General features: G+C 41.2%; 1 protein-coding gene across 1 annotated transcript; it reads left to right on the top strand.

Moving 5' to 3' along the window:
- The first annotated feature begins 16395 nt into the window (after window positions 1-16395).
- On the top strand, window positions 16396-46426 carry CPZ (carboxypeptidase Z). Its single transcript, XM_089500221.1, has 9 exons — window positions 16396-16495; window positions 20090-20299; window positions 22740-22936; window positions 23623-23784; window positions 24396-24554; window positions 33323-33458; window positions 35669-35808; window positions 40321-40420; window positions 46001-46426. The coding sequence occupies exons 1-9, from the start codon at window positions 16411-16413 to the stop codon at window positions 46354-46356; spliced, it is 1545 nt and encodes a 514-aa protein (XP_089356347.1). The 5' UTR covers window positions 16396-16410; the 3' UTR covers window positions 46357-46426.
- Window positions 46427-72089: the final 25663 nt, after the last annotated feature.

Below are 72089 nucleotides of genomic sequence, written 5' to 3'. Positions count from 1 at the left end.
TAGGAGAGTAAACTGAATCATGATGCAGTGCCTGGATGGAAGATTAATAGCAGAGTTTCAGGCAACCCAAAGCAGTTGATTCTGTGATTCTATGACTCTATGATTCTATTTAATCTATTATTTTTTTCTGTCAGCCAATCCTCTGGAAATTGCTCTAGGCACAAAAAGGTAACTTGTGACTGGCTTTATACAAATTTCCACATGGCACACCTTTTTAGTAATATCAGTGATGTTCTTTTTAAACGTTTTCAGACAGTCAGGGAAGTATTTTCATTTATACCAACAAAACTGCGCTGTATCAATAAACAAGTGTTTCTGGTAAGTCTTTAAAATGATGCACCCATTTTGCATATTTACTAGTTTTAAAAATATGTTCCAACATCTAATACCCACCACCAGCTAGTGCTCTGTCCATTACAATGGAACTATAGAAAGTTCCTCCACACTCAGATCATCATCATCCTGCCTGTACAGAACCTTAGGTCCAGTGTGTGTCCTACAGTGTTGGTGGTACCAGATACTATGTGGGACAGATCCATAGTTGTCATGGGGGATTATCAGATGGGGCAAAATCAACGAAGAAAAAGGCATACTCTTGGCAAAGTCACACAACTGAGCTGAAGATTTTCAGACAACCTCGCGTTTATCCAGGACTTAACCCACGAAGATCCAGGAATGATCCAGCAACAAACCATTCCCAGGGCTTCAACTCCTTCTTGGCCATGAAAACCAGCTAGGTGGCCTTGGACATGTCACACTCTCTCAGCCTCAGAAGAAGGCAATGGCAAACCTCTAAACAAATATTTCCAAGAAAACCCTATGATAGAGTTGCCTTAGGATTGCCATTAAATCTGAAATGACTCCAAGGCACACAACAACAACAACAACACGTTTCCACCTTGGGTGAAACAGATCTGTAGCTTTGGCATGCTCCTAAATTCCAAAGTGGCAGCAGTTGTCAATGTCAGCACATCACATTCAACACCAAAAACTCCTCCTGGACAATAAAGATTTAGCAGTGTTTTACTTATGTTAACTAATCCTAAATCTGAGTACTGCAATGTGCTTTGAGAGAGTTTGTCCCTCAGATGCACTTGGAAACTAAACATAGTGTAAAGGAGACAAGTATAAGACCAGGGAAATTATCACTTGAAGCGTCCTTCCCAATGCTGTTGCAGCTTTTTAAATACCTGAAACAGCAACGATTCTTTTCACATTACTACGCAACTGCGAATTGATAACAAGTTGGCTGTGGATCTTATTGCACTACCATTCAGTTTACTTGTTAGCTATCCAAGATTAAGGTAGTCATGCCTTCACTGGGAAGCAGGGAAGCAGTGCATGGAAGGCTCTTTAAATCCTGTTTCTCCTGCCAAGCCAAATGGTTACCTCCTCGTGATTAAGGGAGTGTGAGTTGGGGGTGCAGAGAAGCTTCTTTAAATCCCCTTCTCTGTGAATGACCTCAAATGACCTATCACACATACTTCAATAATGGATTAACTGTGTGATTAACAGCTATTCACGGGATTCTCCCATTTATGAAAAGTTGTGGCAGAAGCATGGGTTGACTACAGGATAGCTACTGCCCAGCTACAAGGGATCCCGCCATCAGAGTGAACATTGCACTTCTATCCCACTGTTAAAGAGCAGTGCGATAATCTCCCATATCACCTCACTCTTGTATAATTTTTAAAGCTGTCCATTACCCTCTAGTTTAGATTTAGTTCAAGATGTTTTTAATGTAAATGTTCCAAAATACTCCCCTCTTTATACAGTATGATTCTGGCCTCCATGAAGGACCTTGCTTTTTATCCTTCCCATCCCCCTTAAGTCTGCTAGAAGCAGACTTCTCTTTTCCTCTCAAGGAAGCTGCCTGTTTGGCAATGGCAGAAACACTCTCTCCTGCCCACTGCTTTTCCAATAAAAGTTGCCCCATAAAGTTATTGCTTTGCAGCTCCTTGGTAGAGATCCAGTTCCTAGATCCAGTCTGACACCATATGTCTAGTTCTGTCTTTAGTCCTCCTACCTCTTATATTTAGAAAGCTGTCTCAGTTTTAATGCAGAGAGTTTCTGAAGTTTAAAATTTAGATGTCTGAAGTTTAAAATGTCCCCACTTCCTTTTCTAGAGAGTGAAAACAGAAGAGAGGGAGATAAGCATTGAGAGTAGGAGATGATTGTAGAGAAATGAATACCTCAATTTAGGTAATGTTCAATATTCAAAAAGCACAGAGAAAGCAAGCAGTGCCTCCCTTATGTGATATCTGTGTAACTTATCACTCCCCACTGTGCTGTGAGACTGAAAGGGACTTTCTCAAAACTGAGGGAAAGTTGTGGAAATTATCATTTGCTGGTAAACCATTTGCTGGTAAAAGCCAGGTTGCCATTACCATTTGCTGGTTACCATTTGCTGGTAAAAGCCAGAAAGACTGGGAAGAATTACATTTACCAGTAGCTCTAAACATTACAGGAGGTTTCTTAACAATCTTAACAGCTACCGTCCTGCTTGATCAGTGAGTAAATTTATCTCCATTTTCACCATCTACTGGTAAATTAGCGCTTCAGAATGCCACTTTTGCCTGCTGACAAATTTGTAAAAGAAACTTAGCAACACATTTTTCAGACATTGGTACATCTCAAAACTAGCCATGGGTCTAGAGCTAATGGCCAGACTCATGTGTAAACCAATTCCTTGCTCTAACAGGAATGCAAATAGGAAACTCTGTTAATGCTTTAATGCTTTGTGTATAATGACTCCCTACAGTTGAGAAACAGCATGGTATAGTGGTTTGAGGGCTGGACTAGGACTCTGGAGCTCGGGGTTTGAATCCTGGCTCAGCCATGTAAACCCACTGGGTGACTTTGGGCAAGTCACACACTCCCAGCCTCAGAGAAAAGAACTTGCCAGAAAACTCCATGATAGGTTCGCCTTAGGGTTGCCATAAATTGGAAATGACTTGAAGGCACATAACAGCAACTGACAACAACCCACTATCTGGAGATAGATTCCTGGTGGCTTACATTTCTGTCTGAAATCTTAGAATCATAGAATCATAGAATCGTAAAGTTGGAAGAGACCACTAGAGCCATCCAGTCCAACCCCCTGCCATGCAGGAAATCCAAATCAAAGCATCCCCGACAGATGGCCATCTAGCCTCTATTTAAAGACCTCCAAGGAAGGAGAATCTATCACCCTCTGAGGGAGTGCGTTCCACTGTCGAACAGCCCTTACTGTCAGGAAGTTCCTCCTAATGTTGAGGTGGAATCTCTTTTCCTGTAGCTTGCATCCATTGTTCAGGTCCTAGTCTCTGGAGCAGCAGAAAATAAATCTTGTGTGTGCATTTTTTTAAAAAAAACTATTAGCATAATTTTCAGTAAGAAATCATATGACTTCTTATAAAGCAGATGTTTCTCCTTGGTCCTGGACCAATTTAGGCTGACCCCTAACCTCCATCAGCATGCTTAAATTAAAGCAACATCAACATAAGTAAGATTTTTCAAAAGCTGGTAAATCGAGTCAGTCCTGCTGTATTGCACATGTTCTTGAAATCTTCAAGTGTTGTGCCTGTGGTATATGTCATGGTTCATAAATAATATATCTAAAATTAATATGCATATTTATAGTAAAATTATCTCCCTGGCTTCTGGGTGATTAACAGCAATTAAAACCACTCTTGACAAAAAGCTGTTTTTAATCTGAAGGCTGGCATAAATTCATTAAAATATCTGGCATGGAATTTTTGGCTTCCAGCTCCCTGATGTCCAACAATGTTGGATTCTTTTGCTTCACCCTGGATGAAGGCTGTGGTTTGTGGAAAAAAACCTCTGGGGGATTATCCTCTCCTACTTGTTATCCATGGATCTAGATAGTGCCATATCAATAATGAAGAAAAAAAAAGCTAATAGACTCAGACCATCAAAAGATCCAAGGAGCAGCGTGGGGACCTGGTCCATCCCCTCTCCACCATTCATGATGTCTCTCACACCTTTGCGACAGTGGAATACCTCTGTATTTCTAAATACAGGAAGGCTTTCTCTTGTGCACAGCTGAATGTTCTCCCCTCTAATTTACTGTATGGAAGATATAACTCCACTGAACAAAAGCGGAGTTACACTGTCTTTGTAATAAATTCAGAGGACAGCATATTTACATGTAGTCCTTCACTGTTGTCATTATTAAGGGGCTAGGAAAGACTTAATACAGTGGTCCCCCGGGTTACGAAATTAATTCGTTCCGCTGCCGCTTTCGTAACCCGGAAGGCTTTCGCAAGCCGAATTGCCATAGGCGCTAATGGGGAAAAGCCGCGATTTGGTGCGAAATAGCGCCGAAAAGCACCAAAAGTTTTTTCGTAACCCGAAAAAACTTTCGTAACGCGGAACAGTTTTTTTAGTAGGATTTTTTTCGTAACCCGGAAATTTCGTATCCTGGCGCATTCGTATCCCGGGGTACCACTGTACATCCAATTACACTGTTTTCCCTATGCTGTTATCCTGAATCTCTTTTGAGCATTTTGCTCCACGGACATCACCAGGGAGGTGCAGGAGTGTGGTCCACATTGGATGACATTGTAAAGCAGGGGTAGGCAACCTGCGGCCCGCGGGCCGGATGCGGCCCGGTGAGGCCTTGGGACCGGCCCCAGCCCGGTCCTGCCACCGATTGCCGCCGGGGCCTTTGGCGTCTCGCGCAAGGGGCATGGTGGGGCAATTGTCTATAGAAGCCTCAGAAACATGCATTTATCTTAACCTTTTTTTAAAAATCAGCAAATTTTTTCGCGTGTCCTCCATTTTTTATTTAAAAAGTGCCCTCCATTTGAAAATTTTGTTCTACATTTGTCCCGGTTTATTTATTTATTTAATTAAAAAAATTATTTAATTATTTATTTTTTGGCTTCGGCCCCCCAGTTGTCTGAGGGACAGCAACCCGGCCCCCGGCTCAAAAGGGTTGCCTACCCCTGTTGTAAAGGATGGTGAACACCCAGGTGGGTGGTCATGCCAGAGCACCTCTGCCATCCATCAGCTGAAGCTCCCTTCAGGTCTTGTGGCTGCTGGCCAGCCACCACCACCAGCTGCTGGTAAGAGGCTGCCTTTTAGATCCAGCAGGTCTGCTGGCTGGGCAGGAAAGTGAGGCCTCTTCTCCTGCTCACCCTGCAGCCACACCAGACCTGGAAAAAGGTGCTGGGCTACAGCAACAGCCCACTCCCACCAGTTGCCACAGGTGGCAAAGGGCTGCCTAACAGGTCTGGCAGTTCTGTGCTGGACAGGAAAACAAGTCACTTCTCTCTTCCACTCTCCCAGCAGCTTCACCAGACCTGGCAAAGGGTGCTGGGCAGCAGGGGCAGCCCAACACCACCGTGGGAGAGGTGGCTAGGCTGGAAAAAGGGAGAAGCTATGGGTAACAGTATGAATTAGTGCACTGGGGTGACATGAACCCTAGCAACACCTCTGTTTGCTCCAAGACTCTAACAAGTTAGTCACTGAGTGAGTGGCTAAGTTTTTTAAAATTTGGCTACTTATACCAAATCACTCGTAACACCATAACCATAATTATATTTAATATATTTTGTATGCATGCTGAATCTTCTTTTGATGCATTACCAGTGATATCCTTTTTTTTTTGCGAAAATAGGAATGTCAACAGGATGTTTTAATGGTCTGTTGACTTTAAGTAAAAAGTGATGATGAACTGAAAGCAGTAATACAATACAATTACAATAAAATACAAAGTACATCCCCCTCTCCCACACATGCTGTGCATCAAAAACTAATGCTTAGAACATGAGAGTCTGTTTTTGGAATGGTTTAAAACACTTTCCTGCTGTCTGTACTGCCACCTAGTGAATAACGGCAAGTGTAACTTTCACTGTTATGGAAGTACAGAATATTGCATGTAAGGTTACATATGCCACATTTACTTGGAAATAAAGGGGCTCTCCAGACCGCCCTGAAAGGGTGGGCTGGAGGTACCCAATTTTCCTCCGGAAGGATGCTGCAGCAGCCAAACCACGTGGCGTCCCTCTGCCCCGGAAAAAATGGGTTCTTCTTGAGACACTGCACGGACATCACAAGTGTGCCATTGGCACACTCATGACATAAGTGACACACAGTGACTTCTATATGCTGCATGTTGCTTACATCATGATGGCGGCTCCTGTGTGGACAGGAGGCTGCCATTATGCCGCCACCATGACGGGCTAGGTTTAGGGATCGGTGTGCGCTCCCTAACCCTAGAAATACTGCCAGGACGCTGCTTTGTGCCAGTATGTACCAGGTCATAAACTGAAGAGGTTCTTTGCAATCTTATTTATGATGATGACCCCTCCTGACATAGCTGTACCTTATGTTTTGCATGAAGCTTAGGTTATGTATGAAGTTTTAGGAACGTGAATGAATAAATCAGGCCTACCTAGGCTTTAGCATCTGATACCTGAACTGACTCAAAAAGGAGATTTAGATTTTTTTTAAAAAAAATTGGACAGGAAACCTAGTATATTGGGTCACTGACCCAAAAGCTCAGGTAAGAAAGCCAGTTCTAGTGGAAGAAATAGAGACAGAAAAGATAACTACTGATCAGTGCTTGTAGCCCAAGCTAACAAAATGATATTCAACACAGAAAAATGTATGGTACTGCACTTAGGGCAGAAAAATGAAATGCATGGATATAGGATAGGGGACACCTGACTTAAGTAGACTACACGTGAAAGGGATCTAGAAGTCCAAGTAGACCACAAGTTGAACATGAGTCAACAGTGTGATGAGGCAATTAAAAAGGCCAATGCTATTTTAGGCTGCATCAAATAAAAAGTATAGTGTCTAGATCAAGGGAAATAATAGTGCCACTCTATTCTGCTTTGGTCAGGCCCCACCTGGAATATTGTGTCCAGTTCTGGGCACCACAATTCAAAAAGGACATTGAGAAACTGGAGCGTGTCCAAAGGAGGGCGACAAAAATGGTGAAGGGTCTGGAAACCATGCCCTATGAGGAACGACTTAGGAAGCTGGGTATGTTTAGCCTGGAGAAGAGAAGGTTAAGAGGTGATATGATAACTCTGTTTAAATATTTGAAGGGATGTCATATTGAAGATGGAGTAAGCTTGTTTTCTGCTGCTCCAGAGAACAGGACCCTGAACAATTGATCCAAGCTGCAGGAAAAGAGATTCCACCTCAACATTAGGAGGAACATCCTGACAGTGAGGGCTGTTTGGCAGTGGAACACACTTCCTCGCAGAATTGTGGAATCTCTTTGGAAGTCTTTAAACAGAGGCTGGATGGCTATCTGTTGGGGATGCTTTGATTGAGAATTCCTGCATGGCAAGGGGTTGGACGGGATAGCCCTTGTGGTCTCTTCTAACTCTACAATTCTATGATACTAGGAATGAAAGCAAAAACTTTCCAGCTGCATCTTTGTTAAACTAGTTCCCAGGTGTTTTGAACCTTCATATTCAGAAAATATGTGGTTAATATATGAACCAAAACTTGCAAAGAGGAATTTATGGCAGCAGATTTATTTTACTGCCATGTTTCACCACTGAACAGTAAAAGTTTGAGTTTTTTGTTTGCTATAGAACAACTGAGCAGCTGGAGAAAAAAAGAGGAAGCAACTATATATAATGCACAACCCCTCCTGCAAAGCACAGTAATCTAGGCTTAGAAAGTGCACTGTCTATTAGTCTCCCCCTCTCTTGAGTTTATCAGATGGGAGGAATTTCTCTTAAATTTGAATGAAAAGAAAGTGGGGCCAGAACGCATTCACTTAAAGTCGCTAGTTTAGCGCAATTACGTGAATGCGCATTGCGTTCAAACTGGCTTCCCATTGCCCAAAAATAGCATGTCATTGCCCGAATTTGCATGTGGCAGTCTATCACGCAATAACATGAAACCACATGATTGCGTTCGGACTGACTTCCCATTGCCCGAATTTGCATGTAGTGGGTTATCACGCAATAACGTTAAACCCCATGATTGCATTCAGATTGCCATCAGATTATACTTCCAATTTCCCTTGTCTGATAAACTCCTCTCTCTATCCCTCTTCCCCCAATCCCCACCCCCCAGCTCCTGCTCCCTTTCCTTTCTTATCTTCCACCTGCACATTTCACAGAAGGCATTTAGGCATTTAGACAGCTGGCACCCCCGCCCCCCCAAAGCAACCTCAGGCACCTGCATTGGGTGGCACCAACAGTAGGCATTAAACCCACTGGCATTAAAGACTTTACCTATTTACTCAGGGGCTCTTCAGACTGTCCACATGACGTGGCATCATGGTGCTCCTCTTCTGCACTGCATTCATATGACACAGCCCCAAAGTAGCACCTTTAAACTGCGGCACCATGACTATTGCGACCTTTCCAGGGCGCAAAAAGGAACCGCTTTTTCTGGCTCCTTTTTGTGCTCTGAAAAGCTGGATCGGGGCCATGGCGTGTGGTTGCCATGGCCCTGATCTGCCTAGGAAAGAGGCAGTGTCATGCCACCCCTTAGAAGCTGTCTTTATAGCTCCTTAGTCTCTAAGGGGTCTCTAAGAGAAAAGCTCCACAATGAACATTCAGTTCCTTGCAAAAGGTGCCAGGTATATAGCAATAGCAGTAGCAAGTATATTTCTATACTAATTATCAGTGAACTAGCACTCCCTAAATGGTTTACAATGTATAAGTCAATTGCCCCCAACAAGCTGGGTACTCATTTTATCAACCTATGAAAGAATGCAAGGCTTAGTTGACCTTCGTGCCCTCCAGGATCAAACTTAAAACATCGTTGCTGCAGGCCCAGCATTTAACCACTGCGCCATCAGGGCTCCAATTTATTTTATTTATTGTAAAAGTTTATATTTCTGCACTTTTCATTCTTCAGCTATGATTTCTTCTAACAGCCACCTATCTTCTCACCATTTCCTGGAATAGTAGCAAAGTCTTTCTCCCACTCTTACTGTAGCCAAGGGTCCGTAGGGGAATTTTATTATGTTGTTATTAGTCCAAATATTGCAAGAGGGGGCTGGCTACAAGAGCCCACCAAGATCGCCCTCCCGATATTTATACGGAGTAGACCAGGGCCTCCCAATAACTGAAGCTGAGACAGATTGCAATAACTAAATGTCTACTTTATTGAAAACAGGGGGAACACACACAATGCACACACTCACACACACATTCAAGGCTCAGGAAGGTAGGTTGGAATTATGGAAAAGATGTTTAGGCTTTGCTAATGGTATACTCACCAAGATGTAGTCTTCCTCTGGGAAGCGAATGGGATGTGGGACAGTGAGACAAGTCTGCTCCGCAACCTGGGTTTGAGCAGAAATGCCGGCTACCAGAACAGAGGTCTGACTGACGTGGAGTAAGTAGACCTTTGGGATGGCGCACTGAGCAGCCAAAGTTGGGACCTTTTAAGGGCGAAATCTCGCCTGAGGGCAGAGAGTTTTGGTGATTGGAACAAAGGCGTTTAATTGCTTTCTTTCGCCTGGATGTCTGGATCTGATAATATCACTGACTTAAGTTGTTCGGACAACAGACTTGAGGAGGGGGTGATAGCTTCAGGGAAGGCAAACTTCACTCCTTCTGACTCAAGATAATCCCTTCATGCGACTTCCCAGACCTTCTAAGATGTAAATGGGGCTTCTCCCCTCAGGGGAGGTGCACATGTCCTCTCGCTTTGCCAGTAATGGCGGACAGGCTTGGAGTCTGGCCAGGGGTCATCCAAGGGTTATCATTGATTCCAAAATTTATATAAAACAGCATGGGTAACATTACCTTCAGTCTGGTCTCTCATTCTTCAGAAAAGATGCCATTGCAACAATTTAAATTAGCAATAGCAATAGTAAGTACATTTCTATACTGCTTATCAGTGCACTTAAGCACTTCCTAAGTGGTTTACAACTGTAAGTTAATTGCCTCCATCAAGCTGGGCACTCATTTTAGCCACTTCAGAAGGATGCAAGGCTGAGTCAACCCTGAGCCCCTGGCTGGAATTGAACTTACAACCTTGTGGTTTGTGAGTGAGTGGCTGCAGTACTGACATTTAACTACTGTGCCACCAAGGCTCTTGAGCATTATTAATGCAGTGATGGAGAACCTATGGCATGTGTGCCAGAGGTGGCACTCTCAGCCCTTTCTGTGGGCACACATGCTGTAGCCCTAGCACAGAGTTTGCCAGAGTTTCTAACTAGAAAGCCAGAGGGACGTGGCACTTTGCAATAAATAAGTGGGGTCTGGGTTGCAATTTGGGCACTCGGTCTGTAAAAGATTCACCATCACTGAATTAGAGCATTATGCCACCCCAAAATGGAAGGATGCTGATTCTGGCAAAAAGGTTTGTGTACACACTAATAGAAAAGGCACACAGCATTCTTTGAACACTATAATGAGTTTGCCATTTAGATTTTGTTACCACTTCATCTTCAGTAACAAGGATGGGATTCTTTTTACAAAAAGGCATTGGATAATGGGACAGAATGTAGCAGTAAGTATCTTATGTGTCATTAATGTCAGCCAGGGAAAAGCTGCTGGTGTAGATGGAGATGATACTTCTCTGATCTATTTCTGTTCTTTTTGTTTTCTTTTTCTTTTTACTTTATTTCTCTCACCTTTTGGAACAACGATGGGTTTCAATTTCATACAGTTAGCTTGCTTTTCTCAGTTTCCATTTTAGTGTCACATTCACACATACTTTGCCATCATCATGGTGACAATAATATATTTATATAGCTTTGCACACATCATTTTAGTGATCCTTATAAAACTGCTGTAACATAGATCAGTGTATTATTCCACTGCTGAGGATAAAGAGGCTGGGGCTCAAAGGAATAGTGGCCTAACACCAGCTAATCAAAGTAGGATTTGGATGAGATGTGGACCTGGGACATTACAGTTAACACTTTTAATTGTGAGCTGGCATAGCATAGTGGCTAGCAATGCTCCCTGGTAAGACACCAGTTCAAGTCCCTGCTCAGGCACAAACTCAGCTGCTATCACCTCCAACCCTCTCCCCATGTCCTCATCTTACTGGAGCCTAAGATGTTCATGGCATGGCACTGAAATGAATGATAGGAATTCCAGCTAATTAACTGCACAGAGTATTCTTCTTATATTGATTGGCTAGCCACATAGTAGGTAATCCATGGCAAGCAAGTAAATATGTACAGACCCAGCAGATGTAATGATGGGATAGCAGCTAAAATGGGGCTGCTCTGGAAAGGGAGACTTAAACTGAATAGTTTAACCATTTCAAAATTCTACCTGCAGTTTGAAGCAGACAGGGTTTTTCCACTCAATTCATAATAATCTGTTTTTTCTTTGTCATTATTCTTTTTTCAGTCCAGTGCCAATCTCCAGTGGAAAATAAAGGTAAATATTTTGTGAGTGCATGTTTAAGTAAAACAGAGCCTTCACTGTTGAATTCATTATATCTTTTATTGTACAATTTCTTGCATCGTATTTCCTTTTATTGTAAGATCTCCCTCATTTGTAGAACTTTACAGAGAAACTTGTAAAATTTTATGTTCCACATGACATTGACTTGTAGCCCAGTGGTTCTCAAACTGTGGGGGTAGGACCCTGCGAGGGGAGGAGTGCAAGAGTTGCTCAAGCTCGCCCCCCCCCCCAAGACTTCTGAATCCCCTTCCTCATTTCCCCAAACTTTTTGTGTCCTGGAGGGGAAGAGAAAGGCAAGGAGGGCACTTGGTGCAGCTGCCTCTGCCTGAAGGAGGAGGAGAGTGGGGAAGTTTTTCTTTCCCCACCCATCCTGTCACTGTACTTATTCTCAGGATGAGAGGCTGCTGCAGACTCAACCAGTATGCCCACTCAGTCCAGTGCACCCTAGGCACATGGCAGCTGAAGAACAGGTAGCATCCATAATGGCTCCTGGCAGTGAAGGAGGCCAGAAATACCTCTTGCTTGGGGCTGCTGTCACCTGGCTCTGGCTGAGCCTTCTCAGAGGCAGAGGAAAAGCAACCTTCAGTCTGCTGGAGCAGAGTGTGTGCCTGGGCATGCCACTATCCTATGCTTCCACCTCCACTTTCCTGCCAGCTTGGCACTCACACTTACACATGGAAGCATGTGACAAGTTGCTCCTCAGGTCCAGTAAGAGGGGTGGGCAGGTGGGGCAGAGGATGGATGGGGTCCAAGGATAGGGGGAGGAAACACAGAGCCCTTTGGTCAGCTGTTTGAGGTGGTGAGGGTGGCGAAAGATTTGGGGGACCAGCAGAAGCAGCCTCCAAGAGGCCCAGTTTCTCCCTCCCCCCAGCACTCTCACAAATACACCTGTTCTCTCACACTACTTCTCTTGCTCTTTTTCTTTCACATGCTCAGGGTTGTTCACACTAATTCTCTGACCCACTGACCCATTTCTCTCAGAGGAATTTCTTTCAGTATCAAAAGGTGATACTCAGGATTCCTGTATCACTTGGTTTGCAGCACACACAAATATCTCTCTGGCTTACATGCACACATGTGCATGCTTACTAGACTGTTGTTCTTGCTTACTTTCTCCCTTACACAATCTTAGTCAGTTCTTACACACACACATACACACTCAAACCATGGTCTCGCTCTCCCTCCCTCCCAGACACTGATTCTCACACACATGCTAACTCAAACTCACATGCTAATTCTGTCTCACACACACACACACACACACACACACACACACACTGTGACCCTCTTTCTCTCACAGAGTCTTACACACATTAATTCTCTCACGCCCACTCAGAATTTCTCCATGGAGATTATCAGACAGGGGAAGGGTGCGAAGCCCATCCTTATCCCATCCGTGACAGCGATCACACAAAAGACTTTCATACTTGACATCCTGGTCCTGTCATAAACCTGTCGGTGAAGTGGAATTGCATTAATGGGTTCTTCTGTTCTTCCCACCTCACTGATGGGACAATGACAGGATCAGTGAGAGGTTACATGAAAGATCGCTGTCATTTGAGCTTCCTGGAAGGAACAATGTCTGGATCAGTGTAACATCTTCTGAAAGTCCTTCCCACAATCACGGAATCAAGTGGAATCCTGGGATAGAATCATAGAATCACAGAGTTGGAAGAGACCACAAGGGCCATCCAGTTCAAACCCTGCCATGCAGGATCTCACAATTTGATAAGACACCAGAACTCTTTGACAGACCAGGCTGAATACCTCACTAAACTACAAATCCTAGAATTCCACAGGATGGAGCCATAACTGTTAAAGTGCTGTCAAACTGCTTTATTTCTGCAGTGTGGAAGAGCTGCAAGTCACACACTTCATCTTTTTTCCCCCTTACATATTTGCATATGCACTTGGATATACTCACATATACAGTAGAAAATGGATTAGTCAGTGACTGTGTGTGTGAGAGAGAGTAAACGAATATATGTGTGAAATAAAGAATGGAAGAACATGACTGAATTTTGTACATATCTGTGAGCATTCGTGTATATGAGTGTGGCAGTGTGTGAGACAATATGTGTAAAATTTACACATGTATTTAATAATAAATATACTTAAACAAAACTGTTCTGATTTGAACAATATTATTTCCTTAAAATATGAATATATATGAATGTACAAATGAAAATATACATACTAAACAAACAAAATATTTGTTTTCATATACTACATAGGGAAGGGGAGGGGTGACATCCGCATGTAGATGTAAAGGGTTCACTAGGGTGAAAAGTTTGAGAACCATTGTTGTAACCCATGTTTACCCACCAGTTCTATTTTTCCCCCAGCAGAGATAATCCAGTAACGAGTGGAAGTCAGAATAGCTGGATTGTGTTGTTTTTGTTTTTTATGGATGCACCAGCAGTTGTGTCCCCATGCCAGATGTCACATGGTGTAAATATGGGCTGCTGCTGGGGGAGCTGGCAGTGTGTTGGGGAGCAGCAACATGCTGACACTCCAGGCTTCACCACAGCACATGCTCATCATTCTCCTCCAGGGTTTCAGCAGCCTGTGGGAGCGTGCACACTCCTCCTCTCTCCCAGGCTTCCTTTCCAGAGAGAAAGCCCACAGCCAGAGGGGGAGGAAGAGGGGGAACATGAGCACACCCTTGCAGGCTGCTCTGTCCTGAGCTTCCTCTCAAGGGAAACAGCCCAGGATGGAGAAGCCTGCAAAAACACACATACTCTCCTCTTCCTACTCCTCTGTCTTGGATTTTTTCTCTGGAGAGGAATCCCAGGATGGAGTAGCCTGCAAGGGTGCACATGTCCTCCTCCTCCTCCTCCATCCTGGGATTCCTCTCCAGGGTAAAAACCTGGAACAGAGCAGCTCGCAAGGGCACACATGGCTGGAGCAGCCGGGAAAGGGAGAGGAAGGTCCAACAGGGTGTCCCCTACCCAAAACAACCACTGTCACTTATATTTCATCTACAATGTGGGACAAGCTTTTTAATGAAAAAATATTGTATGCAACAGAAGGAATCTAATCCTGGCCATTTTTGTTTATAATTTTACATTGATTCCTATGTACATAATCTGATTCTAATTTAAACCAGAAGTAATAACAGCTGTGTAGAATTTGCAGATTGCTACAATGAGAGAGGTGGGCTCCCAGTAGCTGCTGGCACTGTTTTCTCCTTGCTGGTTTTTCTCACTAGGAGAGAGGGGAGCAACTTAACAGCAGCCTTTCTTTAGGCCAGTGACCGAGGCCAGAGCATTCTTTTCTGCCACAGTAGCCATAGGGAAACAGATGAGCACAGGAATAACAATAACAACCATGATGGTGCTCCAACCATTCTTTGGTTGTTTCCAGTTAAGCCTTTTATTCTGCTTCACTCATGCAATTTTAAAGAGGCTTCAAATAATATTGTTCTGTATTTGTAAGTCTCCTGTGGTTTCCCTCTCCTTGTCCTATCATTTTTATTGCAAGAAAATATTGGTTAAGTGCAGAGGAGACAGGCAAGAGTATCAGTGAACACTGCCTTCTTCTTGACAGTATTGGCAGTCTTCAAAGCACCCCCACCCCCACCATTTCCTATTTAATGGTCAGGTTGGTACAGGCTGATTAAACAGAACAAATATATCGAGCCACAAAAGAATCAGAGGTAAAGCTAAGCCTAGATGCTTAGAATTACTCATCTTTAGGCCAAATATGGAAACTTACAACCAAGCTGACAACACTGTGACAATTAAAACAACGATTCAGGCCCTATACAGACCAGCAGAAAGTGCCAGCCGATGGGCGGAATCAGGGAGCAGTGTCCTGATGCTGGATGCCCTAACTCCGCCCCCCATGGTACCATTTCGGCACACGCTGGTCCACACATGATGCAGCGCTGAAGGGGCATCATAAAGCCATGCCACCACGGCTATGGCACTCCTTGGAGGGTGAAAAAAGGAGCTGCTTTTTGCAGCTCCTTTTTGTGCTCTTCAGAGGCTGGATCGGGGTCATGACGTGAGGTTGCCGCAGCTTTGATCTGATCAGGGAAAGGGAGGTTGCATGCTGCCCCTTAGGGGCAATCTGTATAGCCCCTCAGAGATTTTTAAATAGCTAATTGAGATATATTTATATGCTTTCATCACAGAATCCTTGCAATGAAGAAATAAAAACCTTTAGGGCCAGGCTAAAATTTTGAAATACTGTATCATAATAAATCAAATAAATGTATTATGATGAGTTTTCAGACTACTGAAGTATAAGCCAATTAAATCATCTTTTGTTTACTACTAGATTGCTTTAGACTGATCATTGTTGTTATGTGTTTTTCAGTTGACCACAGTTTATGGTGATCCTATCATACCAATGCTTAATAAAGTGGGAGGCAGTAGGAAAAGAGGGAGATTGCATCCAAGGAAGCCATACCCCTGAGTGTGCAAGACTTGAAGAGCACAGTTGATGACTGGGGCCTCTTAAAGCCATATGTTGATACAGTTGCCATAAATCAAAGTTGATGACAAATAATAACAGTAATAATTTTTGGGGGGTTTATTGGCAAAATTTCTTTTCTGAGGATGCTTGTCTTCCTTTTAGGGTGAAAGAGTATGACTTGCTCAAGGTCAGCCACTAAGGTTTCCATGGCTGACTAGGGATTTGAACCCTAGTTTCTCAGGATCCTAATCCAATACTCAAGCTACTACACCATACTGGATTTCTGTACATTGGTCACTGCACAAGAAACATTCTTATACCTTTCTTCTGATTTCTCACAGGAAAATGTGTGGATATCAGCTTGAATTCCTGCACTGATGTGTCTTATTCAAGAACAATGTTTCCTAATTTGCTGGATCAACAATCCAGAGGAGTTGTTGAATATAGCTCTGAATATATATTGATGAGTGTGCTCCATAACTTGCTGCAGGGAGAATGCAATCCTGACTTGAGACTTCTGAGCTGCTCTATCATGGCTCCAAAATGTGAAGAGGGAAAAATAATTAAGCCTTGTCGTAATGTCTGTGAAGCCCTGAGAAAAAGTTGCCTTCCTGCCTTTGATGCAATTGATATGGCTTGGCCATACTTCTTGGACTGTGATCGATTCTTTGTTGATGAGGTAGAAGGATGCTTTGATCCATTAGCAAAGCTACGAGGTAAGAAGCAATGCTGTGAGGGAAGAAGGAAAATGTGTCTGCATATTTTCATAGAACTGATGGAGTTCGAACATACCAATCCCTATTTCTATCTAAGATGAACTGAAGATTCTTTGCCTTTTAGCAATACTTAGACTTTTGGCTTATAGCTTTGTAGCAATCTGATTTAGCCATAGTTCCTTAAAGTTCACCATTTTGGTCACGTGTCTAGTAGGGAGGTCAGCATCAACATCCCCTTAACAAAAGCTTTCGACTTCCAAGAATTTCTTAAGCTTTGGACTGGGAAGTCAGCCACCTAATAAATTAACTACTTTACTGGATAACACTGTGCAAAATCAATCTCGGTTGATGTTAACCTTAGGTTTATGTAAATTGATCATGCTTGAGATGATGTATTTGGTGCCCAGGGGAAACAAAGGTTGCACAGAGAAAGAATAAAGTGCAAAGAAAGAATAAAGAAAAGTTTATTTTAATGGTAATTTTAAAATCTTGCGCAGGGTTAAAGACAGAAAAGAATAATACTTCTTAAAATAAAAAATAGATGAAGCAATCTGTCAGTAGGCTATAAAAAGTTGTTCTCCTGCTGGAACAGTGAAAGCTGATGGATGGGAGAACAGCTTTAGAAAGCCTACTGACAGTTATAGACCCATTTGCCTAAAAAAATCCAACAAAAACACACTTTGCATAACAAATTATTGCCAATAGTCTGACTTATTTTTAGTTTATTATATTCTTTTTAGTAAACCCCCATTAGCACATCTAAGTAGACTGATCACTGTCAATGGCCAAACAAGCTGAAGCCAATACAGAAACCATGGCAGACGTGGCACCAACAAGTGTATCAACTTGTGAGCCAATTTGGAAATATAAGGCATGTTCCGGACAGGCCCTATGGGGCGCCGTTGTTACGTGAGAGGGGCGGCGCTTACTGACATGCCTTGCCCCTCATGCGTAACGATTATGTCAAAATGGTGGCGCCGCATACAGATGGGCGCCGCCATTTTGACGTCGCGGACACTCAGCGTCCGGACATCGCGCACTGGAAGTGACACCGCGAGTGCACACCTCGTGCCTCGTGGTGCCACTTCCAGGGCCCAAGAAGAAACGCCATTTCGGCGCTTCATTCTGGCTGCGCCCGGGAACCGCGCGGTTTGGCCGCTGCAGTTCCCGGACGCAGCAACCGGAGGATGTATGTTGCTTTGAGTTTTCCTTTGATGATCTTTCTTGGCCTGACCAAGCTTGCAGCATTGGCCCGATACAAATGGGCATTTTGCAGCATCCTCACCCTGAACTAGGGGTAGATGAGGTTGGGCATTTACATGCCAAGCAGCCTTAGTCCAAGGGGACATCACCATCATGGTTTGCTGCCATCCACACGGGCGGTGCCATGATAGTGCAAGCGTTGCGCATTGCCCAACAGCGCAGGGAGGAAGTGACATGATCGGGGTACGCACACACACCAATCATGCCCCTTCCAGGTAGCTGCTTTTGGCAGCTTCTTTTTGCTCCTAGGAGGGAGCACATTGTTGCCCATCTGTCAAGCTCCATGGTTTGTTATGAAGAAAAAAAACTGATGGCAAAACTTTAAAGTGGTCTGATTAAAAAAAAAAACCCTACTGGAAGCATCTCTGCATGACAAAATGCTGTTGTCTTTTTATATGTGTCATACAAATAATGTATATGGCAGAGAGCCAGCATGGTGTAGTGGTTTGAGCATTGAACTTTGACTGAAGACCAGGGCTCAAATTCCCACTCAGCCATGGAAACCCACTGGGTGACCTTGAGCAAGTCACACTTTTTCAGCCTCAGAGCAAGGCAAAGGTAAACCTCCTCTGAATAAATGTTGCTGAGAAAACCCTGAGAGAGGTTCGCCTTAGGCTCACCATAGGTTGGAAAGAACTTGAAGGACACAACGAGAGCAAAATGTATATGATTCTTAAAATGGTTTGCCTGTCTCAATACACACAATAGCCATGTAAGGTAACTTATTTGAGGGGCAGTGATAGACCCCAGAAAACTAGCACCATGTTCCAGGGCCATATTAGTAATAAAACCAGTCTCTGCTATCCATGCACTGAATGGTGGTTTTAATGATAAATTAAAAATAAGGGCTAATGGACTAACGTTCATATTGTAAAACATACTATGACCGCACATCTTAGCTTAAGGCAAGCTTTAGTAACTGTAGACCCATCAGAAGCAAGATAATTATAAGAGGAAATTGATCTGGAAGAAAATGCCTTTGCTAGTGTGGTTTATTTCTTTATTTCTATAGATGAAGGTAACTACACTAGACTGAAAGTTCCCACTGTCATAGCCACAACAAAGAGTGGAAAGAGGAGTGGGGGATATCAGTATTTGATGCATGTGGCATCACTTGGGAATATTTCTGTTCCCCAGACACATTCTGCTACCAAGAAATGTGATGGCACTCGAAAATGTTGTTGTTGTTGCTGTTGCTGCTGCTGCTGCTTTTTCACATTTTCTGTACCCAAAATTCTGGGAAAATATCATTCTGGCACCACCAGCAGAATGCACTGAGTGCATTTAACCTATGAAGAGTGTTAGATGTAGATGCTGTAAGGCAATGCACTGTTGACTCTTAGGGCTTCCTTCCTATAGGAATCTGTGGCAAGGTGAAGTCTTCTGGGGCTCTACTTCCCCTGCACTAAGTTTTTCCCAGTGTCTGTCCTCAGATCTCCTCCTGGATCATGATAAAGTAATCAAGTTCGGGGCAGGGGTTCAAAGTTGCCAAGCGGAGTAGTGTCACCACCTGCCCTCAGTAAATTTATCTGTCATTCTTTCCCCCCTTAAATTCAATCACATGTCCTCTGAAATTTGTTAAATACATGGCAAAATAGTTAGTATATGTGTTTATTAAATTTACCACAAGAGAACTTGTAGCTAGTTTTCCAGAGATCCCAGTAACATTGAATTGGGACACTTCTACTGTCTTCTACTGCTACTAGCGCTACCTTTTAGAATATAAAAACTAGGTTTGCTAAATGGTCAGAATGGTCCCCTGAATACCTCTGAGAAATTCTCAAGCAGAAGTGCCAATGTGAGTGTGAATATGATTGCCAGCACCCATCATTGAGAGGTGTACAGTGGACCCTTGTTATACGCTGGGGTTTGGTTCCAAGATCCCCCGTGAATAACAAAATCCGTGGATGCTCAAGTCACATTAAATATAATGACATAGCAAAATGGTGTCCCTTATAAAAAATGGAAAATCAAGGTTTGATATTTGACATTTATACTTTTTTTGAACATTTTCAAACCGTGTATGCTTGAATCCGTGTATAAAAAATCAGTGTATAAGAAGGGTTGACTGTATTACCTTTTAGGGGTCACTCTGCAAGATTAACAATTTCCTAAACTTGGCTATCATGCTTGGTTTTGATATATGTTTTCACTTTTTACTTAGTGGTGAAACAAAATATTTTATTTATTTATTTTTACTTATTTCATTTATATGCCAGCTTTCTCCTCGAAGGGACCCAAGGCAACTCACAGGTTTTCATATGCTACAATAATCTTCTGCATGTGCAATGAAAAAGCTAACTTACTTAAACCAATTTTGTTACCTCCCAGGTGAGACAGAGTTTGCAGACGATGCACTCAATGAGGCATCAACATTCATTCAGTTCACCCACCACTCATTCCCCCAAATGGTAAAAGTACTGAAACAGACTGTATCCAGGTGTTCCCATATTTCCAAGATGTACAGCATTGGTCGCAGCTTTGAAGGAAAAGACCTCTTTGTGATTGAATTTTCTACAAGCCCTGGACAACATGAATTGCGTGAGTAATCTATCAATGGAGATCAGAATTATATAAAATTCCATCAAAGCTGGCCAAAGACATATTGCTGCTTGAGATGCCTCCTCTGATGCTCTCACTTTTGCTTCCACCTCCTTTAAAAACCACATGCTGGTTCTTCCTCCTCCTCTACTCAGCCACTCCCAAAGTTTATCAGGCAAGAATACAGCCACTGACTTACTTTGCAAACCAGCACCATCTCAGATTTCAGCTCATAATATTAGTTCAACTCTGAAGGGCATCCCACTTCAAAGAATAAGGCATTGAAGGGTGGGATCAGATTCAGTTGCAGAAACATAGGCAGTATTGCTTTGCTCTAGCTATAGGTGGGGACTGGCTGTCAGATGGGAAACCATCTCAAATCTTGTCCAAATGCCTTACATTCCAAAGAAAGTTGTAAGTGAATGAGACAAAGTGCCGCTGCCTTTGAGTGTATTTGCCATTGATTTGCTCTGACTGGGAAAAACTGTAAAATAATTCATCTGGCCATGGCAGAAAATAGCATCACTCATGGGCAACAGGGGACTTTCAGGCATGTGGCTGAACAGGTGAAGAGGAAGGAGTAGCTGAGAAAGGATCCACAGGTAAAAGCAGTCAGAGAGCAGTGGATGGTGGTGGCAGCAAACACTCTTTCCTAAAACATGGTGATGCCAAACCTGTTGGAGGGGGTGGATGTTGAAGGTTATTATTGGAATGAAAGGCCTTTACTACAGCAACAGTGGAGGTGCCCATTTTAGGATGATGACTTTGAAAGAATTCAGGCAAAAATAAGTTTAGAATCCTCTACAAGAGGAACATTTATTAAAGAAATATATTCTTGGATAGAAGTAGCCAGATCCTCCTTAAACTAATCTAAAGGAGAAAAGGTGTGAGAAAGATATGTTGCAGTATGTCCTCCCTCATCAAAGAGTAGTCTGGAAGAAAGAAACATGAGGCAGAAGGTTCAGTCTGGGTTGGTTCCTTTTCTTTACATTTCTTTAGATGGGAATTGACCAAGCTCTGAGAATGTGTTTAAATTCTGTCTGTCCTTTCATATTTCTGGATTTTATTTTATTTAAAAAAAAAGGATTGCTGTAGATTGAAATCCATGATTAAGCTGTTTTCAGAAAGGGGAAATACATGTTGTAGAATGTAATGAAACCCTAGTTGATTACAAAAATGAAGGCAAATTGTCCACACGAGACAAAGGAGATTATTGCACAGCACTTCAATAGTGGGATAGAAGTGGGATTGACACTGTAATTGATGGATCTTATCACACCACATCATGGCTGGGCAATAGGCATCTTGTAGTCAATCTGAGCTTCTGCCACTGATTTAATGAACGAGAAAATCTTGTGAATAGCTGTCAATACCGGAGTTAGCTTGTTACTGAAGAATGTGCCGTAGGTCTTTCAAGGATAATTCAAAGAGAATTTAAAGGAGTTTGACTGTACCCCCTCCCTTTCCCAATGAAAGCAAGACTTCTTAGTGCTGATGAGGCAACCATTTCACCTGGGGCAGTACAAATTGGATTTAAAGGGCTTCCATGGCATGGACAGACACACACACAGCTCCCATTCCCAATGAAAGCATGGCTTCTTAGAACTGAGAAGACAACCATTTCACCTAGGATAGTGTAAACTGAATTAAATGGCTTTCACTGCACACACTCCACTGCCAAAGACGCTACTAATTAATCTCAGATGGTAAATGGATCAGTAATGTGATAAGATTCATGGACAACCTGTTCTCAATTCATGACTGCATGGTAATGTGATAAGAATTGTGGCTGTTTCGGGTGTTTTAAAAGCTACAATGGAATGGAAACTTTGTGCGATAAGCTCATAAAACATTGAAAGGCAGGACAAAAGAAGTACTTAACCTTTGTGTTGATAGTTGTTCCACTCCAGATTCCTTCAAACTGCTTTCCACACTTCTGGACTTCAAATATATAATTATCCTATAAGCAAGTATCTAAAACTGTGGAAGGAAAAATAGCCTGCTGTGGCTTCATTACACTCATTTCCATGTAATAGAAATTTACCTTTTCTTGAGAACTATAGTAGGCGCTGGTTTCATTTTTAAATATGATGATATTATTTGGGTGCAACAATAGTTTGGGCTGATTTTAATATTTATTTGAAATGTGGATGTCAGATGAACTGAAGCTATTGACTTGTAGCGTAATCACCCTAGATAGTCTTCCTTCTACCTCCATTATCAAATTTGGGTTTGTTACTTCCATGAAAAACTCATCCCCTCACTTCAACAATGACAGACTGAGAGTGACAATCGATCTTGAACATCTTGTAAGAAAATTCTTGACCAGGGCAGCAGAAGCCATGGTAAGAAAAGAAACCATACCACACTTAACAGTCACCACCCTCATATATCTTGAAAGTCACTGAAATAAAACCTATTCTGGCTCATATTTTTGCAGTTAAGCCAGAATTCAAGTATATTGGCAACATGCATGGAAATGAAGTTGTGGGTAAAGAATTACTGATCTATCTTGCCCAATATCTGTGTTCGGAATATCTCCTTGGGAACTCCAGAATCCAAACACTGATCAACAATACACGAATTCACCTTCTCCCTTCCATGAATCCAGATGGGTATGAACTTGCAGCAGAAGAGGTAAGCACCTAGGAAGATATAGGTTAGAGGATATCTTTTTGATTATAATGTTGTTGATGATAGCGATGATGACTTTTAAGAACATTTTTAAAAGGAACTTGTGGTTTGGCAGGATCTGAAATACATAGGAAAAGTAACACCCTAGAGTGTACCTAAGACCACAAATTCACAGAACTGTAGAATTGCATGGGACTCCAAGAGTTTCTTGCTTCAGCTCCCTACCAGTGAACATCTACAGCTAGATAGCCAATATCTGCTTTAAAAACTCTTATTCTTTCCAATTTGAATCAGTTTGAATCCACTGGAGCACCAGAAAACAAGCAGACTGTATCTCTTTACATCCTGTCTCTTCTCTGTTTTAGTTGCCAAAACTTCTAAAAGAAAGAAAAGTGTTATAAATGTGGATGGGAGGGGGGTTGTGTGTGTGTTTATGTTAGCTTTTCTTAAAGAATATTTTTCTTTGAATCCATTTACTACATTAAAAATACAATGTACTGTGACTATTCAGTTGCCCATCATATCTGCTTAAAATAGCTAACATTGAATTTATAAAACAAACGTCCAAATGACAAGAAAATTCAAATTCACTTTAAAAGTTACATCTGTTTTCATGCCTCCTTGTCAATAAATTTATGTATGGATTCACCAGTGTTTGTGTGTTTATTTTTCTGTTCAATGCTAATTAGGGGGCTGGCTACAACGGATGGACCAATGGGAGGCAAACAGCTCAGAATCTTGATCTTAACAGGAACTTCCCGGATTTGACATCTGAAGTTTACAGAATAGCAAGGATCAGAGGGGCACGTACTGACCACCTCCCAATTCCACAGTCTTACTGGTGGGGCAAGGTATGGAACACAAAGTTCATGAACCATATTCCTATCCTATCCTATGCCCCAGTAAACTTATTCTATAAAGGACATATCCCATCAGCATAGTATCCAATTGTATTGTAATAGTGCCAGATTCTGAGGGCCAAAAGATGGGGTGGAGTGGGGAATCTCAGGCCTGTTACAGACTGCCAAAATAAAGCTGCTTCGGGTCTCTTTGGAGGTATGCTATTTAAATGATGCATGGGTCCTAAGAGTCTGGAGGTTGCGCCAAAGCCACACTCCATTCCTAAGCACTGGAGTGCAGCTTTGGTGCAGCTTCCGGATTCTTAGGGTGCATGCATCATTTAAACAGCATACCTTCAAAGAGACCCGAAGCAGCTTTATTTTGGCAGTCTGTAACAGGCCTCAGTCTCTACATTTGTGTCACTTACTGTGGAGTGATTCAATGATGCTTTCAGGAGCATAGCTTTTTACTAGCTTTTGTCAGAATAACCTCAGCCTTTAACCTCACGAGTTACCACAATATCATACCTTTCAAAAACACTTGATTAAAACATTTTGGTGATAGCTCCATTTTTTATGTACATTAATATGCCTACTAATACAGTTTTTAAAATGTTCTTCAGGTAGCCCCAGAGACAAAAGCTGTTATGAAGTGGATCAAGTCCATCCCATTTGTACTATCTGCCAGTCTCCATGGGGGTGATTTGGTGGTTTCTTATCCCTATGATTATTCAGTACATCCACTGGAAGAAAAAATGTTATCCCCTACTCCTGACGAGAAGGTAATACTACATTGTAGAACCACTTAGAACATCATTTGTAGCCTGTATGAATTTTTTAAATGTGTGACAAATGTGTGTCTAAATGGCTCTCATATGCATATGCAGTTTAGAGTAAGAGTCAAAATATCTAAGAAGAAAAGGCTTGGCTGGTGCTTCGTATTTAACCTTGGAAATTGTTTGAGGAAGTTCAAATTATCAGCACCAGGAAGTAACCCTGCCACTCCCCAAAAACCTAAGAGCTATTCTGAGCAAGATAAAAAGAGAGCAGAAGGGGGCAGTGATGTCTAGTTTATTAATCATTTCAGGAGAAGCAGTTTTATTTGCTTTGGGGGTGAGAGTGAAACACTTAACACTTGGACATAATAGAATTTCCTTCCAAGAATCTGTCTAGGATTAAACTGAGCTATTACCCTTTGGGGAATTTTAAAATGAACTGCATATTTCTCACCTTCCTCTTGTGCATCCTATTGCCTTGAATCATTGGATTACAACTGAAAGAAAAATACTTGGTCTTTATTTACTAAAAATGCCTTTTTCTCCTTCAAATGTACACAATAACTGAGCGTACGGTGTGAGCAGTATTCATGATAGCAAATAGATAAGATAATGGCAGGATGGAGTCCATTACCAACAAGAACAACAACAACATGTTATCCACCTTGCTTCATGGATCAAGACGAGGACCAGCAACAGATTAAAATACAACACACATCAGTTAATAACACATAATATCAGTGAAAATACATGAACCAGTTAAAACACATAGCATTGGCTTAAAAGAATATACAAGACCAATACATATTAAAACAATTCATCCATAGTTTAAAATTCATAAAATAAAAAATGATCTGGGTATGCCTGTGACAAGAAACTAGTCTTTAATGCGTAAATTGTGTATTCAGCCACTGGATCTCTTTCACCCGATGGTTCTACAGTCTGGGGGTGGCTGAAGAAAAAGTCCTCTGGTGACTGGAGTAAATTTCCCCTAGAGGATCTGAGTGTACAAGGGTGAGTGTATAGAATGAGTTGATCCCATAGGTCACCTGGACCCAGATCATGTAGGGCTTTAAAGGCGATAGCCAACACATGCCTGGAAACTAACTGGCAGCCAGTGGGGTGATTTTAATATGAACAATCCTAAATGTATCAGTTACTAATCTGGCTACTATGTTTTGAACTAACTGAAGTTTCTGAACCTATCACCAATCAAAGAGAACTGATGTTTTGTGTAGATGAGCTTTTGAATTCCAGCATTTTGAGTGCTCTTGAGCAGCAAAATATTAATGAGGTATTTAGGAGCCATGTAAGGTGAATCAGACAAGTAGTGTAGCTACTGTATAGTCATACTGTAACCTGTTGTGAGGTTAAAAAAAAGAATACACATTACTTAGTTGACTTACCAGTGATACTTAGACTGGCAGAGTGTACACGGATCTTGTAATGGAATAAGATCTTCATATCAGGCCATAATCAGAGTGTGTGTGTGTACACACATGAATACAAACACACATTCCTACCCATTCAAGGATCAAGTTGGTAGACATCATGCCATCTTTGACACCCAAAATATTTGAAGTGCATTAATACTAGTATTTAATCAGTCATATATTTTGCAATCCATTTTTAGAAGTACTTTATGATTAAGTGATGCTTCACCTGTGAAGCATGTAGTATGTGCAAGACTTTATGTCTAATTTCTAAGAATTTTGTTCGGAATCCTGCAAGGCTAGGTGGCCAAAAATGATAAATACCCCTTTATTTCGGGTGCTGTCAGACTATAGCTCTCCTGATATTTTGGAAACTATGATCTTTTTTAATAAAACAGGAAGACCTATGGGTTATAAAGGAGTCTGTTTGCTATTATCTAGATAATAATGCAGTGGCTAGTAGAGCCAGCAAGGGTTTGTCAAGAACAAATCCAGCCGAATGAAGCTTATATCTTTTTTTTTATTGAGTCACTAATTTAGTAGATGGTGGAAATACTGTAGATGTTATTTATGTGGATTTCAACAAAGCATCTGATATGATATTTCGATTGGAAAACTGATTAAATGTGAAATATGTGGGAACAATGTCAGATGGATACGTAATTGGTTGGAAAAAGCACATTCAAAGAATCATAATCAGTGGCTGTGCTTCAAACTGGAGGGAAGTATCAAGAGGAGTGCTTCAGGGTCTGGGGCCAGGGTCTGGGACTTAGAGAAACTAGAAAATTGGGCTGAAACAAATAGAATGATATTCAGTAGAGACAAATGCAAAATTCTGCGGTTTGGTCACAAAAAACAAATGCGCAGATGTAGAATGAGCGAACACTACCTGTGAAATGCTACAAATGTGAACTGCTACAGAAGGCAAATAATATTTTTGTGTATGTGTTCTGTGCCTTCCAAGTCATATCCAACTTATGGTGACCCTAAGGTGAACCTATCATGGGGTATTTTTGGCAAAATTCATACAGAGGGTTTTTTTACGTTTGCCTTCGCTTGAGACTAAGAGCATGCTCAAGGTCACTTAGTGGGTTTCCATGGCTGAGCGGGGATTTGAACCCTATTTGCCCAGTGTCCTAGTTCAACACTCAACCCACTGCATCAGACTGGCCCTCAGACAGTATTTTAGCCTGCAATATTTTAGCCTGAACTGTAGTTTCAAAGATTTATAACTGCATGGTTCCCCCACCCTGCAATATTAAAACAAATGTCCTTAGAATTGTCTGTTGCATCCACTTTCAGCTGTTCCCTAAGAGCCAGCTAAAATGAATGGGTTGGATCTAGATTTTTGTCTCCTAAACTCATAGCTGTACTTTACCTTCAGAGGGTAATTGCTATTAAAGGTTATTAAAGTGTGGTTTAGTAGTAAGACAGAGTCACCTCCAGGAGGCACTCATGGTTATTTTACTTGAGGTTGGATTGCTGATCTACAGCTAACTTGAGAGACTGTGGCCTGTTACAGACTGCCAAAATAAAGCTGCTTGGGGTCTCTTTGGAGGTATGCTGTTTAAATGATGCATGCATCCTAAGAATCCGGAAGCTGCACCAAAGCTGCACTCCAGTGCTTAGGAATGGAGTGTGGCTTTGGCACGACCTCCGGACTTGTAGGACCCATGCATCGTTTAAACAGCATACCTCCAAAGAGACCCGAAACAGCTTTATTTTGGCAGTCTGTGGCCCATTACACACGGGCTAAAAAGTACGCGCAGAGTGCGTACTAGGGTTAAGAGGGGTGGTGCTTCCGCACCGCCCTAACCCTAGCGCGCGCTCTGCGAGCACAAAATTGTGGCGGCCGTTCCACACGGCCGCCACCATCAATACATGACAACCGCGCCGCCTCCAACGAGGCGGCGCGGTTGTGACGTATTGGGGTCGCGGCAGGGTGCCTAGGGCGCCCTTTCCGCAACCCCAGAAGGAGCTCCGTTTCGGAGCTCCTTCCTGGTTTGGTCCGCTGGGCGCAGCCTTTAGACGGCTGCGCCCAGCGGACCAAAGGAGAAAGGGGCCTCTCCCCGCCGCCGCGGGGTGTCCTTGGGGCTTGAAGCCCCAAGGACACCCCTTTCCAGGCTGCGGGGAAGGGGCCTTTTGCCGCTTCCCCACAGCCTGGAAAGCGGTGGATCGGGGCTTCAGCGGCTGCCGCTCTGGCCGCTAAGGCCCCAATCTGGCGGGGAAAGGTGCGCCTACAGGCCGCCCGTAAGGGGCGGTCTGTAACGCGCCTGTAACAGGCCTGTGACAGGGAAGTCCAGTTCTCATTCCCAAAGTAAAATTGTTGAGGGATAAATCATCAGGCTGCCTTACTCTGAAGCATATTTGATAGCACCTTTAGGAGCTCCTGCCCAAGATGATCACTGTCTTCTTATTTAATCCCCACCCTCCACATAACCTTTTGTAGCTGCAAAGCCCAGGGTATGAGCAAGAGTGGTTTATATCAGCATAAGCTAGCAGTTCATCACAGGAGTCCTAGTGTGGATGTGGTGGTGCCTTTGAAGCTAGAGGCAGGAGCTCCTACAAAGTGGGCTGAATTCCATGGTTTTCAAGCAGAAATCTGAACATGGGACAACTGCTTGGGTTAATGCGCACTGGGACTTTATCATGTAGGGGCCAATTCCCACTGGGTTATAAAACAAATTAAGAATTGGATTATAGAGACATTGTTCCCATTTGAATTCACATTCAATCCTAGTTAAAGGGAAACCGTTCCCATTTGAATTTGCATCCGATCCTAATTTGGTCAATTTCTCTAACGAAAACCCGAATCAGCGGTGGATAACCCAGGTTATCCTGATACCACTTTTCAAGTGGTTCTTTTTGCAGCTGTCGTGTCGGATTCAGGGCAAACTAATGGGAATGACAGGGTGTCCAAATCTGTATTTTAGGAGGGAAGGAGCAATGTTCAAGGGGTTGTCCCAGGGGTGTCACCAGCATTCCTGGTGCCATTTTTCCCCATTCGCATAGCCTTTCTCTGGTGGTGTGGGAAACAGGGTAAGGCGATCGGGTGTGTAGACAACTTTTTTTTAAAAAAATTAAGCTTTTGATCACCTAGGTGCTCTGTCAGGTGTCTGAACATAGCAAATTGCTACATTGACCTCCAAATGTGGTAAGCACATTTCGCCCCCCTGCAATCCCCCCCCCCCGCTCAACGTGTAAGGAGACCCATTGAACACCATTTTTATTTCCTTTTTCCTTTTTTTCCTTTTTTTTTCTGCCTGAGCGCCTAAGCATCTGAGCAATCGATTGACTGCTAAAAAAAAAACCCAACCAGAAAAACAGGTTTGAAAGATGCAAATGGGAACGAGAAACAAAAATAGCCAGTGTCAAAATGCATTGAAGAAATTGGCGTCACTGTGACGACTAATAGCCCTAAGCGCTTGATAGACAGCTTTAAAAAATAACGGTTCCAGAAAAGCAATGGGAACAGAGAACAAAATAGTCCGCATCAAAATACAATGGAGAAATATCAGTGGGAACGAGGACACGGGTCAAGAAAAACTGAGTCCGTTTGCTCCTTTTTGTAATAAGAATGATGGACATGATGTGAATATGACTCGGATACTCAATCTGAGCCAGAGTCGCAGCGAGATTCATCGATTTATATGCCCAGAGGGAATGGGGCCTTAACCTGGATGTTCTGCCTCATAATCTTAAATGATGTTAGACTATATGTTTGCTCAGTGTAGAGGAAAATGGGCTACAAATTTATTATTATTATTATTATTATTATTATTATTATTATTATTTCAAGGCTGAACTGGATTCTGGGACCCAGAATCCTGGGAGAAAGGAAGCTGTGATAGCCTCAGATACAAGTTATTTGGTCCATCACCAGACTTTCATGGCATCCTCATAAAATCTAACCTTGTTATGCCCACCACCATTTCAGTAATACCTAGTGTGGCTTCTGGCCCTGAGAGTGTTTGTAGGCAAAGGGCAACCTGTCCCTGTTTGCAAAAAAAAAACCTACAAGAATGGGAAGAAAATGTACCAGTTCCTTGCACATTCCTTGTGGTCAGTTCTGGATAGTCTGTGAAGCAGACCTCAAAATACAAACAAGAAGAAGCTTAATATATTTCAGTAAATGCCTTGCAGCCTGTTTTGTCACATGTTCTTGTCACTTGTTAACCTGGAATTCTGTTCTGAGCATTTAGGCCCAACAGTGAAATGCAGCATGCAAGTATAGGCTTGCCCCTTCTTGATGCTTCAACCTATGCCGGAGGCTTCTTCGAAGCTGCGGTCCCTCTGCTGACTGCTCAGTCACAAGTAGTCCGGGCGTTGCTGTCTCCCCCTCTTAATTTTGATGGTACATGTGCTACTTCATGACTTTGTAGCATTTGCTGGTTTCTCTGCTGAAGAACACTTTATACCAGAATGCTTTAGCTAGACACACACACAGCTGAGTGCCTTTCTCGAAGGTTGTTCAAATGTCATTAACAGAATATCTGCAGTCTAGTACTAGTGACATTAAACTAGGGTTGATATAAACTGTTTTAGTTTGTGCCAGGAGAAAAAAGTTACCCTGGAATGGACATTCATTACTTCAACTTTAAAGTTCTGTACAATGAGCCTCAGAGCATTTAGCACCTTTCGGAAAAGAGCAAAGGAGGTCACTAACCAGAAGCTTCTTCAATTACCATTTATAGTTCAGACAAACAAATACAGACTTTAAAGAACAGCTGGACACATTACAAAGCATTGTTTATACCAGTAGGATAATTGAAAAGCATAAAAATTAAAGCTAAGCATAATCACTTCACTAGAAATGGGGTCGGAGGGGCTTGAGCCCTCCCCAGGACAAGCATGGGAGGGGGGAATCCTCCTTTAAATAATTAGGCAAAATTGGACCATCAAGACTACTTTGTAATTGAGCCCCATCAGGAATGATCAGAAGTGTACTGAATGGTCAAGAACACACACACACAGCTGTTGTAATTTAACCTTCCCAGGAATACCAGAAGTTGCATGCACTCTGTCCTATGCATTATTGTTGTTGTTAATTGCCAAGAGTCAACCTTGACTCTTGGCAACTCTGTGAATGTGATATCTCCAAGTCCCGCTATCCTCTATCTTTTCACTTAGGACCTGTTGGCTCAGGCACATGGTCTCTCTTATTGAGTATATCCTTCTGGCATGTGGTCTTCCTCTCTTTCTACTGCCCTCTACCTTCCTCAGCATCATTGTCTTTTCTAAGGTACTTTCTCATGATGTAGCCAAAGCATGATAGCCTCAATTTAGTCATCTTGGCTTCCAGGGAGAGTTTAGGCTTGATTTGTTCTAGGACCCATTTATTTGTGTTTTTCTAGGTATCCTCAGCACCCTTCTCCAGCACCACATTTCAAATGAATTAATTTTCTTCCTATCCTTCACTGTCCAGTTATCACATCTTACATGGTAATGGGGAATACAATGACATGGATGATTGTAACTTTAATGTTCAGCTGTATATCTTTGCACTTTAGGATTTTATCTAGTTCTTTCTAGCTGCCCTTCCCATTCCTAATATTATTTCTTGACTGCAGTCTCTGTTCTCATCAATATTTGATCCAAGATATGGGAAATTTTTAACTATTTCAAGTTCCTTGTTATCTAGGTTGAATTTATGTAAATTCTCCATGGTTCTTACTTTTTTTCTTTATGTTTAGCATTAGGCATGCCTTTGTGCTTTCTTCTTTGACTTTCTTAAGTGATTGTTCCAAGTCTGTGATTCTTTCCACTAGTACTATGGTATTGTCTACATATCTTAGATTGTTGTTGTTCCTTCCTCCTATCTTAACTCCTCCTCCTTTCATGGCTAAACCTGCTCCATGTATGATATTTTCTACATTCAAGTTGAACAAAACTCAAAGGCCTGCCTAAATAAAGACATCTTCCTCTGCCAGTGGAAAGAAAGCAGGGAGGAGGCCCCTGGCCTCCTGTGGAAGGGAGCAGGCACCAAGAAGGCTACCTTCTATGTTCTCACCAACCACACCTGTGAAGGTGGTGGGAATAAACAACAGCCCTCTCCTGCAGATCTTATAGCTTTGACTTAAATATGGTCTTTCAGGCCCAAAATGCATGGTCCAAAACAAGTGGCTTCCTGCTACTTTGAGCATGTGGCATTCAGGTGATGCATACCCCGAAAGCAGCTGGAAGCCACCCCAGCACTGCGATCTGGTCCTTTGGATTGGTCCAAAAAGGAGAGCAAATAATCTGGCTCCTGGTGGCGGCCAGCTTGGGACTGTGACGGCAACCCACTCTGGAAGCCAGCCATGTGGTCACCGCAGTCTAGGCACGATTGCAGCATGATCAGTGCGACCTGGCAGGCCATTTGTTTCACCACTCTGATAGTCTGGATCTAAGCCATGCAAGGCTTTAAAGTTCAAAACCAACTCCTCGCCTTTGACAGTCGCCCACCCAGATTTAAGTAGTTGTTTCACTAAATTAAAGGTGGGATTACTTTCTGGAATAGAGAATAGGGTTGTTGTTGTTTTAATGTTGTGTGTTAGAAAAAGGCCTTTACAGCACAGTGACTCTCCTAGTGTATTCTGTTTTCATTGTTTTGTAAAGATGTACCTGAAAGTAGGTAAATTAATAACTATCTGCCTGCCAATATCAAGTGTTTTGCACCTTAAAACAGTGCTGGGGTCCTTGTGCTGATAGGAAATGTAAACCGAAAAGAAGGCCTCCCACCCAAGCTGGACATGGGTTCAGGGCCCGAAAGGAAACTGGATGACAAGAGTCATGTCAGGTTGGAGATGTGTGGTTTAGTGCAACAAGAATACTCTTGTTGCTCTGACCTGGCCTCAAAGCCGAATAATTGAAATATACATAGACACAGATGCAGTTAAACCTTCAGTGAAACATAACAACAAAATCATGAGAAATCACATGTATAAGAGTAAAAACTTCCTATCAGATATTATCCACTTTAACTAGATAGTGATGTGGGGGGGGGGGGGGGGCAGAGATCCATGCTTTTTCCTTCTATATCCTGTGATTATTGGTCTGCAGGCTTTTTTGGTGTGCAGGCTTTTTTTGAAGGTCTGGGTGCTGCTGTGTGCACAGGGAGAAATTAAAATATTTTAGGTGTTTCTCAGCAATGATGCCAAAACCTCTGGTTTCAAAAAAGCTCACATGCTGGTGCTTCTCTTTGACCATGACCTCTTCATGAAATGAGCCTGCTGGTGATCCTGTGCCATTTTGATTAACCATATACGGTAGCTAGTGTGTACGAACTGGTCCACAGTTTCACTATCTGGAACAGACAAACATCAAAGAACAATATTTATGCTGCTTACTTTCCCTCCCAAGATGTTCAAGCTGCTGTCTAAAGCCTATGCAAATGCACATCCTGGCATCTCAGACAAATCAGAAATGCGTTGTGGTGGAAATTTTGTGAAACGAGGAGGCATCATAAATGGTGCTGAGTGGTACAGCTTTACTGGAGGTAACTCTTTTTAGATATCTCTTAACACTACAAATAGCTTGATATTTATACTCTTCTCATTACAGAGAAAAAAAGTGTAAAGATGGAGAAGCTATACTTAACACACATTCTTTTCATGTAAATTAACTATAAAAACCTCTTTTAAAACTGGTGAAATAATGCTTTGGTACTATGCCAATCAAGCCAATACACGTGAAAAGGAGAACTCTGGCTAGTACTAATGTAGGCATGCATAATTTGTGACACTCCAAACCACATATAGTTCTATATTGTAGTCTATTTCGTGTTTGAAAATGTCTCTGTTATTAAAATTTTGGGCAGGCAGCAAGAAGAAGAGGTTCACCGGACCCTTGGTGGAGCTACCATTCAAGGGTAATAACTTGAATTTGGCTTGGTGGGTCACATATTGTGCAGACCTCTGACATTAATGAAGGCAGTTCTTTGAATGTTTCAGTTAAATTTTGTAATACCTTTATACTAAACATAAAACTTCAGATATGTGCACAGAAATATTGTTTTGAAAACCTATGTTATTCAAACCCTTGAAATAATCTAGACCAATTTGCCCCAAACCAGTAAGGGGGAATCTATAGACAGAAACAGGTTCTCAATTTCAGGTCACTTGATGAACTGACAATTGAATATGAGGTTTATGGACTTGCATACAAGTTTCAGTTGATGATATATCTGTTGATGCAAATGGGGATACGAGGCTCCATATTCTATTTGGGACCAAAAGTTGCCCAGTATCTTTGCTGTACAAAACTGAAGCTGCATGCATCAGGGCAATTGGATCCTGTATATAGCCACAAGTACATTTCCATTGCCATGAAGATATACTTCAGTACTGGTGACATATTCAGTATGATACTCTTAATGTGATTTTCCATTAGTGGACTTTGTGGGTTTTCACTTAAACTTACATGATCTGCTGGCTGAGGGCTACATGTTGGCATCAGGAGGCTGGGATACATGCCTACCCCTCTTTCCTCCTCTCTCTTAAAGTGACTCCCTCACTCTCACTCAGACACATAAAGATTCTCAGAGCTTGCCACTGATACACTTAAAATAATATCTGTAATGTGTTATTTTGGGGGTATAACAGTGACATAGGAATGTCCCTAAAAACAACAACAACTTAATATTGTTAAATTTTCTTTATATTTTGAGTGGAATATAGGCCCTTGTTCTATTTTTAACTGTCTTTTTATGACAACAGCAGTGAATAAGTAATGTTAGTAGTGTTACTAATGTGTTACTGTTAAAAATTACATCAGACATTTTACTTTTAAAAAGTAACAAGTAATGCCTAACGTGTTACTTTTTTTAAAAAAAGTTCTAAGTTCTGATCTACTTCTCTCTCTTTCCCTCCCACTACCACATATTTATCTGCCTTTCACAGTCAAGAATCTTCATCATGACATTTAACCTTTAGCTCACCATACCTAATGCCTTCTCTTTCCATAAGATTCTTGAGAGAGAAATTATGGAACACAGAGGGCTAGAATGTCTTTTGCCACTCTTGCTAGCTGTACTCCATATATGCTCCTTAAATATGTTCCTCTTGAGGGAAAAATCCCAGTGTGGTGGGCTACCGAAGCAAAGGGTTTGTGTCAATTCAGTGCCCTCAAAAGCTGGAAAAGGTGCAGCAGGAAAGTGCACCAGTGAGGGAGATACCTTGACAGAGTGTCTACCCTTGTTGTATAGAATGATTTTGGAGGAATAATTGTGTTCTAGACTGGGAGTACAAAGTATTTGGAGCTGGAGTATTGGGAGTGGTAGTCCAAAATATTTGGAGATGGAGAAAGCTGAACTAGATGGAACCATATCACTTCAGTTTTGAAAGAACAACATTGGCTGCCCATTCACAGCACAGCCCAATTTAAGGTGATGGTGCTTACCTTTAAAGCCCCCCTGAACAGCCTGAGGCCTGAGTATCTGAAGAAGCACTTCTTCCCATGCTAACCTGGCCATATATTGAAATGGTCAGAGAAGGCTTTTCTCCATGTGCCGTCTATAAGGGCATTATGCATGTTCCAGTTGACTATAGTTTTTATTTTTCACAATTTTATTCTATTGTCCTTAATGTATTGTTTTAATACTGTATCCAGTTCAAATGTTTATGTATTGTGCACTGAAATCCATTTTGGATGGATGGTTGAAAAGTACAAGTTCATAAAATAAATTAAAATATTTCACTATTCCTCTAGGAATGGCAGATTTTAATTACCTTCATACTAACTGTTTTGAAATTACCTTGGAACTTGGATGTGAGAAGTTTCCTCTGGATGATGAACTTTATTCACTTTGGCATCAAAACAAGGAAGCCCTTCTGAAGTTCATGGAAATGGTATGGTTTCAGGTTATTTTCTCATTTTTCTTTAATGGATCTGTCCACCAAAGGTGGATTATGACAGTATTTGCTCAAGGCAGCCAGCTGCTATGAGTAGCAGTTCACAGATGACTCTGATGTAGCCCTATCCCATATTTGAGATGATAGGTAAGGTCTTGGAGAAACAATGTTGAAATTCCTGCTGTCAAACTGGTTTCTTTTCTCATTCCAAATAAGAAATAATGACACTCTAGAACTCCACAGAGTACTGAAGACATTGATGCATGTCTTCAGAATGCCTGCTTCTCTGCTAGTATGGCCTGGTACACTAATAATAAATGAACATTACAACTGTCCATCATGGTGCCCTGGGCCTTATATTTAAATCACACAATCTTTACCCTCTTCACCACATGCTTCAATTTTAGATTCTCTACTTTTGATTTTTTCTGAATCTTTTGGTCTCTGCTAAAACCTTCCTCTTACAACTGTCCAAGCTGTCCTTCCCTAGCATGTCCCTTTACTTCCATGCATCTCAAGTAGCCTTTACCACAGCTTTGTAATACACATACATCTTGCTTGTCATCTTCTTTGTCTAGCCTATTTCTTTATTCCTATAAAAATTATGGTTCTTTTGCTATCTGGTCTTCCTGAACTTCCTGAAAGACTGCACACATCAGTTGCTACTGCAGGAAACCAAATGCTTCAGTGTGATTTTTTTAAACTTCCACCTTGGCTCTGGTATGTATGGCCTGTGCTGTCAGTTGAATGGAACAGATGAATTCCCTTCAAATGTAATATGAATAAAAATACCTCACAAAGATCCAAGGAGGGGGAGGCTTCCTGATCCTGTTGCCATGTGGTTGAGCTAGCCATACCCATAATGAATACATATTGACCATGGACATCCGAAGAGAAACACTGACACATGAGCTTTTAAGATTTATCTACAAGTATATACATTTAAAGTCTCCATTTCCAATGTCTACCCTGAATGCACAGACACTGGGGTGGGGGCTAGCCTGATTGTGAAAACCTGAAGGCTAGCAGAGCTTAGAATGTTACTTTTAAAAAGGAGCTACTTATGAGTCTGATCACCTGGCATGTTATTACGTCTTACAGTTACTGCAGTTCAGAAAGTAATCCACTGAATTACTTAATTCTAACATGTTACTGTATTACTACTGTGCATTAAAGTATCATATCTCTGCTTATTACAATTCTGAATATAGTCATATGCCTGTGTGTGTTGCCCCAACTCACAAAGGGATGGTATAGTAGACAACATGGCTGCCATGTGTACTGCACACAATGCTTTGGATAAGCATGCAGAGGCATTTACTCACTCACTCAGTCCGTCCTTTTTCCTTTTTCTCGCCCCACAACAATTACTCTAAATCTCATGTCTGAGTTTGTCTTAGGCCTGCTCTTTCATACAGCTCACATCAACCCAATCCATTCATATGTATCCCCTGTGACACTCTCTGGAGCAGTGAGTCTGGCAAAGTAGCCTACTCTTCCACTATTCCCATGTACTCATGCTGGCGCTCACTTTTTTTCTCAGTGGCAGCAGTCTCTCTCATTTAGTCAGAACGAAAGAAGGCAGAAAAGACGGGCTAACTTTTAAAGATTTTTTTAAATTCTAGCTCACTTATCTAGGGCAGCTAATGTTTCTAGGGTGTCCTCCTCCTTTATCTCCCTCCTTCTTTGTTGCAGGTATTACTGTTCCTCACTAGCTTCACAACACCTTGTAAAGAAGGGTCATATAGGTAGCTATGTGGCTACATATGTGACCTTTCCCCCTCCCTTTCCTATTACTTAGAATGTGTCAGAATTCACCTAGTAATGACTAACAGTTCGTTACACTGAAAAGTAGTGAATTACATCCCTGGTTATTACAGGCCAAAAAAGAAAATGACAGTGTTCCAGCTCATTAATTTAGAGAATTAATGAGTTACTAAAGTACATTACACATTACCTATGTAAAAGGAGAGTTACTACATCATTGTTATTCATTCATTCTGGAAAGAGGCATAGGTTATAGATTTATGTACAGAACTTGGAAGAAAGTATTACCAAATTCGTCAGGGCTCGACTTCAATTAAACATTCATAAGATTGTGATGTGCACAATGAAAAGTATTACATTTCTGATATAATTTTACTGAGTCATTTTAGTTTCAAAATTTTTCTTAAATCCTTTACATGTGAGACTACAGTTTAGAGTATTTTTTAAAAAGCTGCTTAAGTTACTAGCACATCTTTACAAAAACTACATACTTTTCTTACCTATTTTAACTGCACACCAAATGATGGGACATTTTTTGTCCTCTTGTATTCTGTGCCTTTTGTTTTAAATGTTTAATGCTTTTTGATAAGCTCTTTTTGTCATGACCTTTGGCTAGTACAATAAATGTTAACTTGACATACTTTTCTGGAATAACCAGTAGCTATGAGCAGTAAGCTGTGACAAAGAGCAATAAAGATATCACTTTACAGATTATTAACAGATAACTATCATGCCTCTTACTGAGGAACCCATTCATAATAGTGATTTAAAGTTATTAGGAATATGCTTGTTTCTCTCTGTAAGCTTTAAAAGTTACTCTTTATTAAGTAATCCCAGTTTTTTTTAAATAGTATAATTCTTCAATAAAAGGTGCAGTCCATATCCATAAGTTGATTTTGTTTTACAGCTGATCTATTTTAGTGAATCCAAAATAGCCTGGAAGCCTTAGAGATGAAAAGCCCTCTACTAAAGATGACTGAGTCAAGTCAATCTCATTGTATTTAGCTGTAGGCTAAACATTAACAAAACACTACTTTACCTAATAATGACAAGGAAGATTACTGACTACAGTAATACACAACAGGACATTAAAGTAAAGAATTACCTGATCAAATAAGAGCTAGTGTAATTCAAAATTATTACCTTGGTTCATTTTGTTTTCACTGCAGCTGAAAAGTGCTGCCATGTGCATGTTATATACAGTCCGTCCTCGCCTTACGCGGGGGATCCGTTCCGGATCCCGCCGCGTAAGGCGAATTCCGCCTATGCTCGAGCCCCATTGAAAACAATGGGGCTCGTGCACAGTGGCGTGGCGGCACGTGGGGCGCAACGGGCGCACGCGCCCATTCAATTGAATGGGTTGCGCCGCCCCTTCCACGCCCCGCGGCTTGAGCGTGTATGCTCAAGGGCGCGTATGGCGCGCCCGCGTATGGCGCGGGCGCGCTGTAAATCATCATCTAGTTACAAGTTGCAAATAGTATCATTTACTGATCAGTCTACACACAAGCGAAAAGGATGTGACAATGCTTTCTCACTTAGCTATTGTAAAGAAGGCACAGCAGTACATAAAGCAACACCTTGATCTTGGCCTGTGCCTCAGACATAGCTTACCTGAACAGAAAGAATGTCAGTTCCTGTAGATATTGGGACTATTCAAATTTCTTCAGAAACATACAATTAAAGAAATTAGTAGTTTTAACCAAATCTATATCTCTGCTGGCATATTGTTTATTATTATTATGGCATACTACTTATGTGACATTTTTTCTGTGAAAGAGCCTCCAAGATGGGGGACATCGTTTGCCCTCCTCCAGTCTGCTGGAACTTCTCCTGTTCTCCAGGAGTTCTCAAAGATTTTTGCCAATGGTTCTGATATTACATTTGCCAGTTCTTTTAATACCCTTGGATGTAGTTCATCTTAACCTAATATTAAATATCATCTTAAAGAAAGTTTACATAGTCTGAAATATGTAGGACTTCCATAATCTGTACAGGGTGTTTTGTTATTATTGTTGTTGTTTTGTTTTGTTACAGAAAGCTTCCCTATACAACACTCTTCTCTACTTTGTAACTGAATGTGGTGGCATTTCCTACTGATTTGGTGCCTGCTTGAATGGTCACTTAACTAGGCTTTGTGTGTTAGAGGGAAAATCCTGGTTTGTTTGTTAATCTTGCTGGGTCAGAATGAAACTGCAGAAAGGAGACAAGGGTTATGCTGATAGAAAAGTAGAAGCAGAAGCTGTTAACAAAAAGAAGCAGGTTAACAGCCTAACAGCCAGTGTGTGTGTGTGCGTATGTGCCTCCAAGTTGCTTGTTGACTTATGGTAACTACATGAATTTAAGAAGTGTTTTTCCCCCCAGTTGCTTTCCCTGAAATATAGCACACACCACCTGCTATCCATTGGCAGTCTCCCATCCAAGTACTAACCAGGGCTGACCAAGATCAGACAGGATCTGGTGCCTTTAGGATATTACCTAGGGATGACTGCCCCAGCTGTCCAGTTGGGAGAGCCAGCTCAGAAGATTCCATTATAGCAGAGGCAGCAGTGTGGTGGCAGTGATACAATTCCAACTAGAGCAGACCCATTGAATCAATGGGATTAGCCTGTGTGTTACCACACAGTTCAGCAAACAACTCAATAAATCTGCTTTAGTTATGGCTAACCAATAGGATTCAGACCAATATGTAAATGAAAAGTCATGAACTTAAAACTCCTATTAATTTTGTTCTCATCTTGATAGGTTCATCGTGGAATAAAAGGAGTTGTATCAGACAAATTTGGAAACCCAATAAAGAATGCCCGAATTTCAGTCAAAGGCATCCGTCATGATATTCTTACAGGTAATAAAATCTGAGAAGCAAAATTAATTATTATGGATTTCCCCCCATTAGACTGTTACATTATTTTGTTTTCAGTTTTAATATATACTTATTTCGATTTATTGATATATTTACACTTTGATTCATTCCATCAAATGAGCTTACAAGACCAAAAACAAAACAAAATAAGTAACCATAGAACCACTCACTTTTATTGTAAAATACCTAAGCTCTTAAAAATACAACAGAAAAACAGCAATTAAAATGTTTATCCAAAAACAGCTTGTATGGTTTCTCAAAACTTAAAATGGTGATGCATTCACTTCTTTAAGAAGTGACCACTTTACCCTTAGGCAGTAGCATTACTGGTGGTGCCAAGGATGCGGATTACATGGGGTGACACCCCAGAGGGGGGGTGATACCTGGTTGACTCCCTGCAGGGATTGCCCAGCCCCAGTGTGCAGCATTTTCTCTGGCTGTGTGGTGCTTCTCTGGCTTGCACAGCCAGTTTACACGGGCCTTGGAGGGCGGGGGGGGGGGGGGGACACCTCTGGCCAGGGCAGCTATTTCATGTCTGTGTGGCCTTTTCCAGCCAGCTGGAACACATCTGCACCCTGATGCTGCTTGCTTCGGCCTGGCTTTCCCTCAGGGCACCTTTGGCCTGGCTTTCTCCTGAGGGAAAGCCAAGCCAAAGCAAGCAAGAATGGGGCATGTGGGCATGCAGGCACACCTGTCCCATCCCTCCTCACAGAAGCCCCTCCCTCCCGCATTTTGACTCCACCCCCACTGCACCGGGTGACACCAAGCATAAGTATGCCACTGCCCTTAGGTGATTGTACCTTTGGATGACCATTGTAACTGTCCTGGTCTTAGCGCACAATGAATTCTTTTCCTAGTTGAAAAGTCTAGGACTAGAAGCAAGACCCTACTATCTCCTTTTTCATTTGGTCAGAAATCAGAAAGTGGCTGACATGTGAAGGCACAAGTCCACCTTGTATCTGCATATGTCTTTCATGCTTGTTGGGTTGATATTCTCTCCCCACACTCCAAAATGCCCACAGCTCCCTCCCCCTGCCCTGTAGCCAGTCCAACTGTATCTGAGTGCATTCCTGTAGAACTATAGAATCATAGAGTTGAAAGAGACCACTAGGGCCATTCAGTCCAATCCCTTGCTATGCAGGAAATCATAATCAAAGCATCCCTGACAGATGGCCATCCAGCCTCTGTTTAAAGACCTTCAAGGAAGGAGACTTCACTACTCTTGGAGGGAATGTATTCCACTGTCAAACAGCTCTTACTGTCAAAGACATTTCTCCTAATGTTGAGGTGAAATCTCTTTTCCTTGAGCTTGCATCCATTGTTCCGTGTTCTAATCTCTAGAGCAGCAGAAAACAAACTTGCTCCATCCTTAGTGTGACACCCCTCCAAATACTTAAACAGGGCTATCATATCACCCCTTACCATCTCTTCTCCAGACTAAACATACCCAGCTCCCTAAGTCTTTCCTCATAAGGCATGGTTTGCAGACCCTTCACCATTTTGGTCACCCTCCTATCGACACGCTCCAATTTATCAACATCCTTTTTGAATTGTGGTGCCCAGAACTGGACACAGTATTCCAGGTGAGGCCTGACCAAAGTGGAATAGAGTGGCACTTTTACTTCCCTATTTCCTACACTATTACTGTAGCCAGGCGCAGAATTATTACATCATCTGCTGAGATCTCTGGAGGACCTCTGAAGAAACCAGATGCTTCTTGTATTCCCCCTCCCCAGTCCATGGAATGGCCAGAGTGGGGATGTGGCAGCAACTCAACAGGGAGTCCAGGAGGGTATTGAATCGGACAGCTGTAGCCTAGCTCTGCATGTGTAACTATTACCCTGCACTGCACCATGCATGATCTTGGCCATTATCAGCATACACATATACTCCAGGCAATCTCAGGGGCCATTCAGACTACCTTTTACCCCGGATCAGGAACCGAATTATGCACGTGAAGTTCATATTCACCCCGAATCTTCCACAAGCGAATCAGAGGCTTGCACAACTGTTTCTGGGCAAATGACCCATACTGCGGGTCATTTGTAATGGAATAAAAGCCATATCTTTTGAAAAAAAACAGGTTCGGCGAATATGAACTTGCCCCCAATTATGATCGGGGCAAGTTCAGGGGAGGGATTTAGGTCAGAGGGAGGGCAGTGGGCAGAACATTCCATCCCCTTCATCGGGGTGGAGAAGGAGGAGGAAGGAGCCGGAGGAAGGATGCAAAAAAGGGCAATCGGGGTGACTGACAGGGGATGTAAAGGGCAGTCAGAGTGAGGGCAGAGGGGGGAACTGGAGAAAGGGTGCCAAGAGTGACGGATGAGGAGGATGGAGCCAGAGGGAAGAAGGGGGCCATGGAGGGCAATCTTGGAGGAGAAGGAAGGAGCAGGACGAAGGGACAATTCAGGGCAGGTCAGAGGGAGGGCACAGAACGGAGCAAGCCTCCACTCTCGCACCAGGAAGCTTTCTCTCTCTTTTTAATTTTTTAAAAATTATTTTTGGCAGACTATGTGCATGTTTTTTGCTACAGGGAGATAGATATATAGACAGAATCTGCCTGCCTGCCTGTTCACTTTCCCTTTCCTTTCCTTGCTTCCAGCAGCACTTTGCAGGAGGCTTTTTTCCTTTACGAATGCTACAATGCGAATGTTACAAACGTTTTTCTTTCCAATTTGGCAAATTGATATAGAAAGCTTTTGCTACTGTCTCTAAGGAATTTAGGGGTAGCTGAGGGAAAGCAAGGATGCATGGCATCCTTTTCTGGCTTTCCAAGGTGAGGAATTAATTATTATTATTATTATTATTATTATTATTATTATTACTATTACTATTAATATATGTGAATGAAGCACTCTGGAGTGGCAAGGAGGGAGGTTTCAGAGATGGCATTAGATTGCATTTTGGGGTTGAAAACGGGGCCAAGGAAAGATCCATAACCTGCAGTGACCCAAATACCCACAACACACACACACACAGAGGAGGTTTTTAAATTTGACAAAATATGCGTATACTGGTGCCTGTTTTTTTAAAAAAGGAGGGGGGGAAAGGGGGAAATCACCCATCCGGTGGCCCGATCACTGTAAGAAACGTCACCCTTGACGACAGCAGAAGAGAATTTGATTGACAGCAAAGGAACCTTTTTTAAACCGGTTTGGCAAATGAGAACTCTCCCTGTAGCTGCATGGCATTCGGGTTAAATTACCCTGCGGTAAATAGTGGGCACTTGCTTCCGGAGAGATTCGGGGGGAGGGCATCCGGATCTACCCAGTTCCATCCAGCGCAAATAGCTCAGTATGAATGGGGCCTCAGATCCTAGCACATTTAACTCTAGCACTTTATGTTTTAGTGTAAAACCACTAAAAGAGTTTAAATACTGTCCTGAAGCTATCAAGCAGTTCAAGGCAGAAAACTGCATTAATTGAACAAAATTACTTTTCCATATTATTCTTCATAAGTATTAATAAAATATATTATTAATACATATTAGTTTAATTTATTATTAATAACTTTAAAGTTAGTTATTAATAATTAGTATAATAATATTTGTTTAGTTGAGTGGGCAGACTGGATCATTTTAGATATTTTTTTCCTCTGTTGGGAATTTCTATTCTCTTTTATTACTTCTGCCATATGTCTATCCAGATAGTTAACACAAATCCAACCACTCTGAGGTAAACCAAATCTCAATTTTATTGGAGAATTCTAACACCATTTAAAAAGGATGACAGGTGAATGATAAGATGAGTGGAAGAAGGAGGTAAAAAAGGAGATGGAAAAATGTAAAATGGAGAGAGGAAGGAATGCCTTTCAGACAGCAGAAAAATATAACTGAGGAGAAAGTGGCAAGAGAACCAATCAAGTGAAATATAAGGGGTCACTAATAGATCTCTATACAATCAGAAATTATTATAACCTAGGGCAGAACATATAAAGGCATATCTCAATTGAAGGTGCTTTGTTTTAGAGTGCTTCACTAATACTGCATTTTTTTCAGTTATACAGTCCAGCGCCAAACAAACTTGCCCACAGTCTGTTTACAGCATTCATGCACTCCATGTCTCCGTGTCATATTCTGGCAATGTTTTCATTTATTATTTTTACTTTTGCATCTTTTTTAGGTCTAGCACTATTGTGCGCTTAATGAATGATAGTGTAAATATGTTTTTAGGTTTTATGTACCTTGCAAGTGAAAAAAAAAGGGCTGTGATTTGCTTTAAGGTGATATTCGCTTTATGTAGTGGTTTGAAATTTATTATTATGGTCGATGACCAGCATAAAACAATATAAAACAGTACAATATTATACAATACCTAATAGAAAAAACAATGAAAATGGTACAATACAAATACAACAGGAATACAGCTTGGAGGCTATAAACAGGTTATGAACCCTGGGAGAGAGTCAGCCCAAGGTAGTGAGGTTTACCTGATATTGTTCCTAAGATTGGTGCTATAAGACAATGTTGTGGGGAAATAAGCAGCATATTAGGGTGGGTAAAATTATACAGATTATACTTGGATTACTTGTTATAGATTGCCAAAGCCTATGTGCTTCCAGGGTGTACATTTTTAATGTAGATTTTCTTAGCCTGATACTTGGCCCATGTAGACCATAAGTAAGGTGTAGTGATTCAGGTGCTGTACTAACAGTCTGGGACTAGGTCAGGTTTCAAATCCCCATTTGGTAATGGAAACCCACCAGTGACTTTGGGCAAGTCACACTCTCTTCAGAGGAAGGCAGTGGCAAACCCCTCTGACCAAGTCTTGCCAAGAACACCCTACAATAGGTTTGCCTTAGTGTTGCCATAAGTTGGAAATGACTGGAGTGCACACAGCAAAAACAACTTGTCCCATGTAGTCCACAACACATTCACTTAAAAATCCCAAAACTTTTTTTTCTGAGCAAGTGTCCTTACAGTGGACCCTTGCCTTACACGGGGGATCTGTTTTGGACCCCCCTGCATAAGGCGAATTCCGCCTATGCTTGAGCCCCATTCATTTGAATGGGGGTTGTGTGTGCAGCTGCACAGTGGCTGGTGCATGCCCCATTCATCTAAATGGGACGCACCGGCCCTTGCGCCCCATGCGCTCCCTGCGGCTTGAGCACATGTGCTCAAAGCTGCGTATAACGCGGGCGCGCTGTATAATCAAAGGTTTGCTCTGAAAAGGTGCATACAGACTGGAATGTAATCATTACCAGATCTTATTATGTATGTCAGATATGAATATTTTTATAAACCTGATTTGCTCCTGATATTATTATGTATATTTGTATCTTACCTTTCTTAAATTAATTCAGGGGAGTTAGTGTTCTTACCACCATGAACCCCCTCACCATTTTAACTTCACAACAGCATTGTGAGCTAGGTTAGACTGGGTTAGTGAATAGCTTGTCACCCAGTTAATATCATTAGGAAGTTTGGAGTTGAACCTGGTCCCTCCTAGTCTGATACTAACCACTGCAGCATATTGACTTTCCAGTGTGCAGGGATATATTAAGCATACGTAGCAGTACGGTTTCACATTAGTCGTTAAGATTAAGATATATGTTTCCTTTTAGCTGCTGATGGAGACTATTGGAGACTCTTGCCTCCTGGAAAATACCTTATCAGTGCTCAGGCCCGTGGTTATAGTAAAGTCCTGAAGAAGGTGACTTTGCCTGCCAAGATGAACAAGGCTGGACGAGTGGACTTTGTCTTGAGGGCCCTCAATGGTAAATCCCCTCAAATTGTCCATGACTCTGCAGGAAAAGCAAATGAACAGTATGATCCACTAGAGCATTTTGACCCTCATGCTCAACATGAAACAAGAGGAGATGGAAGGCGATCTGTCCAGCCAAGGCAGAAGCCCTGGTGGTGGTCTTATTTCAGTTCTCTAAATCAACAGAAGCCTTTATGGCTGCTTAAGTACCAATAAACTATGTTACATTGCACTCTTCATCTGATCACACTAGCAGTTAAATGCATTGCCCAAACTCTTTCAGATGTTTGTAAATGTATTTGAATATGATTCATTGATGAATATACCATTGTCTTGCTTTTGTTTTTCTGTGTTTTACTTCTCTGCATTAAAAAATGCATATTAAAATTAGTACCCTCCTAAAGCTGGATGTTATGTAGCTGTTGTTCCCCAGTATTGTGCTTCCCTCATGCCAGTGTTGCTAATCATCAGATGTATTATTTATTAGAAACTAAAGTACCTGAAGAGAAATCCTTCTGATCCTTTAATGCATTTTCATACATGTCTTAACACATTCATTACTGCAAATGAAAACACCCTTTAGGAAAAACTGAAAAAGCCTTTTATTCTATATACATTACTTCTGCATAACTTGGCACATTAATTTCCCCTTCCAGAATGGGTTCTTAAAACCATCACTTAATATTTAGGTTTGTTTTCACACAGGCTGCCAAGAACTATGAAATAAGAGGTTAAAATTTAAGCTACCAGCGGCTTGAATGGGCCAATAGGCCTGAAAGTATACAGCAACTAACACTGGTGCTAGAATCGGAAAGAAGTGGGGCTACTGGTGTCATCACTGATGTAGCAGGGGAGGCCAGCCCTGAGCTCTTCCTCTCCAAACTAAACTGGTTCAAAGCAAGGCCCTAACTAAACAAAATGCAACTTTTAGATCAGATAATTAAGTCTCATTTTGAAAGAATAGAATTGACTGTGGAGATGCTAGGCCTAGAATGAGGACTTCATATTTTTGCTGTGCTGGCAAGCTTTTCCATCATTCCCTGGGTTTTGTATTCTTGATTCTAAAGTAGGGATGGGAAGTGGAGCCCTTTGTGGCCTCTGGGACCATGACTCTGGCCCCTACCCTCAAAACCTGGGAATAAAAAAAATCATTCTTCAGCCATCATCCTCATCTTGTTTCAAGCCCCTAAACAGCACCATGAGGTGACCAAAAGTGACTCAGAGGTGACTCAGAAGGCTACCATGGTTGATGGTATTGAAAGCCACTGAGAGGCCCAGAAGGGACACACTTCCCCTGTCCAGTTCCCTGTGTAGGTCATCCACCAAGCAACCAAAGAAGTTTCTGTCCCATTACCAGACCTGAAATCAGACTGACATGGATCTAGATAATCTCTCATCCAGGAATCCCTAAACAGCGTAAATAGAACCATCTCCTTTTCTAAATAGATCATTTTCTGTGTTATACTAGATTGCAATGGTATCCTCAAGGTTGGATATGAAGTTGTCCATCAGAATTAATGAAAAAATCAAAGATAATTCTCTTGTTAAATACGTTTTTTTGTTTAGTAGATACACTGATCTTTCTCTAAAATAATCTGACATAGTGCCAGAAGTTTAACTGCACATTGTCAAAGAATTGGTTGTCATAGCAGTTTTCATCCTCAGAAAGCTTCAACTTCAACAGAGCTTCAGAATGGCCTGAGTGAAAGGAAATATTTGCTTGTTTCTACATAACTACAAAAATCTACCAGGAGATTCATAGAATCATAGAGTTGGAAGAGACCACAAGGGCCATCCAGTCCAACCCCATTCTGCCATTCAGGAAATCTCAATCAAAGCATCCCCGACAGATGTCTATCCATCCTCCGTTTGAAGACCTCCAAGGAGGGAGACTCCACTACACTCCGAGGAAGTGTGTTCCACTGTCGAACAGCCCTTACTGTCAAGAGGATTGTAGAGGTTTCAGCTATATATCTCATCTGTGCTATGAAGCTGGCCATATCTTGAGATCTTTATATTTACTGGAGAGAATCAAGGGTTTTGGCAAAATTTGATGAGTACTTTATCCCAGGATGTAATAAAGTTTATGATAAGGCTCTCTGTTTCCATCAGAGAGCTCAATGGCCTGTGGAGTCAGGTGAATCCCTTTTGAGACACCTGTTTGAGATGGCAGAAAGTGATTTTGGAGACAAAAAGGAAGAGATTATTAGAGAGGGGAGTGACCAGAAAGGACTCCCAGAAAGCTTGTAAATACAGAAAGTTTTAACTGTTCATAGTATATTAGAAAAAGCAAGGTATTTTGAAATGGTTAAAAATGAGAATACAGAGCAGAGACTACTACAAACAACCTGGTCTCCAGAGTGCTCAAATCACTTAACCATTTTTGCTCTGAGGCACACACTACATTTGTGGTATCTGGTCATTCCCATGGTTCAATATCATAGACTATGATATCCTTCTGGAATGCTTGAGCAGTTTGGGAATCAGAGGCACTGTGGCCCAATACAGAGGGCCCTCGTGGCATGTCTTGATGACGTGCTAGGGTTGCCTCGGGGCATCGCTTACCTTGTGGGTTTTTCGGGCTATGTGGCCATGTTCTAGAAGAGTTTCTTCCTGAAGTTTCGCCAGCATCTATGGCTGGCATCTTCAGAGAAACATTCTCTGAAGATGCCAGCCACAGATGCTGCCAAAATGTCAGGAAAAAACTCTTCTAGAACATGGCCATATAGCCTGAAAAACCCACAAAAAACTAAAGTACAAAGTGTTTATTCAATTTAAAGGAAAAATAATAATAATTAAAAAAAGCAATGCAAACTAGTGCATGGTATCTCACCCCCCAAAGCAAGTCTCTTTAGCTTAGAAAACCTACAGAAACCTTTAAGGCTTTTCAGATTGTAGCTAAGCTGAAAGGAACACATATGGATGGTGTTTTCTCTGGCCTGGAAGCAGATAGGTCAAGAGAAGGAGCAGGTCCATGTGGCCCCAAGATGTGGTTTAAAAATGCCAGAAGGAAGCACCCCAGGAAAGCCAAAGGCCATGAGAAGCAGGAGGTTGCCACAGCTGTCTCCGGCACTCCCAGGCCTAGCCAGCCGCCCATCTTGAATAGATTAAAATGGGACTTTTCTTGTAGGCAAAGAAGAGGAGAATAGCAACAGGAAAGTTATATTAAGACTAAACATGCAAATGCTGAAAGAATGATCTTATGAAATGTCACCAAGGCATGTTTTACTATAAAAAGCTGGACAAAGTTAGCATAAAGCCAATGCACTTTCATGGTACTTAACTAGACTAAAACATGTCAGTTTCTTTGTGTGTAACTGGGCTCTGACTTGAGGGCAAAATCCCCCACCTCCAAAAGGAGAATCACAACACTTGCAAAGTGAAATAATTGTATTTTAAAACATTTACATTTTTCTTCCTTCTGTCAAACTTTTCTGAAATACAATAATATTTTTCTGAATTTCAGCATTTAAGATTGTATTAAGATTTTATTAGGATACTCTGTTCCTAAACACATACCTTTTACCATGATAAATACAAATAGTGTAAAGCCAATGACCTGAGGAAAACTTTGCAGCTCTTTGCTATCAATCATTGTTGTGTTAGAAGCAGAGGAAAATCTTCTCATCTCATAGTGAATGAACTTCAATGGAGCATTGATAATTTGTTTACTTTGCAATTATCTTCCATCAGTGGAGACAAATTGATTTCTACAATAAAACTGAGGGTAACTGTAGTACAAATTATATCCAAACTAAGTAGGATATGACTAGTGTTATTAATTGAGAATGCAGATTTACTCAAAAGCATGTATTATTTGATTTAATAAAGCATTGAAATGTATTGTGTGAGGACTGGGAGAACTGCATACTAAATTGTGTAAAGTGCTATCCAGTGCTAGTCCCATTTAAATCAACAGAATTTAAGTTAACTGTGACTAACAATTCCCTTTATTTGCATCCTGCTCTAGGTAGGACCAACACTGAATTCCAACCAGAATTACAAACCTGGATTTTATATTATATTACAATTATTTCTAAGGTAAGCATCAGTTTTCACTGACTTAGGCACTTTACAGACTGCCCAAAAGGGCGGTCTGAAAAGCACCGTCATTTGCAACACAGAGGAGCCCCAGCGGCCAAACCGCGTGACTCCTCTGCGCTGCAAAAAAAGAAGCTGCAAAATGCAGCTTCTTCTTGCAGCACGCTAATGATGTCACAAGGCGCCAATGGTGCACTCACGATGTCATTAGCACCGTGTGCCGTGCGGACGCTAAGTATCCGCTACATCAAGATGGTGGCACTCGTGTAGAACGGGCGTCACCATTTTGTACACGCCAAGCGCGTACTAGGGTTAGGGGTATCTGGAAAGGATGCCCCTTTCTAACCCTATTACATGCTCAGCATGTACCAGGGTGCCCGTGCAGAACGGGCCTTAGTTAGGGGTCTTTTTTCTTTAAAAAGTCAAGAACTATCACAAGGTAATACAGTATGTAGCCTACACTTTAAATATTTTTATTAAAATATTTTTAAACTATTCTCATTGATGCCAGTGTGGTGTGCCAAAATGTAATCAATCATACAAAACAAAATAATTTTTCCAAGAAAATGGTATCCAATTTGATAACACCCAACAAACTGTACAAATGACAAGCATCTCGGATTACATGCAAATAGATCGTAGATGTTAAGAATGTGGCTCTACACTGGAATCCAATTAATGAACCAAAATGGCTTACTTTGGATGTAACTTACCTCCAAGTTAAAGTAGGTTTTATTTGAAGTGCTCATGATCAAAGAGCTGTCCCTGAAACCTTGGACTCATTTGGAGGGTGGTTAGTTTCAACTGTCAGTGTTTGAACCTTTCCATGACAAGTTCTCAGAGGAAAGCACAAGATCAGAAAATGTTAGAAAAGGAGGTGCAGTTTTGTGAATGGCAGCACTAGATTCCAACCAAGGAAGTGATTTATCATACTTCTCTAGTGTTTCCTTCCAGTCACAGTGGGTGGGGAGTGATTCTTCTGAAATATGTCAGGGAACTGGAAGCACCTCTACTTTGTATGTCATTTGCATGCAAATTGCCCCCAAAAGCACAGATAAGGTGAGACATCTCTTTTTCCAAAATAATTGGTGGGCTTCATGCATTTCTGTGCACTCTGCTAACAGGGCAGAGAAACCCTATAGTAACATTACACCAGGTCCAGAAATACAATGCTCATATGCAAGTGGAATCCAGTTCCCATCCCATGCCACTTTGCACTGTGGACTAAGAGAGGCCAGTGTGATGCATGCCATGGTGTGGTGCGCTGTGACAGAGCTTTGTTGACCCGCTCTCCTGTCTCTGATACAGTGTAAAATTTGTTGGTCACCTCAGGGCCTGGTAGGAATTTCTCTGCCTGTGTGTGTGTGTGTGTGCGTGCTTACTCTACACCATTGACTATGACAATTGGCTCACGGTGGTATCTTAAATAGATGGTCACTTGGCAGGTAGTGTGAGAAGAGAAGTAGCATTTTGGTGAACACCTATAGCACCAATTTGGTAAAAAGGAGGGCTCTGGTTCTGATTCTTTAGGTCATGAGATCTAAGGCATGGGGAAGGAGACTTTCCTTGGGGCTGGCCTGGGGACTCACTTCAAGTCATGCTACCAGAAGGAGGGACTTCTCAGGTTGACCTCCTAATAGTGGGCCAGCTAAGGAGCAACCCAGCTTTTTAATCCTCCTCAGGGCTCAGGTGTTTTACCCAGGGGAAGCTGTGGAGGAGGTCTGGGTGTGACCACCTGCCTCAGCTGCTCTCACATCTTCTCAATCTCTTGGGAGTTAAATAGGTGCTAGTTAAAATAAAGTGACCCTTATTCAAACGAATCTCTGTTGTCTGGTCTCTTTGGCCCCATACAGACAGGCCAAAATAAAGCTGCTTCAGGTCACTTTGGAGATATGTTATTTAAATGATGCATGTGTCCTAAGAGTCTGGAAGCTGCGCCAAAGCCATGCTTCAGTCCTGTGCTCAACCCAGGAATATTGAAAACACAAAAGGGCCGTGAAAACAGTTGTGCTGACAGCATCCTTGGAAATATTGCCAGTCCCCACTCATTCATGACTGGACTGGCATTGTTGCTTGGGACACTGGAGGCATGCTTGTCATCTTAATGCTTTCCTTAAGAGGAGGAGAACTCATGAATTTCTTTTACTGCACAACAAAAAAGTCAATTTATAATGAGATGGCTACCTTCTTTACAAGCTCTTTCAGAATGAACTCTTTAATCTTTTCTGCATACTTATCTCCAAGTTCTATATTAAGTAAATCCCATTCCTGGCATTCTGGAATGTCTTTAATTAAGTATATGTTGCAATATAATTTTCTAGGGGGGGAAATCTATTATAGTTTCTTGACCAAAACAAAACAAAACAGAAACTATTTTTATGAACCAGCTTATCCTCTAGTGACTCATTTTTATGAGACACCTCAATTTGATCTTTAGCTCTTCTGAGGCGCTCCTGTCCTACAACATCAGTGTATAAAACCATGGAACTGTGTTATGTGGAGCTGGTGCTAACAAATAAAAACAAAAACAAACCTACTATCCTACATACACCTGAATGGAAAAGAAATACTGCAGACTGCCAAATCTCATCTTTTCTGAGCATCTGAGATCTAAAGCTTCATCAGAGTTACATTAGTAATGTCAAATATATATATAAATGCAAGATCACTGATAAATAACTTGGAGATTTCTCAGCATTTCTTCATGCAAAGATAAGTAAAACGATACCACACAGTTCAAGCACATTTGACTGGGCTAATATATTAGGTAAACAAATCATTCAGAGCCCTGATCAAAGTGCAGATCTAAGGCCCAATGGCCTGATCTTTAGGTGTGAGAAAGAAAATTGGAGGAAGAAGGTCTCATGCTTAAAGCCTTAGCTGTTGGACTTTGACTTGACCTGCCTGGGCTATGAGTTGTTCCCCCAGCTGCTAATATGGGATGGGGTGAAAGGTTACCAATTAGTTGGAGAGGCTAAGAAAGTTGTAAGCAGTTGCTCTCAGCTGTCATTCCAAATTAGTATTGGGTAACTCGTAGGAAGGCTATAGCGGTCAATGCTTTGTTGCAAGCCACTGCTTTTGGTTGCTGATTGAGAGACAGTAATAATGAGACGTTTATCTATCAATTCACTGTGTCAGCTTGTTCTAATATACAGTAGGATTTTACTAGTGAAACTCATTATACTGATTTCTGTTGCTCCAATGACATTGGTGTTCTTTTAATTGCTTAGTGCTCAGCAGTGAAAACGTTTTTTCCCTTTAACGAGTCAAATTCAGGGTTGTTATTTTTTTACACAGTATTTCTGGCTCTAAAACTGGTCATTTTTTGCTTACTTTTAAATAATCAAAGAAAGGTCATTATTTTTAATGGCATAATTTGGATTAATTATGGTATAAAGCAGAGTATAAGGCACTGAGCATTTGCAGATGAGGCAATTGCTCCTCCTCCAATGTATCTTTTGTGGGCATGTGTGTTTGCATGTGTGGAGATGATAGAGCCATTCATTTGTGACCCGTCCATGTTTTGCACTCACATCTTCCATCTTTTTTTAAAAAACAATCATTGGAAATCTGTACAAGAGAAAAGATGAAATTGGGACACAGTTGGAGCCACTAGGAACTGTCTCCCTTAAAGCACTCTGTGAAAATATTTTATATATCAGGGCCCTTCTTTGTTTTGTAAAGAAAATAAACTTTGGGCAATAACCTTATTTAATACTTACTCAGTTTACAAAAGGATAGGTGTTTTATGCATTGAAAAATGTAATGTTGTTTTAATGTGATCTAATTGTGTTCTAATTTTTTTATGATCAGTTTTTTTTTAGCTTATCTTATTTTAGTCTTTCGTAAGCTGCCTTGGGCCCCATGGTGGGAGAAAGGTAGCAAATAAATAAATAAATAAATAGACAAACAAATAAATAAATCTTATTATTTACTATTTCCATCCTTCAGTATGAGCATGCTCCTTGAATCTGACACAATAGATCTCAGATTTGACCCATCAACCAACCATCAACCAACTCCAGCCTGGATCTGAGCCTAGTAGCAGTTATGCACTATGCTATCTCTTCAGTACCACATAACCCAGTTGTGTTGAAAGCAGTCTGCTTGAGTTGTCATCACCTTGATTAATTTTGAGTATACTAATGAGACACGACCTATGAGGCTCTGGATCTTGAACCCAAGAACTTTGAGAAGCTGGTCAAACAATCATATAGCTGGGAAGAACTTCAAATGCCATCTAATCTAACTTCCTGCCATGCAGGAATCCACAGTGCAAGCACTCATGAGAAAGAGTGCGCCACCCAACATCTGTTTAAAAACCTCTAGAAAAGTAGTCCACTACCTCCCAAGGTAGTCTTTCTATTGTTGAACAGCTCTTACCATCAAGCAGTTCTTCCTAATGTTTAGGGAAAATTTATTTACTTCTAGAATCATAGAATCATACAGTTGGAAGAGACTTCAAAGGCCACTCAGTTCAACCTCCTGACATGCAGGAATACAAAATCAAATTTGAAAGATTTTCTAGTCTCTAAGCAGCAGAAAAAATGTTTGTTCCATCTTCAGATAGTTGAGGATGATTACCACAATACCTCTCCATTTTTTCTTCTCCAAACAAAACACATCCAGCTCCCAAAGCTGGACATTATAGGTCTTTGTAACCAGGCACTTTACCATCTTGATTACTCTCTTCTGGACACATTCCAGCTTGTCAATATCCTCCTTGAACTGTCATGTTGAGAACTGGACAAAGTAGTCCAGGTGAGGTCTGACGAAAACAAAATAAAGTAGTACTGTTACATTCCTCAAGAGCCAGTGTGACCACTGGGCTATAACTCTGGAGACCAGGGTTTCAAATCCTGCTCAGCCGTGGAAACCCACTGGATGACCTTAGACATGTCATACTCTCTTAGAAGAAGGCAAAGACAAACTCCCTCTGGGAAAAAAAATCTTGCCAACAAAACTTCGTGATAGGTTCACCTAAGGAACAAGATAAGTTGAACACAACTTGAAGGTACACAATAAGAACATTACATCCCTAGGTCTGGATGCTCTACTCCTGTTGATGCTATTTAGAATTATCTTGGATTTTTTTTTGTTTTGCTACTTCATCACACTGTTGACTCAGATTTAGTTTGTGGACTTCTAAGATCTCTTTTACATGTACTGCTGTCTAGCCAAGTATCACCCATCCTATATTTGTACATTTAACCTTTTCTGCCTAAACACTGTGCTTTACATTTATCCCTGTTGAAATTAATTTTGTTAGTTTGACTGCAATCCTAAACATCCTTATCTAAAAGTAATCAATTCATCACTGAACTCTGAACATCTGAGTAGGTATTCCTAGAACTATGCCAGTGGTACTCATACTTTTTACCCTTGGGACCCTCCACCCTTTATATCTACATGCAGATGTCTCAATCCCCCACTCAAAGTAGACATCCTCTTTTGTATATCCTCCCACCCTGATGCCCTGCCATCAACAACAGATCAATACACAGATCAATACACAGATTAACATGGGAATCACTCCTCCTCACCCAGGGTCACACAGTGTGTGTGTGTGTGTGTGTGTGTGTGTGTGTATCTCCACTCTCTTCCAGGTCAGCATTCTCTAAAGATACCAGCCACAGATGCTGGAGAAACATCAAGAATAAACTCTTCTAGAACATGGCTACATAGCCTGAAAAAAAACCCACAAAAAATTATAGATGCTGTCAATGAAAGCCTTCAACTTCACATATTCATGTGTATTCACATATGAACATTTCATAAGGAAGTAACATTGTTCAAATTAAAACAGTTTTATTTCAGTAAATTCAATATGTATGAGCCTACTAAAGACTTGAGATCATCTGGAGAGGACTTTCTCTCTGTCCCACCAACCTCTTAGGCACGTTTGGTGGGAACAAGAGAGAGGGCCTTCTCAGTGGCTGCTCTCAAGCTTTGGAACTCCCTCCCTAGAGCGGCCAGGATTGTTTGTATGCGTATCATTGGGGACCTTGTCAAAGGCCTTACTGAAATCAAGAATGTGATATCCACACTGTTCCCTTCATGACCTCCTGGGGGTCCCACACCACCTCTGAGAACCATTGAACTATGCTATTATAGCAGTAAGATACATGGTTAATTGCCTTTTGCTTTCTTTTGTATTTTGTGGGTCAAGCCAATAGTCATTTGGTGCAAAAAATGAAACTGAAAATGCCTGTAAATTTTAATAAGTGTAGGCAAGGTTTTCTAGGTATCATCTAGACTTAGAAAAGGTAAAACTAGTCCATCTAGACTTAGAAAAGGTAAAACTAGTCTACTAGTCCATGCTCTGTAGAATAAATGCAATGGAAAATGGACATGAGGAAAATGAGTTGCACAGACTTGCACTCAAATATGCCCCAAAGATGTTAGCATTTAGTCAGAGTTAATTGAGTAGTTCTTCAATCTGAAAGACATGACTATCAAGTCAAGCACAGAACCATAAAACCTTTTTGGAAGTTTATAACAAGACTAACTTTAGGCTGAAAGGAAAATGTATTTCAGGCCTCTAGGAATATGGGTGGGGAAGGGGTAGCAAAAAGAAGACATAAGTAATAATGGGCTTGAGTATAGATTGCTTGTCAGTGTAGCTAGGTTGTTTGGCTTATATCAAAGAATAGTACTATACTATTATATAGTACTATACTACTAACATAATCTGCAAATTATGCTTGAAATCAAAGAAGAGGGAGAAAAAATGTCCCCAGATAAATCTCATAGAGGTCAAACCACAAACTAAACAAGGATAATAAAAGTGAATGAATGACAGCTGACAGAATGATGCTAAAAAGGAATTTCTCCCCAAGGATATTGTTTTTATTAAATGTGTCTGTCTTGTAAATACATATTTCTCTAGCTATACTCTCCTTTCTAGCTTACTCATTTGCACTTGTCAGTCCAACATAGAGATGCAAAGGATCTTTAGGAGGAGCAAAGTTTTTAAAAAAAGACAAACCCATTTTCCTCCCAGAATAAGGTTTTCTTGAGAAGAGAGCTGTGTTGGATATTGGCCACTAGTCAACATGTAATTACAAGATGGATATGTGTATTAACTTCTATCAGGTTTAATATTTCTTATCTAATGTATCTGATACACAATTTCATATAAGGAAGATGTGCACATATATATATTTATAATTATTTAGTTTATGTGCTGCCTATAATTATTAATGATTAAGGTATTTGTATTGTTCCCCCTTCCTTTTGTTTGTACAGCCAATGAAGAATGCCATAAAAATATTTTTGGTCAAAATGGATTGGTTTGAGGAATCAAATAATGTTCATACATCTCTTTTACACCCAAATAACTGAACATTTCTGTTCTTTCTGATTTTTATTTTATTTTATTTTGGTCTGTTTCACTGATAAACAGCTCTCACTCCTATGACATTTCTCTTAATATGTTGCTGAAGTCTAATATTTCTAATCCTGCTCTCTGCAATAGCAGATGACAAATCTCTTGCATAACAGATTTTCAGTAATTTTAAGATGGCTATGCTCCCTTAATCCTCTCTGAAGACCACTTGCCATCCATAGCTTTGCTCTGGATATAGTCCCGTTTCTCAATGTCCTTCTTAAAATTGAGGTCTAGAGACACAGTACTCCTAATGTGTCCTGACAGAACAGATCAGAAATATTAGCTAGACATTATGCAAGCCTATGATAACTTTATTAGCAATGTAATAGTTCAATGAAACTTTAGCTTTTTAAGCAGCCATATTGCACTGTTGTCTTGCATTTAGTTTGTGATTCACTCAGATATGGTTCTTTTCACATGTTTTGCTTCCAAGTGAGGTGTCATTCATTGAGTACTCAGGAATTTGACTTCAGTGCAAGACTTTACATTTATCTCCAATGAATTACACCTTGTTAGTTTCAGCCCAGTGTTCTAGTCTATGAAGTACTTTTTGAATCTGGATCCTACCTTCTGTAGTATTGGCTAACCATTCTAGCTTTGCGTCACCAACAAGAAGAACAGAATCTTTATTATGGTGATAGACCAACACATGTGTCACCAACAAATCTCACCCCAGTGTGCACCAACTGCAAGAGGGATTGCTGAGGTTATATAGAAAGAATAAAACGCAGGAAATGGAAGTATGCAGGCACAACTTATCTGCCATCCTAAAAACTAAGAAAACAGTAAAAGCAAGTTGCTAACAGTCGTATGTACTCCCCTGATCCATTCCCAGTCACTGGTCTGTTCATAACCTTGAACTGCTAGCTAAGGTGAAATTACAAGCATACCTCAGTTAACAAAACCTATGAGAGTGAACCTATTTCTTACACCTGCCCAGCCCCCTTTTCTTCCTCATCCTTTGGCTGGAAGCTTTTTAGCAGCTTAAGCAGTGGGAGGATGTTGGAGGAGGTCTAGAGAAAAACAGTTTGGTGTCAGATTGCTGCAGCATATGTGCAGTAAGAAATGCAAAAAAATAAGGTTTAGATGGGAAAGAACAGGATTCTACTCTAGCTAATACTACGGTTTGTGAACATTTAGAAAGCAATTCCATAATCACAAAAAGTCAACATGGGTTTCTGAGAAACAAGTCATGCCAGACTAATCTGATCTCCTTTTTGATTAAATTACTTGGTAGACGAAGGGAATGCTGTAGATATAGCATATCTTGATTTCAGTAAGGCCTTTGACAATGTCCCCCATGATATTCTTGCAAACAAGCTAGCAAAATGTGGGCTAGACAATACAACTGTTAGGTGGATTTGTAACTGAAAGACCAGTCAAACCCATAGGGGCACAACAATGGCTCTTCTTCATGCTATTTTAGGCTGCATCAATAGAGGTATAGTGTCTAGATCAAGGGAAGTAATAGTGCCACTCTATTCTGCTTTGGTCAGGCCCCACCTGGAATATTGTGTCCAGTTCTGGACACCACAATTCAAAAAGGATGTAGACAAACTGGAGCGTGTCCAAAGGAGGGCAACTAAAATGGTGAAGGGTCTGGAAACCATGCCCTATGAGGAACAACTTAGGGAGCTGGGTATGTTTAGTCTGGAGAAGAGAAGGTTAAGAGGTGATATGACAGTCCTGTTTAAATATTTGAAGGGATGTCATATTGAAGAGGGAGCAAACTTGTTTTCTGCTGCTCCAGAGAATAGGACCCAGAACAATGGATGCAAGCTACAGGAAAAGAGATTCCACCTCAACATTGGGAGGAACTTCCTGACAGTTAGAGCTGTTCGACAGTGGAACACACTTTCTTGGAGTGTGGTGGAGTCTCCGTCTTTGGAAGTCCTTAAGCAGAGGTTGGATGGCCATCTGTCAGGGATGCTTTGATTGTGAGTTCCTGCATGGCAGGGGGTTAGACTGGATGGCCCTTGTGGTCTCTTCTAACTCTATGATTCCATGATTATATGGTTGCAGTGTGTACCTTTCTACAATAGACAGTATAGGTTCATTTCTCCTGGAATGCTCAAGAGCAGCAGGAACAAGCCAAGATACGTCCCTGCAGGCAATCAGTGGCCAGGGAGACAGAAATGCATCTGCAAGCTGCCAGTGAAACCCCTTTGGAAGGAGTTACACTGGATATGTCCTTCTCCAAGGTTCAAAAAAGTAGATACACAGGTGGAAATCTCATGTATGTCTGTGTATGTCACCAACAGGATGCCAGCCTTCTGTGAAACACAACTTGCTATTCCATTTTAAGATGGCCCAGGGAAAAGCTTGATAATGATTCTCAGCTCGGTGGCAAAGATTATATCCTGATTCTCATGTGTTATGTTCTTCCTCTTCCCTCTCTCTCTGTTTTATCATCTTCCTTGGAAACCAAGTAAACTAAGTGACTGGCCATATATAGTGCAGAAAGAATGCTGCGCTTGATGATCCTTTTATATGATTGGATACTACTCTTCATATGCCTTCTTGATGATGACTCTTCTTCCAAAACTGCTACTAGGCAGGGCTTTTTTTTTTAAATTATTGATATCCACACTAGAAATAATAATAAAACATACAAAACATAAATGACAAAGTACATCAAACATCAAAGAATATCAAATACTTTAAAAACATAATATCTAAACAAAAAAATGACTTCCTTCCTAGTAGTTCATACTTTTAAGGTAATCTAATTATCTAATCTCTTGGCTAAAAATAATTGTTCAATTGGGAAGGGCTTGCCCTGATGGAGTGGAACAGATTAATTTTGATTTCATGAGCAATAGTAAAATGAGAAGAGAAACAGGAGAATTAAAAACAGGAATGGGATGGCAAAAATAATGCCTGCCCAGATGGAGAATAGGCTTTGTACCTCATGTGTGTTTTGAAGCAAGTGCTTTAGTAAGAAATGTGCTTTGTTAACATCCATAGGTCCTTATCACACTAGCAAAATCCCATTCAGAAATGGGATTTATCTAGATTTAAATTTGAAAAACCCACAAATGTGGGAAGTTTATCACAGGACATTACTGCAAACGTGAAATAACACGAAAATAAACTGAAGGTAAAATGGAGAAAAATGGCAGTTTTTCACTTTCAGAATTTCCCTGCATGTTGTTTCAGCCCTTAGAAAAGACGTTATGCTGGAGAGGATCTTTTTTGCAGGCAGGCTCCTCCTCCTTCTGGCCATGTGGAAATAGACAGATTTTCAAAGTTTGGGAAATTTAAAGTCCATCTGTATCTCAACAGGGACCCCTCTCTTGCAATCCAATATGTCTCCATTCCAGTGAGATCACAAGCCTCTTTGTAGACAGAGGACAATGGATTCCTCAAGAAGTTTCCATGTTTTTGTATCAGGAACATTTTGGTGATGTAGAGGTAAAACATGCGAATTTAATCCAAATTTAAGAAGACAAAGTGGATATGGATGAAACTGGTTGCTAGTTGGACAGATATCATGTCTCTATTCCAGCAAATAGACATATCTGGGACTTTCGTCACCCTCCTAATGACAGCCATGCAGCTCCAAGGCAGTTGTGAAGCTACAACTAATCACAGAATACCATAAATTATGCACCTATTAAGGGTGTGGCTCTTACAGGCTGCAGCTTCTTGACATTTGACACTTGACTGAGCATGGACAGCTCTAATACAGCAAGTAAAATGGAAAGGATTTTGTTGTTGTTGTTGTTGTTAATGGAATTATATTATTTTACCCAGTGATACTAGCTCTACTATGCCCTTGAGGGACAACATCTGCTACTTCCTAGTTACCAGATTTATGTCATCTTTACTCCCTCAGCAATATCCTTGACATAAATGATGCAGCCATTTGTAAGTGTTTTTCCAATCTTTCCCCCTCAGGTTCCTAAACATCAGAATGTACTGTCTTTATACCATTCTGCTATCTCAGTGGCATCAACATCATGGAAGCTTGGTCGTCTCCCCACCCTAATAATTGTGTCTTTTGAAGTAACAAGCTCATTTTCAATTCATTATCTGGTTTAAAATAAGGACAGGATGTCAAGGCAGACTGTTTTCTTTTGTATTGGTAAGAAGTTCAGTTTTCTCAAGCATAAGGTACAACATATAGTTTGGACAATCCTCATGGTTACTTCGTCTGCATAAAGTGAAAAGTGCCTTTTTATATAATCTGAATGATGATGATCAGGTGACTTATTGGGTCACAGAGCATCTTGAGAAGATCTTGGGTGTCAAATGAAAGTGCTCGCCATGTTTTTGTCAGGACACACCTAGAGCGGAGATGCTTTTGAGTAAAGGGCCAGGCAGTGCCCTCAAGATATTTTGGACTACAGCTATGACAAAAATCATCCAGCATGATAAATAGTCAGGGACTGTGAAAGTTTGAGTCCAAAAGATCAAAAGCCAATTGGGATCTAGATATATACTCCAATATTGAGTCCAGGGTTCAAAATGGAATCTGAAAATGAGCTTAGTGACAAAGAAAAGAAAACCAAGAGAGGATAATTTGTGTTACCATATCCCTAAACTGCAGAGTATGAAGTCTTCCAACCAGATTTGAAGAAAATTGCAAGTGACAGGTGGGCCTATGACTCTGACCAGCATTTCCACACAGCAGGGAAGGAAATGCTGCCACGATTTCCACTGGCTTACTTAACCAAACAGAAAGAAAGCCAGACAGAAGTAATTGGTGACTATCAGTCTCTATATTTGACACTTTCTTGACTTGGAGCACAATCTTTAATCACAAAGTTTAGCCAACCCAAGCTATGCTAAATCTAAACACATTTCAGTTTAGTTGTTATTTTTGTGTGCCAAGTCATTTCCAACTTATGGTGACCCTAAGTTGAACCTATCACAGGGTTTTCTGTGGCTGAGAGTGTGTGACTCGCCCAAGGTCACACAGTGGGTTTCTATGGATGAGTGGAGAACTGAACCTTGGTTTCCAGTGTCATAGTCCAATGCTCAACTACACTGCACTGGCTCCCCTTAAAGGCTAGGGAGAGTGGAATGACTTAGGACTACCTTGGCCATATCTTAATGTTATTTCAGTATAGTGGCTGCATCCCTGAACTGGGGAGGTTTGGATCTGCCAAAACTAAGGGTCTCCTTCATTCTGCCACCTTTTCAGTTGTGTCAGCAAACACCTCTGTTGGCTCATCTATATGATCCACCATCAGAAGGGGATTGTGCCAGCATAAGGGCAAATTTAGCTAGCAGTATACATTTTTTTCTTAACCTCAAGTACCCACATCTAGTGCAACTTTGAGCTCAGTTACCTCTGTCACTATCCACAGCTTTCAAATATTAATGTCCATAGTTTAAGACAATGGAGTACACAATTTAAGACTTAACCCAGGCCAGAATTTAAAACTATGATTGTCTCAGAAGAGAACAGCTAAAATTAATTTAGGAATTAGCAACAGCAGCAATATATAAAGCTTTTCTTTCTAGTACTACTCTATTTATTTATTTTGAGACAGTATATGCCACATTATCTGCTATGGTTCACATAGCACCCAATAGAGATTGCTAGTTAATTTATTTAATTTAAAGCATATTAGCCCTGTTCTTCAGCCAAAAAGTCTCTCAGAGTGGCTCAAATACAATCAAGAAGACAGTCCCTGCCCACAGCCTTATCATTTAAAAGCCACAATGCAACAAGAGTAAAGGAGATGGGAAATGGAAGAGGGGAAAAACAAACTCAAGACAGTAATTCTTGAAGATAAATAAATAGTTCTTGAAATGTCCAGCCAGTATGAAAACAGTTCCTGGACGGAAGGAAACGTATGGACCTTTTTTATCCCCCAGCTGCTCTTCTCATCTTCTTCTGCCTCATGTAATGGCTTCTACTGGTTACAGTTGAGGGAGGGGTCCAGTGGAGCTGCCCTTTAAGCAGAGCTGTTGGAATGGCCTTTTCCCTCATCTCCCTCTGCTCCAGCCAGATTTTTAAAAATCCAGTGCCAAATTAGACATTATAAAGTAAGGAGTAGGGCAATAATGTCTAGCTTCTGTGACAAGCCATGAGGAACAAAGCCTAGATCGTTGGATCCATATAGCACCTAACCAAGAGATAGCACGGTGTAGTAGTTGGACTAGAACTGCGAAACCAGAGTTCAAATTCTCACTCAGCATGGAAACACCCTGGGTGACCCTGGGCACTTTCTCAGCCCTAGGAAGGCAGTTGCAAACTTCCTCTTGATAAATCTTGCTGAGCAAATCTTATGAAAGGGTTGCCATACATTGGAGTAGGCTACCTGCATCTCCACAGTGTGATCTAATTTTTCTTGACTATTTTTTAAATTAGTACTTTTGTAAGTACTTTTACAACAGCTCTCCTGGATGGGAAGTAGCTCAGTAGGAAATTCTAAGGGACCAATCAAGGATCTTGGATCATGTTAGAGTGAGTCCTCTAGGTAAAGCTGATTTGGGCTTGGCAGGGGAGAAGTGAGGGGAAAGAGCCAGTGTAGTAATATAGATTTTGCTGCCTATAGAAGCCTGGTCATATTTTCTCAAAGACATTTATTTAAAATGAGGTTGGGTTGGATTCATCATGAACAGATACATCACTACTGAATACCAGGGAATTGTTGGAATTCATTGGTTTGAATCTGAAAACATTTTTTGTGGTGAAGTCACAGAAATGGAAGTGTTGACATATTTGTTTATGGTTCCTTCTCGTCTCAATTCTGGGCTTGTGAGAGGCTTGCTTTTATTTCAGTATGGTCTTTGTTTTTAATGCTTCAGCCATTCTTGAAGAGAAAAGTCATAGAATCCTAGATTTGGAAGAGATCTCAAGGGCCATCCAATCCAACCGCCTGCCATGCAGGAAGCACCCTCATCAGATGGACATCCAGCCTCTCTTTAAAGACCTTCAAAGAAGGAGACTCCACCACTCTCTGAGGGAGTGTGTTCCACTGTAAAACAGCTCTTACTGTCACAAAGTTCCAAAGAATCTCTTTTCCTGTAGTTTCATGTCCTAGTCTCTGGAGCAGCAGAAAACAAGCTTGCTCCATCCTCAATTATATCCTTTCAAATACTTAAACATGGCCATCATATCACCTCTTAACCTCTTCTCCAGGCTAAACATACCTAGCTCCCTAAGACTCTCCTCATAAGCCATGGTTTCCAGACCCTTCACCAATTTGGTTGCCCTCCTCTGTACAGCAATTGCTGTTGGTCATTTCATTTTGGTAATAGTAGTGACTGCTCACTGTGATTGATGAGACAGAGATTTAAAAAAGAGCTAATGGTAGCTGCTTGATTCAAGGTAATAGCTGGAATATGGGGTGGAGGTGTGGTATGAATATCTCTAGGATCATTGAACCAACAGGTTTGTGGTCTAGCAGAACTAATTTCAGCAGCAAATAACATTGAAGCAATAACTTGACAAAAATCCTGGGTCTGAAGCAATATCCAATCTACATAGCACCTAGTTTTCTCCTCCAAAAGAAACTCACTGCATAGAAAGACAAACTGAGCCCAAAAGACAAGTAATTCCTTGACCGCAACCATAACTGTAGGGTAAAATAGTGGATATCAGAATAACATGACAAATCACTTCTTTAAACTCTAATTTTTCTATTTAAACAGAAATCCATTTCATACAACGGCAGACTTGGGCAAGATTTAAAAAACTGAAAGAAAGAAAAAGATAAAAAGGGTAAGGGGTGTGAGATAGGTAGCTCCCAGTAATCATCCAATCTCATTATGACTTCTGCCCTCACCCCCAGTTGGTAAAAATAAATTTAAAAATTATTAGTACATATCACCCCTAGTTGACCTTTGATAGCAACTTGATATTATAAGGGACGTTTGGTCATGTAACCACCAGAGGTGTCCCAGAATGCGGTCTGGCAGACTTGGCTTAGGAGTGCTACCTCACATAAATAGGATAGGTCTTTTTGAGGCTGGAATCTACATAATTCCTTCTCACAGGTGTATGATAGAGGGCAATGCACTGGGTACTTGCCAAAAGATTTGGAAGTGTGCTGTTTAAATGACGTATGCATCCTAAGAGTCTGGAAGCTGCACCAAAGCCATGCTCCAGTCTTAAGGGCTGGAGCGCAGCTTTGGCACAGCTTCTGGCCTCTTAAGATACATGTGTCATTTAAACAGCATACCTCCAAAGTGATCCAAAGCAGCTTTATTTTGGCCTGTCTGTTCAGGCTTCCCTTGATAGAACAGACCAAAGTATCTTGGATGGGAAACACATAGAGGAGTTTGCTGGGGAGGAGGAAGTCATTTCACATACAACAGCAGTAGCTGGTTGGAGGAATGTTGGGAAACCGGGGTTCATTCTGTGAGCTTTCAGCTACAGAATCGATTTGAATCTCTCTATGTTATCAGAGATGATGAAGAAGAGCAGCATGGACAGACTTCAGGGACAGAGCAGGGGACTCGGGAAATACAACCAAAGGGAACAGCCACTGCTAAGCCTCAGAGGAGGCATGTGGTGGACATAGGGGATTCTTTGCTGAGGGGTACTGAAGCAGTGGTTTGTGGGCCTGACAAGATGTCCCAGGAGGTGTGTTGTCTCCCTGGAGCAAAGATCCGTGATGTGACAGAGAGGCTGACAAGACTTGTTAAGGCTACTGACTGACACCCCTTTCTTTTGGTTTATGTGGGAACCAATGATACTGCAAGGCACAGCCTTCAGAATATCATAAGGGATTAAGAGGCTCTGGGTAGGAAGCTGAAAGAGATGGATGCGCAGGTTGTCATCTCATATCTTCTCCCAGTTGAAGGGCATGGCCCAGGAAGAGAGAAAAAAATAGTGGATGTAAACAACTGACTCCGTAAATGGTGTTGCCAAGAACAGTTTGGATTCTTGGATCATGGGCTGCAGTTCCTTGAGGAGGGACTTCTTGCAACGGATGAGTTACATCTCACACCAGTTGGCAAAAATGTTTTTGCCAATAGTCTCGAAAATTTGATCAGGAGGGCTTTAAACTGAGTTATATGGGGGAGGGAGACAAACTTCTAAGGGGAGGTATATTTTGTATTTATATAGTATATATTTGCCTTTTAATTATGTGATGAATATACTTTTCTTTATATTTGTAAAAATGTAATAAAAAAAGAAAAGAAAACAAAGCATTATTTTTTTGTAATGTATGAAATTGGTGTGGTTTTGGGTTGAGGCCTATCCTCAACCCAGTAGCGGTTATGTCTGCATGTGGGAAAAGACTAGGTGCCTCCTGTGGCAAGTACCCCGTGAGTTGCAGAGGGATGTTTGAGGCTGAGTATATTGGTGAGTGTCCAATGGCATTATTATGGCAAATGGGAGCCCTTCTGAAACAACCTTTCCAAGTTCACTACTCCCAGCTGGGATGGGAACACCTGGATTCTGTCAGGCATTGCTTAGCATCCTTAAGAGCTGACTGGCATCAAGAGGCATGGATCAGTGTCATTCAGGAGGGCTGATTCCAGTCTTCAGGCCAGAGTGGGGTTACTCAAACATGATTCACAACAAAAAGCCCTCGGGGGGGGGGGGGTCTTTGTTAATAGTGTGTGTGTGTGTGTGTGTGTGTGTATGTGTGTGTGTGTATGTGTGTGTGTTGATTTTCACTGGGATGCACAGCATGTGGAACAGGTGGACGTTCTACCCTTTCTTCCCTCCTGCAGCCTTAACTGTTTTTCCCATTCACCTGCTAGCTCTAGAAAAATAGCTCCCAATTCTGTCAATGGGGATATTTGTTTTTCTGAACAAAAGGCAGTACAGGGTGTTTTGTTTTGTAACTCTGGCAGAGGAGAAATGTTCAACATCCATTTCTCATATGATGAAGTTCCAATGAAAACTGGGGCCTGGTATCTGCTATTAAGAAATTAAGAAAATTAAGATAAATATTTGATGTGATCTGTATTAATGTGTTTATATCTGGCATAGCATCAATGAATGGGAAACTGAGACAATATAGTTCAATGTAGATCAAAATGTTGCCTTGATTTAAGTTCACCATCTTATCTTTCTGAAAGAAAATAAGTATGTTGTCCAGGTCTGATATTCTGATACAGGGTCATATAAAAGAGTAAAAGTTCCTGTCAGCCCTCAGTGAATGGTTGCATTTCATCTCACCATGTGCAGCTTTCTTTTCTAGTCCATTTCTCTAAGATTCACGGTAGTAAGGTTATTTGGAATTTATTCATTTATTTTTTAAAATTTTATTTCATTTCTATGCCAGGAAGGGACCCCAAGGTGGCTCATAAATACAATTGTGTAAAATCTTTTCAATAAAAATTTTAAAACAGTTAAAATAATCTAGCTCTGGCGGGGAAATTATTCTTTTCTGTTTAGAAAACAGAACAAAAATTTGGAAATTAAAACAGAAGTATTTTCTTAGAGATAAATACTTTAGAACTGATTCCACTCTCTCTTTTGGAAGTGAGGTAGTTTTGACTGACAGCAACCCACCAACAGCTCAGTGAGAACTCTTTCCCAGCCAGTTAATGGGTGATCCTTTAATTCGGTATTGAACTTGGGTCTCTCTGCAAGGTATGTGCTTATCATCCAATCCCCATCATGCATTGTGGAAGGGAGCCAGAAGGAAGCAGGGAAGCTCAGCTTCAATGCCGGATTTCTCACTTCTACTACGCTGGAGGACACCAGTTAGGTCAAAACGTAGCATAGGTTTCTTTTATTCAGGCTGGTCACAGTATATCTGGAGGTACTTCGGAACTCTCTTTAGTATGAAGTCCTCAACCTTTTCAGAATTTCCAAATGAAAATGAGAAAATAACAATTAAAAATAGATACAAGCCTTACCATGGGCTTGTATATAGACAGATATATTACCAGATCTTGCTCTCATCACTAAACGCAAGAAGATATATTATTGACAGAAATGGCTAAAGTGATGTAGCCCTTGTGCTCCATTATCATTACATACAAAATCAATATCAGTACAATCCAAGTCTAGACACATAAATGTCAAAGTATTTAACAAGAAGCAGTTAGAACAAATGGCAGGGATGGGGGTGGCTGGGAGAAGAACCCACTTAAATCACAATTGAGGTAGTCTGATAGCTCTTGAAGTAGCTTAGTAGATTTTATGTAAGATAAAAAAAAAACTGTTTAACTAAGCATGCAGAAGAAAGCCTGAGGGCTTTTGGCGAAGAACAATATCAGAGAGGGAAGAATATCAGAGAGAACGCTTACAGAGTTCTTTATTGTGCCTGTCAGCTTGAAAAAGTTGTCTAGTTTGTCAAAAGCAAAGAGACTCTTTAATCTAACTAATTTCCTCTTTCTCTTAAAGGTTTCAGGTTACCTAATCAAATTACTAAATATGGGGAACAAGATATTCATCTTACTTTGGGAGAGCTGATGTTACATCACTTTCTTTAACCATGGTCTTGATTGGTTCTGTTTGGCTTGATGGGGGAAAAACCTTTCTGTGTAATGTTAGATGACGCAATGAAGCAATGAAAATGGACATCTGGAACAGAGTTATTAGTCAAGAACCTGATCACCTCCCTACTAACCAAGTGAATAAAGATAAATTAAACATAATCATGCTTTTTAGGGCTTGATTATGAACATTGATTTATCTAACTTCTTGAATACACCTAGTTCCACAGCTAGTTTCAACTTTAGAGTACAGTTAGAGTACAATTATTCAATCAGTGGGATATATTAAGTGAATACTTACATAACATCCATTGTTTCAGTGGGTCTATTCTAGTTGGGTCTAACAGTTGGACCCCACAAAACAAAACATAAATAAAAATACTATTTTTTAAAAAAGAACTTCAGTTTAGAGATTTTGTTTAGGCACATTTTTGAATCAGGACATCTTCTACTTAGATAATGTCTGGAAATGTAGACACTTATCTAAGCCATAGTCACAGAGTAGTGTTGGAGGAGAGCTCAGGAAACTTGGGCTCAATTCTCTATCAAACCATGAAACTGATTGGGTGCATTTGGGCCAGTCACCTCTCTCAACCAGACTTTCCTCATAGAGTGGCTGAAGGGATGAAAGTGGGAAGAAGGAAACCTAGACTAGCTTGAGCCCATTGAAAGAAAGATAGAATAGAAATGTAACAATCATAATAACTCTGTCTTTCAGTCTGTGTGTAATATTATCTAAGAACAATTTAGAGTTATCCTTTTCCTGATTTTTGAGAAACTCAACAAATATTTTGAAAGCTTGAGATAACCATGAGCCACGGAGGAGGTGATAACCTTTATTGTCCATCTCTCACATCCATACATAGTTATTGGGAGTACGATGGCCTGGATGATTCTTTTGTGCTTGGTTGTATATCTTTACAGGGGCTTTTCTAGTTCTTTCATGGTTGCCATTTCCATTTCTAATCTTCTTATTATTTCTTGAGTGCAGTTACCATTCTAGTCAATATTTGATCCTAAGTATGGGAATTCTTTAACTATTTCAATTTCTCAATTGTCTTGCTGTTACCTCACAAAACTACAAATCCCAGGATTCTGTAGCCATGGCATTTAAAGTGGTGTAAAAATGTATTATTCCTACAGTGGCACCCAAAGCTGTCAGAAGCCACAGATACAGTCCGTCCTCGCCTTACGCGGGGGATCCATTCCGGATCCCTCCGCATAAGGCGAATTCCGCCTATGCTCGAGGCCCATTGGAAACAATGGGGCTCGTGCGCGGTGGCGCAGTGGCGCAGGCACGCACAGGGCGCAACGAGCGCACGCGCCCATTCAATTGAATGGGACGCGCCGCCCCTTCTGCCCCGCGCGCGCGCCGCGGCTTGAGCACATATGCTCAAGGCTGCGTATGGCGCACCCGCGTATGGCGCGGGCACACTGTATATGCAGATTTGGATGAATCCATTTGACCCTCCCAATTTTTTTTTTTTTTTAATTAAAGGCCATTTTAACTTGGCAGTGGAATGGAAGCACCGTAAGTCCCAATTGGTCCTCCAAGGGGAGGGCTTTACACAACTGAGGCACCAGTGAGGATAAAGCCTTCTTCCACATCCTGACACATTGTATTATTGCCACTGGTGGGACACAGAAAAGGACACACCCAGCAGATCTCTGTTCAGAAGAAAGGTACATCTTCAGATAAAGAGATCTTACACTGTTGAAGGTTTTAAAATTTGACAACACCTTGAATTCAAACTGGAAGCTTACTGGCACTCAGTGCAATACTTCTTATATGGTTTCTAAAACTATTCCAGTCAGTAGTATGTAGCCACTCCATTTTGCCCTAGCTGCAGCTTCTTAGGCGTTTATCAGACGAGGTTTCTGCAGCTCAGATCTGGGGCTTCTGCAGATTGGGCCATTCGCATTGACATGATAAGGAGAATGTATTTTCATACCTGGTTGCTCTTCTGTTGCCCTTCCGAACTGAGGAGGAATCGAATTGAAGGAAGTCACATGATGCGGATTCAGGGAAAGCGGAGTGAGTGCAAATTGTAGTTCCACACTGGTGCATACCATTGGGGATTCAATGATTCGAATTGGGACCCTTGCACATGCTCAGTGGGGCCCTGAAGGCATCCTGAACCTTTGCACTTCCGGGGCTAAGAAGGGAGCTAGGCTCCACTTTCATGTGAATGCTAGCCTCACCTGAATGACAGCTGCCCCTTTTTTCTACCTGCCTTCTAGTTTCCCTTCCCTGGCAGCCAAATTCAAAGGGTCTTCAGTGTCACAGCCCCCGAGCCAATTCATCCACATCTATATCTATCTATATCTATCCCAGTGGTCCCCAAACTGTGCCCTTTAAAGGATCCTGGACTTCAGCTCCCAGAAGCCTCAGCCAAGTTGGCCAATAGCCTGGGATTCTGGGAGCTGAAGTCCAAAAGCCCTTAAAGAGTTATATCTATATCTATATATTATCTACAACCATCTTCCTGTCATTCAGTTGCCTTCTCTTAGGTTGCATCCACACTGAGGAGATAATCCAGTTTAACTCCAGTTTAACTATCCTGGCTCAGTGCTATGGAATTCTGGGAACTGTAGTGTCCAGAGACATTGAGCCTTCTCTGCCAGAGAGCTCTGGTGTATATGTGTGTTTATATATATGTGTGTGTGTGTGTGGGTGTGTCTGTATGTATGTATGAGTGTGTGTATGTATATATGTGTGTGTGTATATATATATATATATATATATGAGTGTATGTGTGTGTATGTATGTATGTATGTGTGTATGAGTGTGTGTGTATATATACGTGTATATGTGTGTGTATATATGTGAGAGAGAGAGTGTGTGTGTGTATGTGTGTGTGTGTATGAGTGTGTGTGTATGTATATATGTGTGTGTGTGTGAGATAGATGCTGAGATTGACAGGAGGATGGATGTAGATGTGCATGAAATTGACATTGAGCCTTCTCTGCCAGAGAGCTCTGGTGTATATGTGTGTGTGTGTGTATGAGTGTGTGTGTCTGTATGTATGTATGAGCGTGTGTGTGTGTATATATATATATATACATACATATATATATATATACGTATATGTGTGTGTGTATATATATGTGAGAGAGAGAGTGTGTGTGTGTGTGTGTGTATATATATATATAT

This window comes from Sceloporus occidentalis, unplaced genomic scaffold (assembly GCF_023333645.1).
Source record: "Sceloporus occidentalis isolate IW3139 unplaced genomic scaffold, rSceOcc1.0.p SCAF_150, whole genome shotgun sequence".
In the NCBI taxonomy this organism is placed as follows: domain Eukaryota; kingdom Metazoa; phylum Chordata; class Lepidosauria; order Squamata; family Phrynosomatidae; genus Sceloporus; species Sceloporus occidentalis.
Note: the sequence above shows the minus strand (reverse complement) of the source record. Positions and strands in the feature narration are given on the sequence as shown.

Coding starts and splice junctions, on each gene's coding strand:
- CPZ (XM_089500221.1), top strand. CDS start 16,411: ATGGCTTGGCCATACTTCTTGGACTGTGATCGATTCTTTGTTGATGAG. Junction 22,937..23,622: donor ATGAACTTGCAGCAGAAGAG/GTAAGCACCTAG, acceptor AATGCTAATTAG/GGGGCTGGCTACAACGGATG. Junction 40,421..46,000: donor CCGTCATGATATTCTTACAG/GTAATAAAATCT, acceptor GTTTCCTTTTAG/CTGCTGATGGAGACTATTGG.